This window comes from Eurosta solidaginis, chromosome 1 (assembly GCF_040869045.1).
Source record: "Eurosta solidaginis isolate ZX-2024a chromosome 1, ASM4086904v1, whole genome shotgun sequence".
In the NCBI taxonomy this organism is placed as follows: Eukaryota; Metazoa; Arthropoda; class Insecta; order Diptera; family Tephritidae; genus Eurosta; species Eurosta solidaginis.
The window spans coordinates 281909388-281981476 of NC_090319.1; the positions used below are offsets into that span (position 1 = coordinate 281909388).

The 72089-nt window shown below is 34.0% G+C and overlaps 1 protein-coding gene and 2 pseudogenes across 1 annotated transcript; all 3 read left to right on the top strand.

Moving 5' to 3' along the window:
- The first annotated feature begins 8282 nt into the window (after positions 1-8282).
- LOC137237393 (lysosomal acid glucosylceramidase-like) lies at positions 8283-56445 on the top strand. The gene is made up of 9 exons (XM_067760964.1): positions 8283-8413; positions 26133-26278; positions 31511-31634; positions 34286-34436; positions 43390-43840; positions 55233-55343; positions 55636-55978; positions 56066-56231; positions 56313-56445. Exons 1-9 carry the CDS (start codon positions 8347-8349, stop codon positions 56410-56412), a joined length of 1659 nt encoding a protein of 552 aa, XP_067617065.1. The 5' UTR covers positions 8283-8346; the 3' UTR covers positions 56413-56445.
- Positions 56446-60739: 4294 nt separating this feature from the next.
- On the top strand, positions 60740-65366 carry LOC137240595 (lysosomal acid glucosylceramidase-like; annotated as a pseudogene).
- Positions 65367-66330: 964 nt separating this feature from the next.
- LOC137240602 (lysosomal acid glucosylceramidase-like) overlaps positions 66331-72089 on the top strand; it is an 11763-nt pseudogene continuing 6004 nt past the window's right edge.

Here is a 72089-nt window from a genome sequence, read left to right on the forward strand (position 1 = left end):
TTTATAACTTGTTTACAAGAAACAAAGTAATCACACAGGTACATCAGACAAACACACAACAACAAATAAACACAAAACAATTAACGCACCAAAACAACAAACCCACAAAGGAGGTCAAAAGAATAAAATCACGGACTTTTACCTGCCTCAGGTAGCCACACAAATCTATCAGTAAAACCCACCCTCGGTTGTGAATGAGCACACAGCACATACACATACGTAAATATACACAAGCATCAATTTTGAAAATACCTGTTCACGTACTTACGAACTATAAATACAGGACAAACGCCAACAACAGATCAGAACGAAAATCGACACTGATGATGGCACATCGCCGAAACCGGTTTGCCTCGAAACCAAATTTGACAAGGGATGACGGAAAATCGTTCCAATATACATCATTTATCCACCCTGTCGGAAAATCAACAAAATATAAAAGGCTCTTATCAAATATCGACAGAAAACAGCTGTTCTATCAATCAATTAAAACTTACAGCTTGTGTTGCCATCTAGCGCATGGTAGCAACTGCCGGAAATGCAGTGCAAATATTCACAATAGTGCCATAGTACAAATAGATTTCTTTGTGTGCTCACAATCGTTTATTTTTAACAAATTATTTTAATAAAATATAGCTAAGCAAAAGCACTACGACCAAAATTGCCCAAAGCTCGCTAATTTCCCGAATCTCCATCTTTACAATCAAAACTTTATTTATATATTTGGATTTTAAGAGCGAAAAGGGGACCCATACATAAAAACAGCAATTAGAAAGAATATATATGATTTTCAAAGATGAAGCTCACACGCCCAGATTCTCTTGACTATGTAAGCGGTTTATCTGTGCATTGGTATTGGGATGAAATATTCGAACCCTCATTCATAGATATCGCGCACAAACAAATGCCCGATAAAATGCTTATCTCGAAGTCTTGTATAGGTGATAAACCTTGGCAGAAAAAGCCACCTATTTTAGGTTCATGGAAGCGTGGTGAGAAAATGACACGCGATTTTCTGCAAAATAATATCAATGGTTGGGCTCGATTGGAATATTGTGTTGGATGAAGAGGGTGGTCCGAATTATGTAAACAATTTCGTCAATAGTCCTATGATAGCCAACATGACAAGTAAGTAGTGTTTTTTTTTGTTTGAAATGTGCTTTGATTCTATGGTGTAAATTTTCTTTATCTTTACTAGACCGACTTGAACGATGTTCTATACGATGGGTAATTTCTCGAAGTTCATTCCTGAAAGTTCAGTTCGTATTGCTGCTGAACTTTCAAATATAAATATTGATACGATTGGCTTCTTGAGACCAGATGGCAGTATAGTCCCGTGTAGTTTTCAATAGGTTGGTATATCAATTTGTATTTCCTGAAGAAGTATTTAATAATTATTAATTAAAAATCTATATCGGCTATGCGAGTGTTAATGTCAACATTGTGGATACTAAGCGTGGCTCGATTTTATTACAAATACCTGAGAAATCTATACATACAGTGCTTTTTTATTGAAATAGTAATTATTCGAATGAAATATACGTACTTTCCGCTTAATACTTAAGAATTCATGAGCTTAAGCCAAGAAGCAAGAAAATCTTTACTGGAATATTGCTATGGTACCCTATCGAAAACCATCACGTCCTTATCATCAGGCAATTTCTTAATGTTATCAAAGATTTCACCGAGACTCGACCCACGGATAACTCGGTGAAACTGCGGTTGCCTTAACCACTAGGCTATTCTGTTTGTAGTTATTTTCTTGCTTAATTCAGTTTTATCACATTTTTACGCCAACAACACAATTTGAGACAATCATCATCATCATTAATTGGCACTTAACCGCCTAAGCCAATTTGGCTGTTTCGTAACAATTCACGCCACCTATCCCTGTTTGGCGATAGCTGACGCCAATTGGGAGCACCAAATTAGGTCAAGTCTTCTTCCACATCTCTTGCAAACTGTCGGCTGAAAGACTTTCTTGGCCGGAGTGTCTTAGAACATTCGTATAACATGGCCTAGTTTTTATTCGCTGCACTATTGTCATATCTGGGTTAAACTCATACAGCTCATCATTATACCTCCTTCGATTCTCGCCGTCGGCATCACGGCTAGAACCATAAATCTTCCGCAGATCTTTTCTGTCGAACACTCCAAGAGCCACCTCATCTTTTCTCGACATCGTCCATGATTCCACGCCATACACCAGCACAGGTATGATGAGCGACTTGATAAGCGTGATTTTTGTTCTTCGAGAGAGGAGTTAACTTTTCAATTGCCTATTCAGTCCAAAGTAGCACTTGTTTCATCGTATACGTCATACATTGTTCAGATAAGTGATTTATGGTCAAAGCTATATCATGCAGACCACAAGATATGTGAAACTTTGTATCCTCACACAAAGTATGTTCCAAAGGAGCTGTGCAGCTCCAATGGGCAGTGTTGTTGCTGTTTTTTAGGCTGTCCTCCTTTTTTTTTTGGGTATACACTTAGTCTCCCACGAGGATAGTGGCCATATTGAAGTATCAGTGTTGTAGATTAACTATTGCACTCTTACTGATGGCGTATACTCTGCTCGAAATATACATACCTATAAATACACTTAGAGCGACAGGTATGATAGATCTGGGATCGCAAAACTCGTTTAAGTGACTTTCCAGCAGTTTTGAGGCATCAGAGTACTGTATACGTGCTCTAGGTTCATTATATGAGTGTTTGCTCCCTAATTCTATTTGCAACCTTCTCTAAAGTTTTAGTGTTTTAATAATATCATCTCATCCCCTACGCTCACATACTCATTTTGAGATATGAATTGTGAACAGAAATCTTTGTAAAATAGGGAATCCATATACTGACCCTCGCTCAGAGGTCTGGTTCACAGATAAATGGGAGCTGGTATCTATGCGCCGAACTTCAGGCAGAAATCCATGCAATAGAATTCTGCAATGGAGAACATACACGGACAGGCCTATTCTCGAGGAGTATCCTCATTATGTCCGACAGCCAGGCAGCCTTGTACGCAGGGCCGGATTTACGTAAAACTCTGCTCTGTGCACTGGGGAAAATGCCGCCTTTTTTTCTGAATTCTACACGAGTAATTAAAAAAAATCCATACCGATCTCTGTAGAGTGGAAATAGAAAGGTTTTTATTTGTTCACCATCCAGTTATGAGAGAATAATTACATAACGTCCATTTTTATATGTAAATTAATATAAAAAGTTGACAAGTTGATTCAAGATTAATGCTCAAGAAGGGTAAGAAGTGATTAATCTTTTTTACTTCATATAGTTCTAATTATAAACAAAATCCACAAATAAAATATAACATCCATCATTTGACTTACAATATTCAAATATGTAGTAGCAAATTAAAAGTTCCTATGAACATACAAGATAATTGCTAAGTTATGAAACGCAAACGTGCCGACTTGTTAATTCATTTTTTTATACTCAGCTGAGCAGAGTATATTAATTTTGTTCGCATAACGGTAGTCCGTTACGGCATAAACTAATCGAGATAGATATAGAATTCTATATATCAAAATGATCTGGGCGAAAAAAGAAATTAATTTAGCCATGTCCGTCCGTCCGTCTTTCCGTAAACACGATAACTTGAGTAAATTTTGAGGTATCTTAATGAAATTAGGTATGTAAGTTCCTGGGCACTCATCTCGCTATTTAAAATGAACGAAATCGGACGATAACTACGCCCACTTTTTCGATATCGAAAATTTCGAAAAACCGAAAAAGTGCAATAATTCATTACCAAAGGCGGATTACCTTATGACGCAGAATAGAAAATTAGTAAAATTTTGGACAATGGGCGTGGCACCGCTCACTTTTAAAAGAAGGTAATTTAAAGGTCTTGCAAGCTGTAATTTGGCAGTCGTTTAAGATATCATGATGAAATTTGGCAGGAACGTTAGTCCTATTACTATATATGTTGTAAATAAAAATTAGCAAAATCGGATGAATTAAAGTCAAATTTTAACAAAAAATTTAATATCTTTACAGTATATAAGTAAATTATGTCAACATTCAATTACAGTAATGATAAGGTGCAACAAAATACAAAAATAAAAGAAAATTTCAAAATGGGCGTGGCTCCGCCCGTTTTTATTTAATTGGTCTAGAATACTTTTAATGCCATAAGTCGAACAAAAATTTACCAATCCTTGTGAAATTTGGTATAGGCATAGATTCTATGACGATAACTGTTTTCTGTGAAAATGGACGAAATCAGTTGAAGCGACGCCCCGTTTATATACACAGTCGACCGTCCGTCCTTCCGCTCGGCCGTTACCAAGATAACTTGAGCAAAAATCGATATATCTTTACTAAACTTAGTACGCGTACTTATCTGAGCTCACTTTATCTTGGTATTAAAAATACGCGAAATCCGACTATGACCACGCCCACTTTTTCGATATCGAAAATTTCGGAAAATGAAAACAATGCCATAATTCCATACCAAATGCGAAAAAAGGAATGAAACATGGTGATTGGGTTGGTTTTTTAACGCAAAATATAACTTTGGAAAAAACTTTGTACAATGGGCGTGACATCTAACATATTAAGTAGAAGAAAATGAAAAAGTTCTGTAGGGCGAAACCGAAAGCCCTTGGAATCATGGCAGGAATACAAATGGCCTTTAGTAAAGTACTTCACAATAACTCTGATACTTCACAACCAATAGCTTGCTTAAATGAAACTGATTGTCACGCCTCTACTGTTGCTTTCTTTTATACTGTCTGGTTTCCTCGTTACATAGTTCTAGGCTTTTCCAGAATTTACTTAGTTACTGCTATATAATAATAACTACAGATGCACGTGCATAGCTCTCATATGCGCGTGTATTTGTGAGCGACACTTCGACAATTATAATTGCATACTTTTGGGAGCATCTCAGATAAGATATCTGCATGTGTTTGTGCGTCCCTATTATGTGTAGACATAATGATTGATCTATTGATGTGCATACAAGTCCCTGCTTAGCATCGCTTAGAGATGACAGTACCCCTTAGTGTTGCTAATATTCGTAACAATACATAAATAAATTAGTGGTACCCGACAGATGATGTTCTGGGTCACCCTGGTCCACATTTTGTTCAATATCTTGAAAACACCTTTACATATACAACTAAGGGCTACTCCCTTTTAAAACCCCTATTAATACCTTTATTTTGATACCCATATCGTACAAACACATTCTAGAGTCATCCCTGGTCCACCTTTATGGCGATATCTCGAAAAGGCGTCCACCTTTAGAATTATGGCCCACTCCCTTCTAAAATACTCTTTAATATCTTCCATTTGATACCCATGTCATACAAACACATTCCAGGGTTACCCTAGGTTCATTTTCCTACATGGTTCTTTTCCCTTATTTTGTCTCCAAAGCTCTGAACTGAGTATGTAATGTTCGGTTACACCCTAACTTAGCCTTCCTTACTTGTTATACCATGAGTCTGTAGAATTTCGCAACGGTGTGTCGATACAGTAAAGGAATTGTACAGTGCTTGGGCTGTATTAAAGAAAGAAGCTGCTTCGGGCGTATTTTCTACCACATGGACACCAACCAAATTCGTTGAATGACCTGCAAAAGGAGTGGGTTGTGCTAGATCATTAATTCCTTTGATTAATGCCTGTAAAACTGAATAAATTCCTGATACATTTCTTGCGTTTTCGTATGACTGACTTCGACAATCTGCAATATTAAGATCCAGAAACTCGAGAACTGATATTACAGCAATAAAGAAATCTTCAGTTTTGTGCCCCTTATTTTCAGTAAACATCAGTAATCCTTCAACAGGCGTTACACCTCTTTTTACAAAGTTGATCAACATGCGATACGTCAGGTGTAGAATCCACGTTGGCTATTTCACGCAGTAAGTATATAGAATCTCAATATTTTTCAATAGGGTTAATGTACAGATAGTTTGCAAATGCTGTGCAAAAAGAGTTTCAACCAGTTTGAATTATTGTGACATATGTATACACCTCCTTGCTTCGAGATAGACCAATCTTCAATATCAATAGGCTTTTCTTCTGTTCCATCCTTTTTAAAATTATGTAGTTTTGGAGTTTTTTTTTCAAAATTTCCATTTTTTATTAGTTTTCTCTAAAGCCCGCTTCATACGCAGAGCTACTTAACCTTTCGCGCCCGTCACTCATATCTTCGAAATACATATAATAATCCTCAAAAGAACCGATCATTGTGGATAAAACAAGTGTGATATCTTATCCGTTAATTGCTTGACAGGATCAATATGGCTGCTTTTTACCGTTTTGACAGGGTGTTCATTATGGCGGCACATAGGGCCGACTATCTTCAGCGGGTGATAGAAAGAGATGCAGAATGAGACAGCGATAGTCAATTAAAAATCAGGTGATCAATTCTGTTTGTAACTTCGACGTCTATGCAAAAGTTATCACACTTGCTTTATCCACAATGGAGCCGATAATTATTGAAACCAATTGTTGCAAGCCGTCAAACGTACAAAGATGTTTACTCGATCGGGAACAGAATGACAGCTGATCACACTTTGACTGGGTACGTCCAATTGAAAAAGTGAATGTTTTTTTAAGTTTTTAACAAGATAATAACCAAATTACATTCAAACTTACCGAAAATGTGTGAGTAAAATTTAAATGCTGTTGGTAGGTGACGATTAATGAATAAAGCTGGGTTTGTCGGAACTTTCCACATTCATAGTTGCGAGAATAATGGTTTTCTTACGCCACTTGAACAATTTCACGGAACAATAAAAAATGCATTTCATGTTTAAAATTTTGCTGCCCCCCAAAATCTGCCGCCCTGTGCGGGCACACCGACCGCACCTAGTGTAAATCCAGCGCTGCTTGTACGACTTGCAGTGTTACACATTTACTAAGACTGAATGCATTGGATTCCTAAATGATATGGGAGCCAAAAACAAGGTGCTATTAGGATGAGTTTCAGGGCATTAGCAGGGTGCCATAGCAGTATTCTATGGTCCAGAGCCCTTCTGTGGACTCACAAAAGTACACACATAAGCAGGGGCTGAAACTGTTATTCCTTTTATAATGTAAATCATTGCAAAACTATTAATTTTGGACTTTAAATATATTTGGATCAAGATAAAAATTATTTTCGGACTTTTATTTCTTGAGCCCGATAGAACTAGTTAAACTCGGACTTTTAAAAACAAAAGTCCGGAAATAAAAGTTAAATCCGGACTTTTATTTTTCAAGGCCAAAATAAAAGTCCCGCTTGATAACTTTTTTAATTCGGATAAGCCGGTTCTTTGTTATCAAGCGTGACTTTTATTTTGGCCTTAAAAAATAAAAGTCCAGATTTAACTTTTATTTCCGGACTTTTATTTTTAAAATTCCGAATTTAACTAGTTCTATCGGTCTCAAAAAATAAAAATACAGATTTTACTTTTATATGTGGACTTTTATGGAAAAAGTTCGAAAAATAAAAAGGATGCATGATTCGACATGATATTGCTATAGGGATACCTGAGAACTCAAACATTTTCACCTAGGACAATTTTTTGACCAGGACTTTTTCGACTCCGAAAAAAAAATTATTATTTTCCGTCCCTGCACATAAGTGATTAGGAAATAAAGCAGTTCAGACTACACTGGTTTGACTGGCCAGGTCAAATTCTTTGTACTTCCAGAGGAGAACCAACGAACACTCACTGTGTACTATACGGTATAGTGTTCCGTCTACTATATCGAATTGTTCTACTATATATCGAATAAGTCTACTACATTGAACTTCTAAATTTGATAAGGTACAGTATACAATGCAATTGACACCCCTGTAGGGGAAGTGTCTTGTTATGCTTTGGTGATATTGTAGTAGCTTCGGAACTCTTAATAGTTCGTCATACAATTATTTTTCTTGCACTCCAATAGTGAATTTAACATGGCAATGTTCTAAGGAATGGAAATACTTCCCCGCAGCATTAAGTATTCTGTGTAGGGCACCTGGTTGCAAGGAAAATTCACCTCGACTTAGTAGCTTTTACGACGGCGTCGACGATATGCTCATTGGATCCTTGGCAAGCTCAACAATTTGCGGTATTTTGAAAATTTAGTAGCCATTAATTCTCCACCTGCTGGCAAATGTTATAATACTTAAGAGGCATAAAATGTTAACTTGCTTCGATTATCGCATATTCCAACTGATAATATATGTAGATTACTGATAAATTTATGATTTAATTCACATATTTCGCAATGCATGATTGAATATTTTTTGGATTATGTTTTGCTTTCAGGTAATATTAGTAGGATGGTATTAATTGTGTTAGAAGCACATAATCGCAGTATAAAATATAAATAATATAAAAAATGGAGGGAAACTCGCATGCAACAATAAAGGTCTTACTCGTATTTAGTTTCGTAGCAAATTTGGCTGGTAAGTATTTAATTGGAGGAAAGGTTGTAAAGCAGCTGTAAAACGTTGTATTTGACATACATCATAAGTGCAAAGCAGTGTAATCGGATTGAAGTCCGAGGAAAAATTCCGAACCATATGGTGGCAGATACGCCGAATAAACCAAGCGAACTGGGCCCGTATAACGTTTTACGATCCGTGACTGAAAATCATTTTAACTAAAATGATAACCATGCAACGTTCAAGCTTTTTTACAAATTATAATAAGTTATGGTTCGAGTAATATTTGTTGCTAGGTCACATATGGCATTCATCTGATTCACTATTACAGAGCTATTGCGATTTAAAAAATTAGTGCCGTTCACGGATCGTAAAACGTAATACGATCCTTGGAGAACTCCAAAATTATTTTACATCATTATTACTAAAACGAGAATAAAAACGATAACATTCGAATCTTATGTAATAGACCTGGACACGTTAGTGCACCTTGTTGTTGTTGTTGTAGCCGTGCTTCACCCCATCCAATAGGTGTGTTCACGTTAGGTATGTTCACGTTTAAAGTAATGTTTTAGCCCAGGAATAAGGAGTTGGACTCCAATATTGATTTTTGTTGATTTAATGGGTTTTCGCGTAATGTAATAATAGAGGTGATGTCAACAACATAACCTAACTTTTTCGGAAGCTCTATTTTCCAGTATTTACTTGTATTACAAAAGTATTAAATGTTGATTGTTTCATTTTTCGTACAAAATTCCCCAAAAAATTTGTTTTCTGCAAAATTGTTTCTATATTCTTCTAGGGAACGCCAAGTTACGTTAATCTTTTTGGCTAAGTAATTCTAGTAACGGCTTATATAGTTATAATATTTCTAAACGTATAGTAAAATCCTTTGCGCTCGTAGTAGAACACAAAAGCAATTTTTGTATGATAGACAGCCTTCTAAAATAAGCATGCCGAAATTGTCAGGATAAGGGAAAACGTCAACAGGATGAGAACGCCTGAATATTCATTTCCTCATGGGTTTTCGTTTGAGTTTCTAATATTTGTAACTTTTTTTAGTACTTCCGCCAATTACGGAAAAGAGTCAAACTCGATATATCTCACATATTGGAAACGGGAACATGACCGAAAAGTGATGAGAAAGCAGAGGCAATAGCAAAAAAAAGTAGAGGAAGTTTTTAAGGATGTGGTAAAAGTAAGGATACCAAGAGGAAGAGGGAGAGTGAGAGAAAAAGTAAGAATAAAGGTAATGGGGTAATGGTTTGAGAAAAATTAGTAAAAATATGTGAGGTTTACAGGAAGAGCAAGAATAATATAAAGATAGGATTAAGAGTAATAGTGATAGTTAGACTTAGATAAGAGAAAGAGCAGGGAGAATAAGAAGAAAAATTTGAAGATTTAGGGAAGAATGAAAGGGATAGTGAAGTTAAATGTTTAGCCAGAGGAGAGGCAGGTGAATAGATAAAGAAAGTCGGAGCCATGTCTGTCGGGTTTTATCATACAAATATTTCATGTTTGTCTAAACGTTTCCAGGGTCAGCCAGAGCTATTTAAAATAAAGTTTTGATAGGGCACATATTTCTTTTCTGGCATCAATGAATTGCTGTAAGTTCTAACTTTTAGAAGCATCGTTGCAGTAAAAACTGTTCCGCTTTATATTTTTAAGCCAGATACCATTTTCTGCCCAATTAACCTACCTCTTAAAGCTTCGTGTATATAGATAAATGTTGAATATCGGGACCGTGTAGCTCCGATCCTTGGCTGTCGTATTAAAAGCCTCCCAGTTTCTCTTCCGCGATTTCATGACATTGTTACAGGCCGTCGATCATCTCATTGACGTCAAAAACTTTGTTTCAATATTCCTTAGCTGTGGAGAATGGGATACTCTGAAGATCCAGCTATTCAGTTGCGTTACTAAACATTTTCCATTACCACTCAGGAAATAAAAAAAAAAACAGATAGAAAGATTTTTGGCAATTTCTCCTTTAATTTTCAATATAAAAAGGTTATTCTAATATATCATAGAAGAGTTTCTGAAAAATTCACTTTGATCGGAGCTATATGTATATAGTATATACCTATCCCATACAACCGATCGCTCAGATAGAAAGATTTTTGGCCATTTATCCCTTAGTTTCCAATATAAAAACGTGAAATTTGGTGATATATATTCTAATATATCGTAGAAGATATCCTGAAAATCACTTTGATGGGAGCTATAAATAAAATAAATAAATGTAGGGCGCGATAACCTCCGAAGAGATTTTAGGCGGAGCTTCTCTTCCAATTTGCGTCGTGCTCCTTTTCAATTTTTCCTACAAATTGGCGGGACGGGACCTACTTGTTTTATGCCGACTCCGAATGGCATCTGCGAGGCAGATGAGTTTTCACTGAGAGCTTTTCATGGCAGAAATACACTCGTAATGCTTGCCAAACACTGCCGAGGGGCGACCCCACTTAGAAAAATTTTCGTCTAATTGAAAACCCTTATTTCTAAAATTTTGATGTTGCTTTGCCCGGGGTGTGAGCCCAGGGCATTCGGTGTGGTAAGCGGAGCACGCTACCATCACACCACGGTGGTTGCCATCGATCGGAGCTATATATAGTATATATCCCATACAACCGATCGTTCAGATAGAAAGATGTTTGGCCATTTCTCCCTTAATTTACAATATAAAAACGTTAAACTTGGTGATATATATTCTAATATATCACAGAAGATTTCATGAAAAAATCATTTCGATCGGAGCTATATATATGTAATATATATCCCATACAACCGATCGTTCAGATAGAAATAGTTTTAGCCATTTCTCCCTTAATTTCCAATACAAAAACGTTAAACTTGGTGATATTTATTCAATATATCATAGAAAATTTCCTGAAAAAACACCTTGATCGGAGCTATATGCTATGGTGCGCTACTTGCAGGAGTAGCCAGTACCTGACAACTTACTTTAAATATAAGTGGGAATTGGGCCTTGTGCTCATCCCACCACTGCAAAACGTCGAAATCATCGTAATATGACACGGAGTTCATTCAATATATTGTCTTCAGGCTGCGCCATTATGTGTGGAGCTTGAAGGAAAGCTTGTAGAAGTTCGGCTTCGCGCGATGTGCATGCTGGGTTTAAAGAATCGTTTTGATTTTCACTATTATTTATGTGCATTTCCATCAATTTTTTTATTTCATTTTTAATTAATTCTTTTTCATTTACTGAAGATTGTATGAGCTTATTAGCTGTTGGATAAAGGAATAAGGCAATTTTGTGGAATACTGATAAATTACTTTCCACCAACATTTCTGATTTAATGAGCAGTTCTGCCTTAAAACCTTTAATTATTTCCAAATTCCTCTCATTCTGTGAACATGCGTTTTTGAAATGCAAAAGGTGAACTGTAGTCAAATGAAGTGTTACATAAGACGATCCTTCCAACTTTTCTGAAGTTCCTGTGAAAATTTTAAGTATGTTTGCTAGTTCATTCACAATACTCAAATTTATATTACTAATTAAATTAATCTTATTTTTTTCTGTCAAAATATTGGTAATTTCTATCCAGTTTTTTGCTACTGAATCCAGTAAATAATAAATTGTGTTCCAGCGTGTGGGAGAAACGCTCTTCAAAGAGGTATTAAGGATATAATCACAACCACTTTTTTTGAAATATTTCACTAGTCTTGTGCATTTACTACATATTTCTAATACTTGCGGCTGCTCATTAATTGATTTCTCAATAATAGTGTGCAACAAATGGTTGAAACAATTTATGTGATTATTTTGTCGAAACGCTGCTAACATATTTGGTCTCCTGTCTGTAACAACAATACACGCTCGTTCAGTTCGCAATCAAAAATATTTAGAAATTCGTTTATTTTATTTCTTATGTTCACATCTGGAGTTATATTTCTTACAGTCTCTTCGGTGTAACTTTCTACTAGAATATTGTATTTACAAAAAAAAAATACTTACATGTGCAAGGTTCAAACTTCATCGATTTTATGCCTACCAGCTTATTTTGTAATCGTCCTTCTCTTACGTAGTGCATCGTTAAGCAAACAAATGTAGTGTGATAGTAGTCATCAGTCCAAATGTCTGACGTGAGACCATATCCAATATCTTTTACGTTTTTTATTTCCGCCTTAAGGTTTTCAAACTTTATTTTATACAAACGAGTGATATTTCTCGAAATCGTCGTCGGATGAGGTAGTAACGTTGCCAAATTAATATTTGCACCAAATTTCGCACCTACCTCTATTAAAAGCTCCGCAAAATTTTTTAAACCGACGTCCTCAATTTTGCACACTCCATTCGATAACTTTCTCTATACACTTTTTTTTTTTTGTTTCCACATCAGTTTCAATTTTCTCTTCCGGAGTCGAACCACACTTTTTGAACTTATATAGCATTTGTGCTTTACTAAATTTGAGGTGATATTATTTTTAAAAGTAAATATTGAGTAACAGTTTCGACATGCTAAGAGAACGTCTATTTCCCCGCCCGTATCATTCATTATTTTCCCGAAAGTTTCCCAAACCTTGCTTCGCCCTCTTTTGTTCTTATTTTGTTTTACATGAAATGGTGTATTAACTTTGGTCCGATGTTTGTAACGTTGAAAAATATGGACTCACCATTAAGTATACCGAATTGATCAGGGTTACGAACTGAGTCGATATAGCCATGTCCGTCTGTCCGTCCGTCCTTCTGTCTGTTTGAACGCAAACTAGTCCCTCAAAGTTTGAGATATCTCAATGAAATTTGGCACAAGGATGTATTTTAGTATTATATTAGACATTTGTCAGATCCGGTAGGATCGGAACACTATAACAAATATCTCCCAAACAACCGATCGTTCAGATAAGACGATTTTGGTCATTTTGATCGGAGCTATATATAGTATATATCCCATACAGCCGATCGTTCAGATAGAAAGATTTTTGGCAATTTCTCCCTTAATTTAGGAAGTATAAGCGTGAAACTCGGTGATATATATTTTAATATATCATAGAAAATTTTTGGAAAAAATCACTTTGATCGGAGCTATATATAGTATATATCCCATACAACCGATCGTTCAGATAGAAAGATTTTTGGCAATTTCTCCCTTAATTTCCAATATAAAAACTTTAAACTCGGTAATATTTATTCTAATATATCATAGAAGATTTCGTGAAAAAATCATTTCGATCGGAGCTATATATAATATATATCCCATTCAACCGATCGTTCAGATAGAAAGATTTTTAGCCATTTCTCCCTTAATTTCCAATATAAGAACGTTAAACTTGGTGATATTTATTCCAATATATCATAGACGATTTCCTGTAAAACTCATTTAGATCGGAGCTATATATAATATATATCCCATACAACCGATCGTTCAGATAGAAAGATTTTTGGCAATTTCTCCCTTAATTTCCAATATAAAAACGTTAAACTTGGTGATATTTATTATAATATATCATAGAAGATTTCGTGAAAAAATCACTTTGATCGGAGCTATATATAAAATATATCCCATACAACCGATCGTTCAGATAGAAAGATTTTTAGCCATTTCTCCCTTAATTTCCAATATAAAAACGTTAAACTTGGTGATATTTCTTCTAATATATTGTAGAAGATTTCGTGAAAAAATCATTTCGATCGGAGCTATATATAATAGCTACAACAGATCGTTCAGATAGAAAGATTTTTAGCCATTTCTCCCTTAATTTCCAATATAAAAACGTTAAACTTGGTGATATTTATTCTAATATATCATAGAAGATTTCCTGTAAAACTCATTTCGATCGAAGCTATATATAATATATATCCCATACAACCGATCGTTCAGATAGAAAGATTTTTAGCCATTTCTCCCTCAATTTCCAATATAAAAACGTTAAACTTGGTGATATTTATTCTAATATATCATATTTTCATATTTTCTTTATTCAGTCTATGATTTACAATAATCTTACAGACTAGATTATCAAAAATGTCTTATATATAAGTAGAAGGTGTTAAAAAATTTACATAATATAGAGAACTAGCGGACCCGGCAGACGTTGTTCTGCCCTAAATTTGTTCTATATGCATATATTTTATTTATTTATTTATTGATTTAAATATAGTAATCTTTGAAACACAATGTTTCTTACAAACTACATAACGAATTAAATGTATTTACAAAATAATTGTTTAAGTTAAAAATTCATTTAATTGTAATTTGAATTTAGATTTTCCAATTGAGAAATTTATACTCAAAGAATTCGAGAACAAATTAAACTCTCGTAAGGTTCTGATGAGAGGGGCATAATATGCATAGTTAGTCCTCACGCATTCAGTAAAAAACAGATCATTACTTCTTATGTTCCTCTGTGGAACTTAGAAGTTAATTCGTTGTAAAAGAGTCGGAGCGTCTACTATGCCTTGAATGATGTCAAACACAAAGCTAAGCGAAAGCAAGATTCTTCTGTTATCCAACGTCTTCAGGTTAATAAGGAAACATCTAGCATTATAAGGAGGAATAGGCTCTTCATCTTTAAAATCAACAAGAGAGGTTAATAGCAACAAAATGTGCGCGTTCTCACCTTTAAGCTCGGCAATTTCTTTGAGTAGAGAGAAACGAGCTACTGGTTGAGTATTATTGCTATTAATGTTACTGCTGTTGTTATTATCGTTACCGTTCTCAGCAGTCAAACTGGTCAAACCAGTATTTGTAGTGCTGCATACTTTGCATATAAACAGCTTACCAACATCAGCAATGCACTCCAAACGAAAAAGTTTTTTTACAATTGTAGCATTGCATCTTAGATTGGGCACGATCGACTTTCTGCCCACACACACACGGCATAGTTATATAAATATATGTTTATGTTTATGTTTTTAAAATTGATTTTCATATCTATCACTCGACAAGTTTAAAAAATCCAACATTTACACAATTGGTAGACTACCAATAAGCATCAATATATCACCAATTTTAGAGTCACTGTCTCGTACATTTAATTGAATTAATTGATTTATAATACGATATTATATCAAAAGATGAGGCATCAATAACAGGAGCGACGTAAAACATGACCGACCAGCTCGACACTCAAACAAAATCATAGAAGATTTCTTGAAAAATCACTTTGATCGGAGTTATATGTATATAGATATTGTAGGATAAATATTTTAGATATTTTTAAATATTATTTTTTATTGAAAAAATTGAATTTAATTTCCAGCAGAACAATATCAAGAATGAAAATTTTTGAAAGCAAAAAATTCAAGATTGAAAATTAGAACAAATACATAAAATATTTAAAATAACAAAAGTTGATATTATTTAAAGTTATTACAAATACCCTACATTACTCCCCCTTCCAGAGATAAATTGTTATATAAATTAAACGTTACTTTCTTTTTTGTTTTTGTTTTAGTAAAGTGTGCAAAATCCACCATAGCAGGTTTCAAACGCTCAATAGGAAAAATTTTAATTTCATTATTTATTTCTATTTTAAAATAATTGAGTTACTTATTGGCCGGTAAAAATATATATCAGTTTTATTTTTCTTTGAGCTTAAGGCCTATTTTTATAAATAAAACACTTGATTTTGTGTTAAATTATTTAATTTATTCGATATTTCGACCTTAGTCTAAGGTCATCATCAGGACTGCAAGAAACAATACAAAAACACTAATAAATTTATCAAATATTAACATTTTTGACATAAGTCATTTTCACATATAAACAACATATAAAAAATATAGATATATTTAACATAAATCATCAGCACAACTTACGTTTTAAGCAATGCTTTAAAGACTAAAATGCGAAAACACAATAAATTAAGGAATAGCCGACGAATCAAACAAAGAGTGTGCATAAACAAATGAAGTCCCGTAATTGTAAACAAAAATTTTATAAAAACAATAATACATTAAGCGGCGAAAAAACAGCATGCAGAAAAATTGATCACAGCAGTGTAGTGTTGTTGTTGGGAGAGCTCAAGAGTGGCTTTTGTGCTTTATTATTAGGTTGCGGTAGGCGTAGGCACAGTGTTCAGTGTCTGCCTTAAAATTCATACGTTTATTATTAGGGGTGTCAACTATGTGTAGCATTTCTAACGTGAAGCGTTTATTATAATTTTTCTCCTCTTCTAAAATGGTGACGTTCTCAAAATCCGGGTAGTGGCCTGTGTCTTTACAATGTGCTGTTAATGCCGTTTTATTATCAGAAAAATTATTCCTTAATTTTATATTTGATTTGTGAGCGGATATCCTTGTCTTGAGTTTAGATTTTGTAGTACCCACATATACTTTCTCGCATATGTGGGACCCGTCACCAATACAAGGAATCCGATACACTACGTCAGATTTTTCCTCTTTAGCTATGGGATCTTTCAGTTTGCTGAATACTTTTTTTAATGGGTTGCTGTAGGTAAAGGCTAGCTGCACCGTTTCCTTGTCATACAGTTTGGAATTTTTGATCCTCTCCGAGAGCCCAGGGACATAAGTAACCGATTTATAAATTTTTGCAGTTTGATTTTCCCTATTACTATCTTTATCACGCCTCGAGTAAAATTCGTATATAAGTTTGTAGATTAATTTCGTGGGGAAATCATTATTTTCTAGGGTATCCTTAATGATATTGATGTTTTTGTTGTGGTACAATGTGTCGCTGATGGAGAGAACACGCCTCACAAAATTTTTGGCAGTGTTAATTTTTATATTTCTAGCATGCTGCGAGTAGAAGTTAATCAATCTTCCAGATGTTGTGGGTTTTTTGTACCAGTCTATTGTTAATCGGTTATCTCTCTTAATTATTAGGGTATCCAAAAAAGGTATTTTTCCGTCCTTTTCTATTTCGATCGTAAACTTAATGGATTTATGATACCCGTTGAGTAGATTTAACAATTTGTCTGTGTCCTCTGTTTTTACTATGGCGAATAAATCGTCCACATATTTAGCTAACAATCTAGGTTTGTTGGCCGATTCCATTTCAAAACGTGTTAAAAGATCCTCCATCACAATATCGGCTATGACTGGTGATGCTGGAGAACCCATGGGCATTCCTGATCGTTGCTCATATATTTTATCTCTGTATTTAAAGTAACGATTCTCTTTAATACAAAACTTAACTACAGTTAAGAACAGTTCTTTTGTCATGGACGTGTTCTCCTTTATCTTGTCCCATTTTGATCCTATGATTTCAAGCGCCAAATCTACTGGTATACTAGGGAATAAAGACACAACGTCGAACGACACCAAACTCTCGTCATCATACACATACGTATTGTGTATTTTATTTTTGAATTCAATTGCGTCTTTGATGTTATATTTAGAAGATAGGGTTAGTTTATTAAGAATTTCTACAACATATTTACATAAATTGTAGGACGGGGAATTAACGGACGAACAGATAGGCCGGAGTGGAGTTCCTGTTTTGTGAATCTTCGGCAGACCATAAATACGGGGTGGATTAGACGTTTTACAATTGAGACGATACTTTTCTTTCAAGTCAATGACCTTGTTATTATATAATTTATCAACTATTTCGTTGTTTTTTGCTTGAAGTTGATTTGTAGGGTCTCGTTTTAGCACTTTGTACGTGGAAATGTCGTTTAATATTGTTTGCATCTTTTTGTTATATTCCGTTTTGTCCCTTAATACAGTGACGTTCCCCTTGTCTGCATTGAGAACCAAAAGTTGTTCGTGGTTTTTTAAGAACTGTTTTGTGGAGCGCAATGTTTCTAGCGTAAATCTATCCCTTACAGAAATGTGTGTCTTGTTAATGTGGTTCTGCAAAAGTGTTGTCAAATTATTCCTTTCAATCTCTTGTTTTTCTTTTTCTTTAATTGTTTGTATACAGTTCTCGCCATCTGCTATCAACTTAAATAAAGGAAATTCTTTAACCTCGGGGGGCATCGCGTATTTTGGACCATGGGATAGAAGCCACATAATATTTGTTGGTATTTGTGTGTCTGTCGTGTTACAAATGTAACCTGGCACCACCCTAATGTTCAAACTTTGTTGTTGTTTCTGCTTTAACTGTTCGTACTTGTTAACTTGTGTATTTTTCACGTCGGTCTTTAGCTTATTTATCAAGAGCTCTTCACTTTCAAAGAATGTGGTGGCATCATGTGTTGTTAGGGAATTTGTTATTTTAGTTTTTAACATATTTACCTCTTTTCCATTTCGCCGTAGAATCTCGTGTTTTATTGTGATGAGAAGATTTATAAGTTTGAACCTGATTCTCTCTATGTACTTACTCACGGTATTAGCTAGTTTTGTTGGTAGTTTGTGACTATTGATGTTGCTGTTTATAATGTAACTTATAGTTTTGGTTGCATTTGTTATGAAGCTGGGAGTAACGCCGTTTCTCCTACATCTCTCCAGGAATTTTGTTGACTCCGAGAGTCTCGCGAGTTGATGTGTAGTGCGTTGGTATTGTTTGATGCTACGTTTGGTTTTGATGTTGTAACCATTGTTGATGTTTTTGTAAACGTTTGTGGTGCCGTTTACTTCTCGGTGTGCTCGCCGTTTAATCATAATTGAGTTACTTATTGGCCGGTAAAAATATATATCAGTTTTATTTTTCTTTGAGCTTAAGGCCTATTTTTATAAATAAAACACTTGATTTTGTGTTAATTCCCCGTCCTACAATTTATGTAAATATGTTGTAGAAATTCTTAATAAACTAACCCTATCTTCTAAATATAACATCAAAGACGCAATTGAATTTAAAAATAAAATACACAATACGTATGTGTATGATGACGAGAGTTTAGTGTCGTTCGACGTTGTGTCTTTATTCCCTAGTATACCAGTAGATTTGGCGCTTGAAATCATAGGATCAAAATGGGACAAGATAAAGGAGAACACGTCCATGACAAAAGAACTGTTCTTAACTGTAGTTAAGTTTTGTATTAAAGAGAATCGTTACTTTAAATACAGAGATAAAATATATGAGCAACGATCAGGAATGCCCATGGGTTCTCCAGCATCATCAGTCATAGCCGATATTGTGATGGAGGATCTTTTAACACGTTTTGAAATGGAATCGGCCAACAAACCTAGATTGTTAGCTAAATATGTGGACGATTTATTCGCCATAGTAAAAACAGAGGACACAGACAAATTGTTAAATCTACTCAACGGGTATCATAAATCCATTAAGTTTACGATCGAAATAGAAAAGGACGGAAAAATACCTTTTTTGGATACCCTAATAATTAAGAGAGATAACCGATTAACAATAGACTGGTACAAAAAACCCACAACATCTGGAAGATTGATTAACTTCTACTCGCAGCATGCTAGAAATATAAAAATTAACACTGCCAAAAATTTTGTGAGGCGTGTTCTCTCCATCAGCGACACATTGTACCACAACAAAAACATCAATATCATTAAGGATACCCTAGAAAATAATGATTTCCCCACGAAATTAATCTACAAACTTATATACGAATTTTACTCGAGGCGTGATAAAGATAGTAATAGGGAAAATCAAACTGCAAAAATTTATAAATCGGTTACTTATGTCCCTGGGCTCTCGGAGAGGATCAAAAATTCCAAACTGTATGACAAGGAAACGGTGCAGCTAGCCTTTACCTACAGCAACCCATTAAAAAAAGTATTCAGCAAACTGAAAGATCCCATAGCTAAAGAGGAAAAATCTGACGTAGTGTATCGGATTCCTTGTATTGGTGACGGGTCCCACATATGCGAGAAAGTATATGTGGGTACTACAAAATCTAAACTCAAGACAAGGATATCCGCTCACAAATCAAATATAAAATTAAGGAATAATTTTTCTGATAATAAAACGGCATTAACAGCACATTGTAAAGACACAGGCCACTACCCGGATTTTGAGAACGTCACCATTTTAGAAGAGGAGAAAAATTATAATAAACGCTTCACGTTAGAAATGCTACACATAGTTGACACCCCTAATAATAAACGTATGAATTTTAAGGCAGACACTGAACACTGTGCCTACGCCTACCGCAACCTAATAATAAAGCACAAAAGCCACTCTTGAGCTCTCCCAACAACAACACTACACTGCTGTGATCAATTTTTCTGCATGCTGTTTTTTCGCCGCTTAATGTATTATTGTTTTTATAAAATTTTTGTTTACAATTACGGGACTTCATTTGTTTATGCACACTCTTTGTTTGATTCATCGGCTATTCCTTAATTTATTGTGTTTTCGCATTTTAGTCTTTAAAGCATTGCTTAAAACGTAAGTTGTGCTGATGATTTATGTTAAATATATCTATATTTTTTATATGTTGTTTATATGTGAAAATGACTTATGTCAAAAATGTTAATATTTGATAAATTTATTAGTGTTTTTGTATTGTTTCTTGCAGTCCTGATGATGACCTTAGACTAAGGTCGAAATATCGAATAAATTAAATAATTTAACACAAAATCAAGTGTTTTATTTATAAAAATAGGCCTTAAGCTCAAAGAAAAATAAAACTGATATCTATTTTAAAATTTTTAATTCATTTTTCAATTACTCTATAAGGTCCCTCGTAAGGATGTTGTAAAGAATGTTTGCTTACAACCCGTACGAAAACAAATTGACAATCTTCTAAATTTTTAGGAACATAAATTCCAGAAGAATTTTTATGATGTTCAAGATTTGATTTAAAATTTCTAAAATGTTCACGTAAACTGCTCAAAACATCTGTCGAATTTGTTTTCTCAGAAGCTGAGACAACGAGTTCACCAGGTAACCTTAAATTTTGACCAAAAACCATTTCAGCTGGTGTAGCTGAAATATCTTCTTTAAAAGTTGATCGCAAACCCAAAAGTATTATTAGTAATTCTTCGTACCAATCTCTAATCCCATTCCTAGCCATTATTGAAGATTTTAACTGTCTATGAAAACGTTCCACCATTCCGTTAGCTTGAGGATGGTAGGGAGACGTTGTTATGTGGTGACTTCCAAGAAATTTTGTCAATTCCGAAAACAAATTTGATGTAAACTGAGAGCCTTGATCAGTAGTTATATTACATGGAACTCCAAAACGCAAAATATATTCACTGAAAAATTTTCTTGCAATATTTGCCGAAGAAATGTCTCTTAGTGCATATGCCTCAGGCCAACGAGAAAACCTGTCAACTATAGTAAAAATATAACGATGTCCTCTGGAAATGGGTAAAGGTCCTACAATATCCAAATGAATATGCTCGAATCTACCTTTTGGTACTGGAATTTTGCTAATAGGTGATTTCGTATGACGTATAACTTTTGATTTCTGACAATTTAGACATTCCTTGGACCATAAATTTATTTGTTTATTCATACTTGGCCAAAAATACCTTTTAACTATTAGTTTTCGGGTAGCCTTCGTACCAGGATGAGCAATTCCATGTAAAATATCAAAAATTGTTTTACGCAAGCTGTTTGGAACAAATGGTCTAGGACATTCTCCTGAAACTTCGCACCAGATGGTAAAATTTAGCAAAGGAATTTTGATTAATTTAAGATTTTGAAAAGTTTGGCCAGATATTAATTCATTAAGTTAAGTGTCTTGTTGTTGCTCCTTTTGTAAGATTTTAAAATTTAGATCGAAATTTTGAAAAGCATCTACCTCAAAAACTCGTGACAATGTGTCAGCTACCACATTACCTTTTCCTTTAACATATTGTATATCGCTAGTGAATTGCGCAATGAATTCTAGATGCCGCGTTTGTCTAGGACTACGTTCAGTTTTTGAATTTAAGGCGAAAACCAAAGGTTTATGATCAGCAAAAACTGGAAACTGTCTTCCTTCTAAAAGATATCGAAAGTGTTTTATATTTAAATATATTGCTAACAACTCTCGATCAAATGCACTATACTTTATCTCTGATGGAGAAAGCTTTTTGGAATAGAATCCTATTGACTCAGATTTGCCATTAAAATGTTGTTCTATTACACCACCAATATCTGTATTTGATGCATCTACATTTAAAGAAAGCTTTGCATCTTTATTAAAATGATTTAATAATACTTTATTTGCAAATTTTTCTTTAATACATTCAAAACTTTTTGTTGATGTGTCATCCCATATTAATTTTTTATCACGTTTTTTGTTTGTTCTATTAATTAAATCATATATTATATTCGTGTACTCAGCAAGATTTTGAATATACCTATGGTAATAGTTTACCATTCCTATAAATTTTTGTGCTTGTTTAATATTTTTCGGACGCTCAAAATTACGTATGGCTGCTGTTTTCTCATCGGAAGGACTAATTCCAGAACTAGAAATATTGTGCCCTAAAAAATCAATACTGCCAACACCAAAAATACATTTGCTCGGTTTAATATTTAGACCGTATTCCAACAACTTCTCAAAAAGAATACTCAAATCTTTTAAATGTTCCTGTTCGTTTTCAGTCGCTATAAGCAAATCATCTATATAGGCAAACACAAAATCCAGTCCACTTATAACCTCATCAATAAACCTTTGAAATGTTTGAGCTGAGTTCCTTAACCCAAAAGGCATACGTAAAAATTCAAACATACCAAAGGGTGTCGTTATTGCCGTTTTATATACGTCTTCTTTAGCCATTGGTATCTGATGGTACGCTTTAACTAAATCAATTTTTGAAAATATAGTTTTGTTTCGAAGATTCATATTGAAGTCATGGATATGGGGCAAGGGATAACGATCAGGAACTGTTACTACGTTTAGTCTTCTGAAATCGCCACAAGGACGCCAGTCATTAGCATCTTTTTTGGGTACTAAATGAAGAGGAGATGCCACGGATGAATTTGAAGATCTACAAATTCCAGTTTTTAATAAAAAATCGAATTCGGCCTTGGCCATTTTAAATTTAAGAGGATCTAAACGCCTGGGCTTAGAAAATGGTAGGATACCTTCTTTAACTAGTCTGTGAACCGTAGCATGTTTAACTGGCTTCGAGTAATCAGGCTCCGTAATTAAAGATGGAAAAGTTTTTAATAATTTCGTATATTGATTGTCTACTGAGAAAATTTTGGGAAGAGGGACATTGCAAAAACATGAAATAGTATTGACTGAAAGACTTGTCAACGGGTCAACTAAACATTTATTTTTAATATCGATAAGTAGGCCATATTTGCTTAAAAAATCAGCTCCGATTATTGGCTTACCTATATCAGCTATTAAAAAAAAAATGGAAATTCGCGCCTCAATCCTAAATTTATATTTAAAATTTTTTTACCATAAGTCGAAATCGTAGTACCATTAGCTGCTGTCAAAATAATATCGTTAGATTTATTTTTACACAAGAATTTAGTCACTGGAAGTACCGAAATCTCTGCCCCACTATCAATAAGAAAATTTAACTTGTTTTCCCTATCAAATATAAATAAGCGACGAGTTGATACCTCAAAATTTCCGTCGTTCGTCGCTGCAACAACGGAAAACTTTAGTTTGTTGAATTATTTTTAGAAAAGGCGCATGGTTGTTCACATTTAATAGCTTTGTTACCAAATTTATAATGATATCTGCAGAGCCAGTTCGGATTCTCACGCGAATTGGACCTATATCTAGACTGACTTCTAAAACGATTCCTACTTATCGAACGGGATCTAGAATAATTTTGATTAATTTCTTTTTTCATTTCTGATAATTCTAAAGATAATTTTTCAAAGTTTTTACATATTAGATTAGTGGTTTGAACCAAATTGGAAATTATTGCATTCTCGCTTTTAGAATTTTGCAAATTATTGACTAAAGCTATTTCGTTTTTGCTAACAACTTCCCAAACATTATCAGCCAATTTTAAAAGTTCATTTATATCATTAGAGTTCGAACTCGTTAAAATAACGTTTAAATTTTTAGGAAGTTTTCTCATCCAAATCTTTTTAAGGACTTCAGAGCTGAAATTGGAGCCAGAAAGTAAGACCAGAGACCGATAAAACTCTGAGGGTTTGCGATCTCCAATCTCTGAATCAGTCAAAATCTTATCCAATTTGGCATTTTCACTTAAAGAATGCCTTTCTATTAAAATCTGTTTTAAGGCTGAGAATTTATTATCATCAGGAGGATTTTGAATAAAATCCAAAATTGTCATAATGACATCCTGAGGAAGGGCAGTGATGACATATTCATATTTTGTCGTCTCCTGCGTAATATTTTTCCTATTGAATTGCATTTCTGCATGAATGCACCATGCTTCAAGACAATTTGTCCAAAATTGGGGAAGTTTCGTTGAAGTGGCAAATATTTCAATATTTTGATTGGCGTATGGATTTACAAGATCGTTCTGAAAAACATCACCTTGTAAATCAATAAGCGAGTCATTTGTACGATGTGTTGGTGTAGACGTGTGTGTGTCACGGGGTGGCGTACGATACATTTTTAATAAACAAAAATTAAAGATCTCTGAAAAAGAAGTTTACAATTTAAAATCTAAAAATGAATGAAGTATTATAGATAAATTACAAAGTATATATATATTATTTATATAAGTAATTTACAAATATAAATCGTAAAAATATTCGATACAGCTCACCCAAATCATATAATTGTTATTTATAAGGATCTTCTTTTAAAATATATTTTCTTGCTGTATTTATTGTTGTTGTATTGTTGATTATTGTTGTTGTATATATTTTTTACTGATTTTGAACTGACTCTGCTGTATTTATTGTTGTTGTATTGTTGATTGTTGTTGTTGTAATTCTTATATTTTTTACTGATTTTGAACTGACTGATAAATTCCTCACGATATCTGCTGCTCCTTTAGTTTCACATCTGTTCAAATTGTTGTTATTTTACCTTCGTTATTATGTTGTTATATGTAGTAAACCCTTTAAATGTAGTTCTAAGTTCTCTATACTATTTTATTATTTATCACATAAATATGTCCTTATTTGTTTCTATTATTTTTCTTTATTTCTGTTGTCCAGTACAAATTAAGCTCGTTAAGTAATTGTTGTAACTATTGTAGATGTTGCATCAAAATCTCTCTTGATGTTGCAATCACAGAAAATTAACGCTCCTGGTAGGATCGCCAGATGTAGGATAAATATTTTACTTATTTTTAAATATTATTTTTTATTGAAAAAAATGAATTTAATTTCCAGCAGAACAATATCAAGAATGAAAATTTTTGAAAGCAAAAAATTTAAGATTGAAAATTAGAACAAATACATAAAATATTTAAAATAACAAAAGTTGATATTATTTAAAGTTATTACAAATACCCTACAGATATACCTATCCCATACAACCGATCGTTCAGATAGAAAGATTTTTGGCCATTTCAATATAAAAACGTGAAACTTGGGGATATATATTCTAATATATCATAGAATATTTCCTGTAAAAATGATTTCAATCGGAGCTATATATAATATATATCCCATACAACCGATCTTTCAGATAAGAGGGTTTTTTGCCATTTTTTATTTTATATTTATCTTAAAAGTCGTTTAGGTATGTACATCTGTTCTCTATATATTTCTTATCTTATACATCCGACTATTAGGGGCTAGCACGGGAATGGGTGCACTTACATACTTAAGGCACCAATAACCGATGCCAATAGATAGGGTCAGGTAAAAATATAGTCATCACAATGACAATTCTGCCAGGGCCTTAAAGCTAGGAGATACACGACAACGTAAGATTCAGAGTACCATTAAGAGATGAATATCGCCAGAGCAGTTATCGTTCTTTAATCGTGTCTCGCTCGCCAAACAGAATGAATTGATGAAATCATTTTTAATCTTAATTTTATAAAATACTTATGTTTTTATTCCAGTATTTTCCCATCAAGCAAGCACACCCTGCCATCTTAGAGAATATAAAACGGGATTGGTTTGTATTTGTAATGCAACTTACTGCGATTACTTGGAGGATCCATCGCCAAGCGATGAGAATGAATTTGTTATCGTATCAACATCGAAGGTAATTAAAACGATGACCCCTGCAAATAATTTTGTTTAAGTAAAAAAAAATCGATTAACGCAACATGGCGAAAAGTAATATGATTTAAAGACGGTTACAATTACAGCGATTACAAATGCAAATTTTAAATTATGAGTAAACATAATCGAATTGTAGCGGAAAAATTTCACAAATGTTGTGTAGTTCACTACCGTTTTTTTTTTCTTAACGATATTCGCCATCGCTATGTAAAAAATCGATATATATATAACGTTTCCGGATTTCAATAACCGTTTTTTTATCGGTATTCGTTAATCTTTGGGCAGCAATTGTCCCTAAATAATTGAAAAATTTTCAACTCATTAAAAGTAAAAAATTAATGTAAGGCGCGATAACCTCCTAAGAGATTTTAGGCCGAGCTTCTCTTTCAATTTGCGTCGTGCTCCTTTTTAATTTTTCCTACAAACCTACTTGTTATATGCCGACTCCGAACGGCACCTGCGTAGCAGATGTGTTTTCAATGAGAACTTTTCACGACAGAAATACACTCGGAGTGCTTGGCAAACATTGCGACCCGCTTAGAAAAATGTTCTTCTAATTGAAAAACCTTATTTCTAAAATTGTGATGTTGCTTGCCCGGGGTGTGAACCCAGAGCATTCGGTGTGGTAGGCGGAGCACGCTACCATCACACCACGGTGGCCGCCAACTCGTTAGCAATGATAAAATGATGTTACTGAATAGCACAGTCGCTATCGAAAGTGAAAAGTCGTTAATTAAAATCTCGAAAAATCATGTCGTTAGGAGGTAGTAACTTGCCCTAATAGTAACAAAGGAGGAGTGAGGATTAGGGGTTGAAGATCCATTTTTGCGTAAAACAGCTCAATAGGAAAAAGAGGTCCTCTTTCTTTATATCTCACAAACTGACTTCGTGACAACGCAAAATGTAAAGCTAGGTATGTGACAGTGTTTTGATTTATTATTAAAATAATATAAATGTAGTTTAAAGAAACTAAAAAACACGAAAATCATTGTGAATGATAACTAAGTGTGATATCTTGACGTCTATCAAAATTCCAAAGTGATTGGATCACCTGATTTGTATTTGACTATCGCTGTCTCATTCTGTATCTCTTTCTATCATCCGCTGAAGATAGGCGCCGCCATATTGAACACCCTGTCAAAACGTTAAGAAGTAGCCATATTGAACATCCTGTCAGGCATTTGACAGATAAGATATCACACTTAGTTATCATTCACAATGACGCAAATATCGTGCTGTTGTAGTATCTACAATCCACTTAGATATTTGCTGTTGATACCATCGTAAGCTGCCGCACAACGCACAAATTTGCTTGATGGTTACCATAACAACGGGTAGTTGTGTGCGTATCGTGCGGTGTCGTGCTCACGCGTATTTGTTGTCGGCTTCGCGTTGATGAAAATCAAAATTTTTAGCAAGGTTTCTATATACTTATCTTGTTTGGTTGATTTTCCGACAGGGTGGATTAAAGGTGTATATTGGAACGATTTTCCGTCATCCCTTGTCAAATTTGGTTTTGAGACAAACCGGTTTCGGCGTTGTGCCATCATCAGTGTCGATTTTCGTTCTGATCTGTTGTTGTCGTTTGTCCTGTAGTTATAGTTCGTAGGTATATGAGCAGGTATTGTCAAATTGATGCTTGTGTACATTTAGTTATGTGTATGTGCTGTGTGTTCATTCAGAACCGAGGGTGGTTTACTAATCGATTTGTGTGGCTGACTGGGGTAGGTAGAAATATGTGATTTTAGTAGTTTGACCTTCTTTGTCGGTTTTTCGTTTTGGTGTGTTAATTGTTTTGTGGTTATTTGTTGTTGTGTGTTTGTCTGTTGTACCTGTGTGATTAAGTTGTTTCCTGTAAACAAGTTTTAAAGGCTCGAATATTGTGTCAGAAATTGTGTTTATCTGTTCGTTTAATATTCTACCGTCGAATGTTTTCTGTTTGTAGATTTCCATGTTTTCGAGTACGTTGAGACGTCGGCGCTTTTCCTGTATGTGAAGAACCCTAACTGTTGCTGGGGAACATTCATTCTCGACCATGTGATTCGCGAAGTTAGACTCGGGTATAATGTTTGGATTCCGTATTTTTTTGTTGTAATCTCTAATATGTTCTCTGAACCTCGTTCTTATTTGCCGTCCTGATTGTCCTATGTAACTATGCTGGCATTCGCAGGTAAGCTTGTATACGCCGTGGCTGCTAAACGGATCCTCTGAGTTAATGTTAGTTCTTAGTTTTCGCCCTAGATTGTTCGATGTTTTGAATGCTGTGTTAATGTTGTATTTTTTAAAGAAGTGTTGCTTTTCCAGTATATGTCATAGTCGTCCAGCTATTATTTTCCTTTTCATTATTTCTTTTTGGTTCTCCATTTGTCCTTCTGAGCTTATCTACTAATGCTTTTTTATATCCGTTGTTTGCAGCGATATTATATATGACCTCAAGTTCTCTCTTATATGCCTCTTGTGTAAGAGGTGTTCTTTCAAGTCTATGTACCAAGTGCCTTAATGCTGCATTTTTATGCTGTTGAGGGTGATTTGAGGTATTGTGTATTATTGTGTCGGTGGCCGTTGACGTTCTATATATGTCATAGTTAAATCTTTTGGCTTCTTTATCAATATTTATCGTGAGGTCTAGATAGTTGATTCCTCCGTCTTTTTCGGTTTCCATTGTAAATTTTATATTTCCGTGCTGCTTGTTGAGGTACTCCAGTACAAGCTCTTCGTTATTAGTAGTTAAAACGCATATGATGTCATCCACGTATCTAGCATAAAATGACACGCCTAATTTGGACTTCAGCTCCTGTATGTACTTTTCTTCCAGATTTTGCATGAACACTTCCACAAGAATTGCTGATGTGGGGCTTCCCATTCCAAGACCGTTTGTTTGTCTATATATTTTATTTTTGAATTGAAAATAGTTTTGACGTAAAGTGGTTCTTAGCGTAATTGTGATTGTGCATACTTTTCACTTTTTTTTTGTGTTATGAACTATTGTTGAGCTAACTATGTCCAAAGTCTCCGATAGTGGTATAGATGGGTATAAATCTTTTATGTCAAAAGATACCAATTTACTGTTTCTTGTTAGCTCTACAGTCTCGTGTCTCTCTTTTAGTTCTGTTGTGTTAGCTATGTGGATTTTTGGTAGCGCAACCAGTGAAGGAGCCGAAGGGTTCATTTGGACCAATCTATGTGCCATGTTAGAATCTACTATATTGGTTGCATTTTTTATAGCAACTTTGATTTGTTTTTGGTATTCATCTGTGGGATCCTCTCTCATCCTACGACATTTCACTTCCTCTATGAGATCCTCGGTTTTGGATATATATTGCTCATTTCGATTAGCACAGTGGTGTTTCCTTTGTCCGCTTTCGTTGTGAGAATATTGTTTTTCCTTAGTTTATGCCGTAGATTCTTTATTGTTTTCTCCTCTGTATTCGATTTTTGTCCTTCCTGTGCTTTCACCTCCTGTTTTATGATTTCCCTGCACATGTGTCTTGCGTGCTCCTGTTCTTCCTGTGGTATCAATGATATTGCGATCTCCGCATCTACAATCGCTTGCTCCGTTTTTCTTACTGTATTCTGGTCCATGATATTGTGCTTCAGGCCCTTTTCGAGAAGTTGTGCCTCTTCCTTGGTAATGGCCACTGTTGTGAGGTTAACGAACTTGTCATGAAACTGGTGAGTGTTTTGGTTTTGGCTACCCTCTCGTCGTCCTGCCAGCTTGTCCAATTTTCGGTTCAGCGACCTGTATTTTTGTTGTAGTTCCTGATCGACTTCTGTCTTAATGCGGTCGAAACATTCCATTAATGCAGCCGTAGGTAGGTGTTCTGCCAATCTTAAATGGATAGATAATAACTCGGCATTTATCTCATCTTTCTTCGAGTATAAGCTTTCCAACTCATATTTTAAAAAATCCTTTTCCGCTTTTCTAACTGTTTTCCTGCTAGATTTGGTATTTGCCTTTATTGTTATTTTTGCGAATTTCGGAATGAACACACAGCACATACACATAACTAAATATACACAAGCATCAATTTGACAATACCTGCTGATATACCTACGAACTATAAATACAGGACAAACGACAACAACAGATCAGAACGAAAATCGACACTGATGATGGCACAACGCCGAAACCGGCTTGTCTCGAAACCAAATTTGACAAGGGATGACGGAAAATCGTTCCAATATACAGCTTTTATATACGTTTACGCTTAAACTTTATATGGACTACTAAGCGACAAACTTTAAATACACCTCTGAAATTGCTGCGCATAAAATTTGTATTACTAAATTTCAATACGCATTATACTCAGATGTAACTGAAATATGTGTCTTTGTTTCAACCTCTACACTAACTCTATGTATTCTATGTGTGTCCACAATTCATCGCAATTGATTCAGCTATATGTTATACCCTATGACCATTAGAGGGTTGTGTCTCCGCTTTTCGGTACACCCTATGATGTAGCTGTAGTTATTTAACTACTGCCGCTAGATGGGTCTCCTAAGCATTATCTAAGCGAGGATAGGCGTTTTTTTCACGCGCAAACGTAAACGTATACGCGTGTGAAAAACACACGGCTATTATATGCAAAAAGGTAATATCCATCCTCAATTCGTTTCGACATTTTTTGCGAACATTGGATTTTGTCAACATATATGTATGTACATTGGAAAGATCATATATGAAATATCATATATTTTATTTCTAATTGCCTTTTTTATGTACGGGTCCCTTTTTCGATCTTATTTGGAGTCAAAATCTATAAATAAAGTTTTGGTTGTAAAGATAGAGATTCGGGCTATTAGCGAGCTTTGGGCTATTTTGGTCGTAGAGCTTTTGTTTAGCTATATTTTATTAAAATAATTTGTTAAAAATAAACGATTGTGAGCACACAAAGAAATCTATTTGTAGTATGGCACTATTGTGAATATTTGCATTGCATTACTGGCAGTTGCTGCCATAGATGCGCACGGGTTCGGCTCGTACTATATATTTATAAAAAATTCCAAATACTAAAACTCGAAAATTTCAAAACATAGCTTTTAAAGAAGATTCCTTTTTGCACGCGACTCCTCAATTATTGCAACTCTAATCTTATATAAATGAATGAAATATTACAGCAACGGTAATCGGAGACGCAATCGATAACACACATAAGACTTATCGCCATGCTCAGACACATTTTCTTTAAACGATCATACTTTGTTTTAGGCTGGCCTACGCTTTGACACTGTAAGGGGTTTGAACAATATTACCGAAAAAACACATATTCTGGATTTTGACGAACGTCTCCAAGAGGGAGAAGGAAAAAAGTTGAAGAACGTGATTCATAAAGGTATATATAATGATCATACCTAAAATAGAGTTTAAAATGTTCAGGCTTATACGTAATTCTTTTCCTTCTTGAAATTTCGAAACAGCTTTAATGGTCTATATATTCTTTCAAACCCGTAAATTATTGACGTAGATTCAGAAATCTCTGGGGACTTTCTGCCGTTGGCATGCGACCATTTCCATCAATTGATTGAAATGGTGTTTAATCTCATCTTGGTTTAGAAAAAAAGGTATACATATATAATCAATCGACGTATACACATAAGTTCTGATGTTAGTACCAAGAGCTGCAGGCAAATCAGTTTCTTGTTGCTTCTTATTAATCTAAACATACGAAAAAGGATACCTCAGGACCTGTGGTTGGTATTTCAGCATGCCTAGGGTAAATGCAGTCCAATAAAAAAAAGTCCTCCCTCTGCAGCGCTTCTTGCATATGATGATTAGGTTTTGGGAGTCATGCGGGTAATCTTTAATCCCAACCAAAACTGGAAGATATCGACTGCTGACTGGAATATCACCATATTTCGCCTGTCGTTCCAAAAACGGCCTCTCAGAACATTTTGCCGTTAGCTAAAATAGAGCTTTCTTCAAACGAGTTTTGAGATATTGAATTTTTTTAGCAATTCTAAAATTAAACGGTATTGCTGGCCTGGGAATATACGCTCTCGCTCTTGGGTTAGGTTGAACTGGCCAGTCAATAAAGAGCTCACATAGACTGAATGTGTCCAGAATGTTACCAGAATTTGTTTGACGACCAAAAGGAAGAACCGTAATCAGGTTCCAGGACATATTTGGTAGAATAAATCCGTCCTCTTGGCAAATAATAGCAGTTTTCTAGGACATAACTGGCAACTCTGTTGCCCCTAATAGCTGGAGCCTTGACCAGGCGAGCGCAGGACATAAACACAGATCGTGCTCAACCGTTTCTTCCTGCAGCTCACACTTCCTACACTTCCTGTTACTGACGAGGCCTAACTTGTAAGCATGTGATGCCAGAAGGCAGTGTCCAGTCAGTATGCCCATCGTGAGTCTTAAGTCTTCTCTCTTCAGAAAAATGAGCCACTTTGTGAGTCTAATATCGTAGGTTTTGCACACAATCTTAGAAATTTTGCAGCCCCGCGCTTTTGTCCACGCCTTTCCTGCTTGATGGGTCATATGCAACTCCTGTCTCCTTTTGATTTCTCCCAAACAGATTGGGACGCCTGTTGTCAACTCAGCGAGTGTTGCACCCTCATTTGCCAACTCATCGCCCTTTTCGTTACCTTCTATCTCTTTATGACCGGGAACCCAGTAAAGATGTATGGTGCGGCTTGAGCGAAGTTTTTCCAATGCTTCTTTGCATTCCAGAACACTTCTTGATGAAGTACTGTTTGACATTATTGCCTTAATCGCAGCCTGACTATCAATATATAAGTTGACGCGACTGCAGCTTGAGCACGCTTCCTCCAGAATTTCTGCTGCTTTCTTCACTGCTATAATTTCCGCTGGAAAAACGCTGAAGTAATCTGGCAGCCTGTAGGATCTACTTAATTCTGGGTCGACACAGTAAAAGCAGCCCAACCCCTTCCATTAATTTGGAACCATCCGTATACACGTGTATAGCATGTTCTACCCTTTCTGCACCCCGGCACCAACCCTCCGGATCAATTCTGGCCCCAATTTATCTTTCGAAGCTCAGGCACGCGACCATATATTCCGTTCGCCCGATATTAGATGGTGCTATACTGCTGTGGCCATAAGGCCTGCACTCAAGCTGCCGTTACCAACTTATACACCAACTTAGGTTAGGAATGTTACCGAATTACCTGAGTAGTAAAATACATTATAATCATGAAATCCACAATTATGGAACAAGATATTGCAATAATATAAGACTGCCTAGAATAAGAACAGAGTTCGCCAAAAGGTCTCTTGAATATTTAGGGTATAAAATGTATAATGAGTTACCTTCTGATTTGAAAGACTGTGAAAATATTAGTAAGTTCAAAGAAAAATTGTTTTTATATTGTACGTCACTAAATGTGACATGAGTATTTATGTTTAATCTCTTATTTTAACCTAAACTAGGTCTTAAAGACCGTAATAATAAATAAATAAATAAATAAATAAATACTAACGCGATCGGGGTAGTTTTAAGTCTCCCGCTCTTGATTACCACAAACTATTTTTAGTATAAAAATTACCGCTGTAACAATGACATTCAGGGAAACTGTCATACTACACAGTGACTTATTGGGCTGGGATTCAGCTAAACTTGCCGTCTGATTATGGATAAAGGCTTAACAGATACTACCTTTTTTACTGCGGCGAGCTCTTTGCCCTTGATGTCCAAAGCAGTCGGCTGAATATCAGGAAACCTCCGGTAACGTGTTGCTGATGCGGCTGTTAATATAGCCGGAACGCTCGGCGTCTATCACAATAAGGTACTAGCCCGCATCTCGTATTTTACCACGCACAATTTTTTAGTTGTCTCAACTTGCTTATTATTGCCTCTTCCAAGATAAATCAGGATATTGCTAGTTTGGGGGTTTTCCAATATTTAGTATATGGCATCGCTGAGTCAAGAATGCAGGTATCACTTAGCCTTGGTGGGTCTAGGTGCTGGCATGTCATTGCTCCGACTAATTTTTTTATTCTTATTTTTATTTTCAGTCACATCATCACCAGCAACACGTCGTGTCTCAATTCATGTTGATCGTGAAAAAATTCGGCAAAAAATTACAGGTTTCGGAGGTTCATTCACAGGTGCCGTTAGATATATTTTAGAAAATCTACCACAGAAGCTACAGGATCATGTTTATAAGTAAGAAACATTTTAAGTTAACATTTGCTGCCTTAAAGCCAAATTAAACTTCCTTAACCCTAACGCCATAGTCGTAACCATACCCATATCCATAACCATCTCAATGTGATCGATTAATGGTGCTTTAACCTAAAAATCGTGAAAATTTCATAAAAATTAAGAAAACGCAAAAAATTACAAACATATTCGACAAAAAAAAGGTCTCTTAGTCATAACGTATCCAAAACAATGAAGAAAATCTTCAAAAAGTTATAAAATTCACCAACTCAAATATTTTTAGGTTATGGATATGGCTAGGAACCAAAACCCAATTGATTGGCTATGGCGTTAGCGTTGTGGTATGGCACCATTAATCGATTACATTCCTTTCCATAAGGTAGGTTCGATCAGCTGATTTATTTGGTTATGGCTTTATGGTTATAAGTCACCATTAATTCGTCCTTTAACCGTGATCATAGCCTCAATCGTAGCGATGACCTTAATCGTAATCATGTTCATAATCGAAACTTTTACCAGAACTTCAACCGCAACAACTATCATTACCATAACCATGACCGGAAATATAACCGTAACATAAAGCATATCCGTAACCATAATATTATCCATAACCTTATGATAATCATAGCCTTAACGCAACTGTTGCCATAACTTAAATCGCAACGGCAGCTTTTACTAAACCCATAACTGAAGCTAATATATCTGCCACTGTAAGAATATAATAACCCCCACTAACTGCAGCTGAAACCTTAGCCGTAACTAAACTGTTACCGACCCTGTAGTTATAAAGACTTACGGCAACAAGCTTAAGTCTCGACTTCGTCTTCATCCTTTTCTTCCTCTATTACTACCGCTCCGTCTATGTTGTTTGTGCATCGTTATCTTCATAGCCATAAGGGAACGTACCCAAACTACGTGACTCATTTTCTACAACTTTTATTAAGCATGGAGTATTTTTTGGAGTCGTGACTTATTACTCATTTAGAGAAGTCACTTACTGACTACATTTTTTTCAATGAGTTCTATAATCATCAAAATAAAGCTCTTTGTTTGCAAATCTCTTGAATTATGAGTAAAGTACAAACAAAAGGAAGCTTCTGGGGAGTTTTTTTATTGTTAGAAGCTACAGCTCTTTGAAACTGTCATCTGATAGACGTTCTAGACGTGACATATTAGGTATTGCGGCCAACGAAAATAGTCTCTCCGCCTCTGCTGACGTAGGCATTGTATTTACCCTTCAAAAAACGCGAGTACTCCATAAATAGTGTAAGGAATACCCCTTTAGGAGTGTTCCAAAACTAATCTGTATCCATACACAAAATGTGCTCCAATTAACATTGCACCTAGGAGAGGAGTAGGTGATCCCACTCTCGCTCTGTTTGTGAGTATTCCATAGAGTACATACGTGAGAGTACTTTCACTGTAGTACTCCATGGAGCACCCACAGAGGATCATATGCCAAAGTACTAAAGAGGAATTGTGTCGGAAAGAATTATCCGAGTGAATTTAATTTAAAGTAAATGAAGAGGGGCAATACAACTTTTATATTTTTTACTGCGAATATTCTTATGTTATTTAGCATTTGCGTGAATAAAGAAACTAATATTTCTCTATACTATAGTATGTATACATAAAACCAGGTGCGCGAGTTAGTGCAACAGAAAATACACTACTGTACCGATAACATCATCCCATGTATGATATAGAATCAGTAGTTTACATAAAAAGTATGGTCCTCTTTAAACATTGTCTATCTATCTATTAACCATTATCAGAAACCAAAACATTGTAAGCAAAGATAAGATTTCTATTTAAACATAAACCAAATACAAACATAAACAAAACATAAACAAAACCAAATAAAATATTATCAGCGAACAAAAGATTCCTATTCAACCATTGTAAGCATAGATAAGATTTCTACTTAAACATTATCAGCAAGATCCTTTTTTTGAACACTATCAGCAGCCACTAAACAAAAGAAACCGGAGCATATAAATAGACGATTAAGCATAGAAATAAGTTAGTCTTCTATTACACTGAAGCATATGAACTTCAGTTTAGAATTCATTAAAGTACATATAGATACAAATAAAGTATATTGTTTTATTTAAAATCGAAAGTACATACTTAACTGGGGGCTCAATAAGTGAATAAGTGAATAATAAAAGGAACTCTTAAAAAATCAAATTCCACACGTCCTGAAAAAGAGGACAAGGAGAACCAGAAAATAAAACTGGACCTCTTCCGCAAAAAACGATTACAAGTGTTTGACCAAAGCAGGGGAATCATTATGGAAGCAAGGTTAGTAACCTTGGAACAAGCTCATGCCGCTATAGAAGCACAATTAGCCCAGCTGCGGCAAGCGCAAGTACCTAATATCGAAGAATTCTAACCGATAAGTCCCAGGATAAACAATGCAAATGAAATAAATCTGAGACTATTCGAACGGCTACCAGTGTTCAACGGAGACACATCCAAATACAGGACATGGAGGGTAACCATTATATCAGCAATGAGTCCCATAGAAGCCTTTATTAATACCAAACCATATTACGATGCATTATTTATAATACGTCGCACGAAGATCGAAGGAGAACCAGCAACTCTTCTACAGAATCATGGCACAGTGTTCCACTTACAAGCAATACTCAATCGCCTAGATTACAGCTACGCCGATACTAGAAGCTATAACGCCCTCATAGAGGAAATGAAAAGACAAATACAAGGAAAACAGACGCTATCCGAATTCCACAGCAAGATCTGTCAAATCTTTAATTTAGCAATGACTAAATGTGAAATTGATTACCCAGGGAATACTCACTCTCTACAGCAGGTCACAAAAGAAATGGCCATAGATTGCTTCCGCAATGGCATAAATGATGAATTTACTCAACACACATTATATGCAGCAAAACCAAGAGATTTAGAAAGTGCATACGCAATTGCCACGGAGATTCTTTATAAAAGGCAGAATAATCCGATACGACGAGAAGCGTATAACTACCCTAAACAGCCACAAAATGAAAGGAGGTATCAACCAGGAGTTCAACCTATTCCCCATATGGGAAGATCAAACCCGACACCAATGGACGTGGATACATCAATAGGAAGATTCCGGCAATCCACGAATAATCAGCATCAACAACAGCAATCGTATCAACAGAATCCTTTCAGAAACAACTATGAACGACAAAGAGCAGGATATGCACCTTTTAATCCCAATAGAGGAGAACCATTTAAACGAAACCACCAACCAACGTCATCAAGATATAATATAGTACCGCAGAAACTACAAAGGATCAATCAAATAACGGATAATAATAGTGATCAGTCATTAAAGGTAAATATAGATGAAAGTGAATTTGAAAATAGAGCTACTTTTTTAGCCGAGTAAATAATCTGCCGTGTCTTCAGATTATTTTACATGATAATAAAAAACTTTTAGTTTTAATAGACACAGGCTCGACATTAAATTATATTAGGAAAAATATTCCAAATGGAAAGACCTTTCCAGTTAAACAATTTGTTAGTAGAACTCTGAATGGTTCAAACACAATAAACTCAGCCAAGAAGATAAGAATGCTAGGACAAGAATTAGTATTTTTTGAAATCGAAGAATTAAAAGAATTTGATATGATATTAGGAGAACAATCCTTGAGAGAAATGAAGGCTAAGATAGATCTGTTCGAATATAAAATGATGTATGTCAGGAGAACAGAGCAGAAGAAAAAAGAAATGGATGTCAGTCAAGTAAATTTCACAATAGATGAGAGCAAATATAAAAAAGAGGTTGAAGAAATTATGAGAATTAATGAGGAAACAAATCCTATTTTACCATTTACAACAACAATTGAAGCCACGATTCGCACTAAAACTGAAGAGCCAATATGGACGAAACAGTACCCTTACCCCTTTTCAGACAATAATTTCATAAATAAAGAAATAAATAAAATGCTAGAGAATAATATAATTAAACCCAGTAAGAGTCCTTATAACTCACCCGTTTGGACTGTACCAAAGAAAGGAACTGACGAGTTAGGAAACCCTAAGAGAAGAATGGTCATAGACTTCCAGAAATTGAATAGCGAAACCATTACCGATAGATATCCCATACCTGATGTCAACATGACAATACAGAATTTAGGTAAAGCAACTGTTTTTACAACCCTAGATTTGGAAGCAGGTTTCCATCAGATAAAAATCAAGGAGTCAGACACCGAAAAGACAGCCTTTAGCATAAACGGAGCAAAATATGAATTCTTAAGGCTGCCGTTTGGACTAAAGAATGCACCTTCAATATTTCAAAGATGCGTAGATGACATATTAAGAAATTACATAGGAAAATTCGTACATGTATATATAGACGATGTGTTAATATATTCATCCTCACATGATGAACATATGGAACACATAAGAATTGTTATAAATGCACTGCGTCAAGGAAATATGAAGATTTCATATGAAAAATCTCATTTTTTCAAAGACAGCGCTGAATATTTAGGACATATTATTAAACATAACAGAATAACTGTAGACCCACAAAAAATTGAGACCATAAAAAACTACCCTGTGCCTATGAATCTGAAAGAATTAAGATCATTTTTAGGGCTAGCAGGATATTATAGAAAATTCATCAAAGACTACGCCAAGATTACCAAACCCCTAACATTGTTTTTAAGAGGAGAAAACGGTATCGTAAAGAAAAAGCAAAGTGAAAGAATGCAAATAAAATTAGATGAGGAAGCCATAAAAGCGATGAATATATTAAAAAAGGAATTACAAGCACAAGTCGAACTCTTTCAACCCGATTTCAATAAACCCTTTGATTTAACCACGGACGCAAGTAATTTTGCCATGGGAGCTGTGTTATACCAAGGTAGAAATCCCATTTGTTTTATATCCAGAACACTAAGCGAGACGGAACAAAAATATAGCACAAACGAAAAAGAGTTATTAGCCATAATTTGGGCACTACAAAAACTCAGAAACTATTTATATGGACGATCAGACCTTACAATCTATACGGATCATCAGTCCTTAACCTACTTTATTTCAGAGAAGAACCCTAATAATAAACTAAAAAGGTGGAAAAACCAAATAGCAGAATACGGTGACAAATTGGTATACAAACCAGGTTCTCAAAACATCGTTGCGGATGCACTAAGTCGGCAACAAATTAATCAATTAACCGACTCAGAATCACAGCACTCTCAACTCAGCTCACCCACTGAAACCATAAGAAGGGTAGGCACTAGCTTAAACCATTTTAATAATCAAATTATTATCCAAACTAACAATGGATTAGTAAGAATAGAAAGTAAAAATATATTCGGAAAATTTAGACATACCATATACTTCACAACTATAGAATAATTGATAAGTGATATTAAAGGCGTACTACACCCAAACAATATTAACGCCATAATCACTACCGAAGAAATTCTATACAAAATAAAAACTACACTAGTACAAACTTTCCCAACCACTACTTTTGTAATAACAAATGCATTAGTCAGAGACTTCACTGACGAAAATGAACAGAATGAGATAGTTGAACAAATACACAGAAGAGCACATAGAAATTATAGAAATAAGAGCTGAGAGCTATTACTAGCCTAACATGCGAGATATGGCAAAGAAGGCAGCACAAATATGTGAGATATGTAAAAAATGTAAATACGACAGACGTCCTAATAAATTACTTTACGGAAAAACACCAATACCAAATGAAGTAGGTACACATCTGCACATGGATACATTTTTTATGGACAACCAAATATATATAACTACAGTAGATAGATACTCAAAATTCTGCTATATAAGAAAAATACCAGATAAGAAAAACTCATACATATATTTGAATGAAATACTATCCCAAATATTCCCATACGCAACGAACCTAACAACTGATAACGACCCGACATATGTTAATGTAGTAGCAAAATCCTTATACGATCGACTACATATACAGCACACAGCAGTGCCACCACAACATTCGACAACGAACGGTCAAGTAGAGCGGACGCATAGCACAATAGTGGAGCTAACTAACTTACTAGTAAAGGAAACCAAAGGTAAACACGAAGAGGTAATATTCGAAGCAGTACGACAGTACAATAAAACCATTCACTCGGTCACAGGACATAAACCCGAGGACGTTTTTTTCAACAGGGGAGGATACGACTATACAGTCATCAGAAACAGAATTCGTTATAAGCAAGAAAGAGATATCACCCAACAGAAGGCACCGAACAAACAAATTATTTACGAGAAAGGTGATATTATTTACGTTAAGAGAAGCCGAAGAAATAAAAAACACGATAGATTTATGAAAAAAATAATTGAACAGGATAACAGTAAAACAGTAACAACAACTGATAAAAGAATAATACACAAAGATAACATCCGTACGAACTAGAAATGAATCTCACAATAATAATAATCTTGCTGTGCATAAACAGAATTAGTTCAGACAGAAGTATTACAGACTTGAAAGGAAAAGATTATATATTAATAGAAACGAATCCAGCTTTTATATTTGATAGCTATGATTATTTATATCATATTACAAATTTAACTAGAATATTAACACCTTACCAAAATATATTAAACTAAAAATATAATTTAGATTGAAATCCTGAAGTGAAAATATTACACCGAAAAATTGAAATATTAATAAAACAGATTAATCCAGTTAATAGATTTAAAAGAGGATTAAACGCTTTAGGGACAATATTAAAATGGATAACAGGTACACCAGACCACGATGATGAAGTAGAGATACAGACAAGAATCAATCAACTAATTGAGGGACACAATAAACAAAAAATAATAAATAGTAATTTCGAAAAAATGTTAAACAAATTAAACCCCAAGGATTTCTCTGAAAAATTAATACTCACAGAAGTCTACAATGAACTTAATACTCTCCTAACTACAATTAATTTAGCAAAAAATAACAACTTCCTGTCAACTTCATTGGACTTAGAAGAAATTACAGAAATCATTGCGAAAGAAAAAACAAATGTTTTAACCATAAATATTTTAGAATATGCAGAAATTAAAATTATTAAATTCAAACAAAACTTTGTAACAGTTTACAAATACCCAAAAATCAAAGAAAAATGTGAACAATTCTACATCCACTCATTAGCTTCAAAAAAAGGAAAATTAGTTATGGATAAAAATATTGCTTTATGTAAAGGAAATCAATACGTAAGATTCAATAAATGTAAAGATTTTATAGATCAAACTATATGCAAGCAGAATAAAAAGGACGGATGTACAATACAAATATTAGAGAAAAATAATGCTCAATGTAAAATGATAAAAGAAAAGAATCCACCCTTTATTAATTATGGTAACGGAAACATTATTATTAGCGGATTGAATATATTAAACAACGAGATTTTAGATGGAGATTTTTCAATTTATTTCAAAACCAATATAACATTAAATAACGAAGTATATATAAACATTAGGGAAACTATGGTAAAAATACTCCATAAAAAGCATAAAGAAAATCTAGATATATTAGAATACTTAGAATCTCAATCAGAATACAAGTTCAATAATCTAGACGAAATATTATCCATATTTGTACCAATTAACAAAATCCAATCAAGACTACATTTATAACTATATTAATTATAACCCTATTAATCACAATAACCAACTATTATTAGAATTTAGAGTAAGGAGAAGGAATATACTTTATCAAAGAGCACTAATACAATGTCAAAAAGACCATGAAGGAAGAAAACAAAAATTACTAGAGTCCAAATTGTAAATGAGGACATTTAATTTTAAGATGGAGGAGAGTTAGTGCAACAGAAAATACACTAATGTACCGATAACATCATCCCATGTATGATGTAGAATCAGTAGTTTACATAAAAAGTATGGTCCTCTTTAAACATTGTCTATCTATCTATTAAACCATTATCAGAAACCAAAACATTGTAAGCAAAGATAAGATTTCTATTTAAACATAAACCAAATACAAACATAAACAAAACATAAACAAAACATAAACAAAACCAAATAAAATATTATCAGCGAACAAAAGATTCCTATTCAACCATTGTAAGCATAGATAAGATTTCTACTTAAACATTATCAGCAAGATCCTTTTTTTGAACATTATCAGCAGCCACTAAACAAAAGAAACCAGAGCATATAAATAGACGATTAAGCATAGAAATAAGTTAGTCTTCTATTACACTGAAGCATATGAACTTCAGTTTAGAATTCATTAAAGTACATAAGATACAAATAAAGTATATTGTTTTATTTAAAATCGAAAGTACATACTTAACTCGCGGTTGCATTTTATCAGAGTTGCCATAGTAAAATTTTATTATCAGTTATTTGTATGCAATATCTTACTTTTGGCAACTCTGTTCGATCGTCATCGTGTCGTGATCACGGTCGTTAAAAAATGAGCAATGATCGGCTGATGGTGGCCCTCAAACGCATTACAAAGAGTATTGTTAGAGTACTCCAACATGAAGAAAATGGAACACGTAATCCAACAATTTTTGCAGGGTAATGTACGGCTATTTAATGGTCGGATAGCGGTGCAAGATGGCTACGTTCGGAGACTTATCGTTGCTTAGCATTGCTTCATGGAGTGGAATTCATAACATGGGCTCCTAATATTTTACGGTATTTCGTTCTAATTGTTGCAAGCGTAGGTAAAAGGAAACCATACAAACACAGTGCTCAATATTTCTCTGTAGAAAATTAAACTTTTGATAGATTAAGTGCATTCTTTACATCTCTGATTGCTATATTCTTCGAGTTGTTTTTGCTGTAAGCGTCTTCTTTTTTCTCTCTCTTATTTACCATTGTCTTTCCTATGAACCTTTCTTTTCCCTTTCCTTTACCTTGAATATCTTTTCCGCTGGCTTATGTTCACTCTCAGTGGCTAAAATATATAATAAAATTCCAGACCTTTCTATTCCCAACAAGGAATTGGTTTCAATTTGATGCGTACACCAATTGGAGGGTGCGACTTCGATTTAGAACCATGGGCATATAATGAACTACCCGTTAATGATACGGCGTTGAGTAATTTCACAGCGCTAGACGCACGTGAACGAAAAATTATTGAACAAATTAAACGCTTAAAGGAAGTAACAAATTTGGAAAACTTACGAATCAAAGGAGCGGCATGGAGTTCACCGAAGTGGATGAAAACAAATAATAAATGGGCCGGAAGTAGTCGTTTAAAGCAAGAATACTATCAAACATGGGCTTATTATCATTTACGTTGGATGGAATTATGGGCAGCAAATGGCTTACCCATTTGGGCTATATCGACGGGCAATGAACCATTGAATGGTGTCGGATTCATGCCTTTTGTAAGGTTTATGAGTTTGGGTTGGACACCAGGGAAGCAAGTAAGGATGTTATTACAAAATACAACAAAATCTTTTATTGTAGGGGTATTGGACCAAAGCGATGTTTTTATTGTAGGGCAAAAAATTATTTTCATATTTTTCGAAGCTAGCCTCCAAAACATAGATATTGGCTTTCGAAGTTCAAAATTGGAGCCTTTCTAATAAGATTTAATTACTTATGGTATTTAAAAAGTCAAAAATGTGGACTAGTTCTGGATAATTTTTTTTTATTTAAACATTTTTTTGCAAGCTTACATAACTAATATTGTAAGGGTTCAAAAAGCAGATTTTCGAAAATACTCGAATCTACAAAAAAAAAAACTTGGCTGATTTGGTTAAGCGACACATGTATTGCGTTTTGATGCTTTGAATCCGAAACTGGTGTCAGAATTGGTCTAGCGGGCCCTCGTTCGCCACTAATCTTAAAAACTCTCCAACCTCTAGTGATATTTTCCGTTTTTTTGGAGGTTAGGTCCGAACTCCGAACCGTCCGAATAATACTGACGGCGACTTCTGATTGGGAGCATTTAAATGCATAAGAGTACATGTGTCGCAATACCAGATCCGCAACTTTATTCTTTTTTTTTGGCTCTGCAGGGATGCCTAAAGAGTGTGTGATAAATTACACAGCCCCAAAAAGAAGTAGTTGGATGTGGTAATCCTATTCATGTTTTCCCAATAATTTTTGATGTCCTGAATCAGAATCTGACATCGAAATGTGTCCAAAAAATGAAGAAAAAAACTTGTTGATTGAGCGTTTTTTAAGGTTGGACCGAACCGGAATAATTTAAGCCAATTGTGATAGCGGATTCAGATTTAGCTTATCAAAATGTGAGATTACCAGAGCCACTAACTTTTTTTTGTGTAACTGAATAGTTTATTGCTTCCAATTCGAATTTAAAATTCAAATTTATGTAACTCAACTAAGAAAAGAAGGCAAATCACGCAACCACTTTACGAGTACAATTTCAAACTTTGAAAGCTAATACCAGCGTTGCCATATATTTTTTTCCAAGTCGTAAGACGCCGCCCAAAAAATCGTCATATCTATGGCAACAACCAATTCCAACCAAAGTTGAGTTAGGACGAAGTTGGGTTATTACCAGGGGACGTCCGATTGTGTTCGCCGGAAACCAAAATGAAATCGCCGGATTTCATTCAAGAATATTAAATTTAAAAGCGCTTTTCTGAAAATTGTCTTTGTTATCTTTTGTTGCCACATACAACATATAAAATCGTTTTCAATTCATTTCATTTTATTTTATAAATAACAAAAACGTCTTAAAAGATAAATTTTGTATTACATACAAAAAGAACTTGTTTTCAGTCATATTAACATTTTTTTTTCTTTGAGCTCAAATCGAACCTCCTATATCATTTTAGTTTCTTACACTCAAAAAAAGGTTTTCCTAAAAATTAGGAAGTCCCATATAAATTTAAGGACAAGAAGGGAACAAAATTGCACTAAAGCATTATCGTCCTCGAATAAAGAATATCATTTACTAAAGCTGAATAAGCATAGGTCAATTAAATATTTCTTTAACTTTAGTAACAATTGTACTTTAAACAAAGAAATATTTTTCCTCAATTCAAGTATAAGTGATACTTAAAATTTTTGCAATTTTAAAGATACATATGTTGGCCTCAACACAAGAAGAAAAAACTAATTAGTTTTAGTACTAACATGAGTCTATATCATACTTACTTTTATGATATTTTTTCCTTTATAGAAGTAAATGTTTTACTCAGTAAAATAATTTTTCAAATATATATGTACATTTATTTAAATTGATATTAATAAAGCGTTTTACAAAATGTTTAGAAATAATATTTAAGTTTCACATACATATTCTTATTTAATATATGTGCCTTTATTGGTGGGTACGACATTTTTTTTAAATGAACGACTTAAAGATTGTTTATTTCTGCTCCTAGCATAAACGATAATAAATGATTTTCATATTTTATTACAGAAATTTGCTGTAAAAGCGCATACACCTCATTCTCCAGCTTAAAAACTTCTTTAGTTTTGAAAATAATAATACTAGGTTGGAAAAAACATACAAGCATATTTGATAGATAAACCGTGCCATACATCTTACAAAAATCAAAACAAATGCATTTTTCAATATCCAGTGTTGTGTAAAACATTTCAAATATGGATAAATTTTTCAATAAAGGGCCACGAAATTGTTTTAAGCTGAAAATATATACTTCGTCTTCAAAGTTGGAAATATAATTTGAAAAATTTAAAGATAATTTAAAACCTAATGATAATATAATATTTTTACGAGAACATGTATTTTTTGCATAAGCTTTTAGCTGCCTATGCTTGGCTTCAAATAAAACAAGTTTTTCAAAGGTCCCGATTCTTCTATAACTCTGCAATAGTGTAAGAGTAAATGGTGTTTTGGCTTTAACGTGTCACTAAAAAGCTCACAGTATTTTTTGTTGTGAATATTAATCATTTCTTTTATCGATAACAAGTCGAGGCTACTACATTCAGGTAGTAGAATTAAGTTCAATAACTCTAACAAATTAAGCATAAAAATTAAAAGTTTTCAAATTTTGCATGGAAATAGATGGCGACAAATTGCCCATTTCAGATTTGTCGTATTCAAAATTATGTTTTCTCATGTTTAAAAAATGTAAAGAGAAGTATTTTGCTTTCAAAAAGTACAAAAGTATGTGACTAAGGTCGTATTTCAGTATTCCTTCAAATATATCATGAAGGATATCTACTGAATAATTATTAATTACATGAAAACCATTGATATTATTGAAACAAATTTCTCATTTATTCCTGTTTTTTTAACATAGATGAGTGTCCTCATCATAGTTATTCTTCGTTCGCGTTACAAAAGTATTTTCTTCAAATTGAGTTTTTGTTGCTTGCTTTACAAAACCTGCAAAAGTAATTTGCGTAAAACGAACGAGAAAACCCTAAAATCTTGTTCAAAGCTAAGTTGTCTCCTAGCACTAGTCCCAAGGAAAAGTAAACTGTTCTATTAGTATTATTTACATTTAATTCTAAACCTTTTGTCTCCAAATCATTGCAAATTTCAAATAACTTATAGAAACATTTACTATTACCGTATGTTTTTACGTCTTCAGATTTGAAAAGTGCAGGAGGAAAAATTGAATTTAATTTATGCTTTAAAGAAACAGGAGCTGTTGCAAATGAATAATAAACTGTCAATGTTGGTGATGTGTGAGTACCATTGTAGCATTGTTTAGCTCAATATCATCAAAGTATAAAAAAAAGGTATGTAATACTTTTCACAATGTCGTTGCCTGTTTTTCCAAAGTTTTCCATTAACAAAGTTTTTCAACGAGCTTGATCGAGATAACTTGAACATTTTTTCATGAAATTTTTCTAAAACGTTTGGCAACTCAAAAAATTTCTTCATTTGAAATTGTGTAGGAAATAAGACACCTTTCGATGCTGACTCATTTAAGATTTATAACTTTTAGACAAATTATATGTAATACATTTGTCAATTTCAAAAACTTTCGGTGTTTCAAATAGTTCGAGAGAAGCAATTTTTTTTCCAAACTTATATTCGGAAGCTATTTGGTCAAAAGGATTTTCGCAAAACTGTTTGATTTTCCCAAAATTTTGCTTTATTGAACTTTCCGCGGTATCTAGTTGTGAGCAAATAATTTCTAAGTGTTCATAAATTGGTTTAGTTATCATTGTACGGATATCCTGCTGTAGATTACATACTTCGTTTCGGGGATAAAAATTGGTAGCATATTTTTTCATTGTAAATTTAAGAGAATTTTCGTATAATGGTTGCAAATCAAAATCCTGAGAATTTTTTTTTCTCTTTTGTTTCATGAGTTTTACATGAAGAAAAGCAGGTATCAACTTTCGATAATTGTGTATTTAAAGAACCATATTGTTTTAATGTTTCGTTATGCTTAAATTAGTGATTAGTGTTGCGCATATGTCGGCGAAACGACTTAAATTGGTTTTTTCTGATGGTAATATTTCAAATGAACAAACAAATGTTCGCAAGTTAAAATTTTTTTTTACATACAAAGCAAATCATTGTAAATCATTAATTATTGTAGATATAAAACTGTCTTTAGTATTAGAAATTTTAAAAAAGAATTGATCTACAAAATTCCATATTTGTTCACAACTTTGTGGATATTTCAAATCCAACACATGAAATATTTTGAAACATATATCAATGCTTTTAACAATGTTACTTAATTTATAATATATCCTGCGAAATAAACGTAAAACTCTTTTAAATCGATGATGTCATCACCGATCGCACACAAAAACGGCTGCAGTTTTATATTCTGTCCATAAACTTCATCAGTGATTGCATTGATTTTTTGCTGTAACTCCAGTCGGCTTGTTGCGTAACATAAAAATGAGTCACTCGAGTTGATATTGTTATTTTCTTTTTACAGTTTCTGTTTTTCGGCTTTAGAAGAGCTGGTAGACTAAGGCAAATGATAATATCACGGATATCTAAAAAAAAAAAAAATAAACATTTATAACTACAAATATTCAATAACTTTTAAATTAATCTTTAACCTTTTTCTAAATTTCATGAGTCTATTTTTTGAAGAAAAGCCAAGATGAAAGGATCTTTGATTGTACGTTTTAATATGGGAGTCACTTTCTCAATAAATGAGTCCCAATTTTTTAATAAAAGATATTGCTTCTGCTCATAAATATTCGCAAAATCGCCATCAATCTGTAAAAAATTATTATAAAAATAAATTTTAGTATAATTTAATATAAATAAAATAAATTGAGAACATTTACCAAGCAGTAGCCAAAGCTTTGTTTCAAGATCGGCCACTCAGACAGAATATCAGATATAGATACAGCTGATAAAACAATGTTGCCATCTTTGTGCAACCTCGTCGTAGGGTGCAATATTGTATAGAAGCCAGAGTTTATTTTCCTCACATTCAACAGTAGTTTGGATGACTGTTTGTGAATTTATTTGGGGTTGTTCATTCTCCTTAAAACTGTCTTTGCGCAACCGATATAATGCGTTGTGATATTTCGCATATAGGGAGCCTCCTGGCTTTCCCCCTTTCTATGTAAAAAATAAGTATCCTGAAACAAACGGTTTTTTATTAAGATTTTTTGATTTGATTAATTGGCTATTATATTTTATAATCATTTTTTTTTTTTATTATTTACGGTATTCACAAGGTAGCCTATTCGTCATATGTGCTACCAGACAGAAACTAAAGACTTTACAACGAATACGACAGCCCAATTATTGTTTTGTAACTAAAACTCTACCTTTGTTTCTGTAGGAAAAATCACACCAAGTCTTTTAGAAATATTTTCGAATAATTTCGGCAGAGCTGCTATCTTATTATCGAGAACGTATGCGCAAATGGAAGAAGTTGTAATTTTTCTCTGTGGTTCTGAAAGTTTTTTGTATATTTCGTACGATTTCAATAGTGCTGCTCCACCAGAACTGGATTTTAAGACGTCTAAAATTGGAATCTATTAAAATTAATGATAGTTTCCTGGCTGTTTTTCCAACAATTACCTCAATTACGTTATCAAAAGCATAACAGAAGCTATTGCTGATAGATTGTGTTGATCCACTGTGGCACTCGCTGTCGTAGCCTTGTGATATTTGCCAAAGACGAAAATTATGTTCAAAATGATCCTGTTGCCAAACAGAGATTTTGACACTATCTCACTTAAATGGCTGCCTTTCATATAGTTCAAAGCCTCTAGCGTTATGTTGTGCTCTAAAAAAATAGTAATAACAAATAATAACATTTGTAAATATTAACAAAAAGTTTTGGATGTCCGATTTAAGATGAACTGTGCACAAAATGTGGATAAATGACTTATACACTCTTATCAATTTAGGAGCATTCACGCAAAAGTTATCGGCACATATAACTTATCACCATGTATGCAGCTTCTTTGATAAAAGTTTATTAGTATACAGCAAAAATAATTCAAAAGGAATTAAAATATTCCCCTACATTTATCACATTTATTACACTTTTACACTCTTAACTCACCTTTAAATAAGTCAAAAAACAGTTCTCCTTTCAAAGAAAATAACAAGTCTAAAAAATCAGCTTCACTCATGCTGCATTACACCGGCACTCACAACTTCCAACTTTAAACTGACAAAACTCTTTTATTTTGACAAAAATAATGAAACCTAACGGGACTTTGCGGAAAACTCCAGCCTGTTGCAAGCCGATGGTATGTATGTACATACATATATATCCATATTTATGTGGATTTACATACATATTTACTTATATTCGTATTGCTAGCCCTCTTATGAGATTTTGTTTTTATTTCCTTATTTTGAGGAACATGTCTTAAACTTAAGTAAAATGTGTACTTATTTCTGGTTTTAAGCAATTTGTTACTTGATATCGTCAAAATTTACTAAAAATTAGTAAAATTTTATTAAATATCAGGTCAAGGAAATTACTTACTTGTTTTAAGTGCGATTTTTCTTACATTTTAAGAATGAATTTCGTTAAAACCAGAAGTTTTTCCTACAAAATTGTAAACTTTCCTAACTTTTGTGCAAAGTAGCATGTTTCCTTAACTTTAGGACAAAAAATTTTTTGAGTGTAGTTATACATTTTCACGTTCATTTTTTATATTATAAGCTTTTATTTACTTTCACTTTTGTTGTCTGTAATGGAATCTTGCAAGTTAAATTTGATACACTTCCCGGTGTCCGATTGAGCTGAAATTTTGCACACATGTATAACTCCGATGACAATGCAATATTACTTTGTTAGAATTCGATAAATTAATCGATAACACAGTTATCGGTAAAGATTTGTATTTACTTTGGCATAACAGCCTAAGTCCCATACAAACACGCCGGTACCTATCCGTGGATTGTGATATTTGGACGTGGTGAATCACGTGTCACGCGTGGTGAATCTCATCGCTTGCGAAAAGCGGAGACACAACCCTCTGTTGTATTTCTGTGTATAACCAACATAGCTGAATTTTTAAGGCTGTTTAACCCTGTAATCTTTTTTGTAATTTATTTTGCTTTTGGAAAAATTACCTATTTGAAAAAAGCTGGCTGAAAAATATTGGCATAACAGCTTAAGTTAAATCAAGAATGGAAAATCTTTTGGAAAATTTGAGCAGATGTGGCAATTTCGCGCGTCCGTTGAACGAAATATTGACAATCTGCTGATCATCGCTAAGAAATTAGCGACATTCCATCAACTAAGCAGCACTTTAGCAATACTACTCTTATTATTTGGCCGCTCAAACACACAAATATTAATTGTGCATTAAATCTAAAATATACAAATACACCATAATAATTTACACGACCAAAGCCATAATAATTCACACGGGTCATCAATTCTTTCTCTGATTCAAAATCTGAACTACCAGCGCTACCGTCAACAGCTCAGTGTCATCACTGCCAGTAGCGCCAATAACACCAAACTCGTGCCTGACACACAAAAGTCGTTTCACTCAATAGCGCAAGTAAAATGTACTACGCACTCACTACTAAGAAGCGTCAAAAATTCGCTTGGAGTAATTTCGTCAATGAGCTACCATTGAGCTGGCACCGCATTGGCGCTGGCGCCATGCAATTTACATCACTAAAATTGCGCGAATGCCCAGGCTCATGACTTCAATACTTATATTTACAATGCTTTAAACTTTAAATACACCTCTGAAGTTGCTGCGCATAAAATGTGTACTAATAAATTCCAATACGCATTATACGCAGATGTAACTGATATATGTATGTGTTTTTGTTTCACCCCCTATACTTATATTTAAAGCTTTTATAAGAACAAGCTTATATTACTTGTTAATAAAACGAACTAAAAAGTAAAAAATAAAATTAAAGAAAAAAAAACTTTTTTAAAAATAAGCTTTTATTATTTTGGTTAATAAAATTAACTAAAAAGTAAACAATAAATTGACTCTAAAGAAATATAACACTTTATAAGTTCATTGTAAGCTTAAACGATAATTAGGCTTTTTCGTCTGCGACAAAAAAATTCTATATTGTACATAATTATATATTTTTAACATTAAAACTTTACACCTAAATTATTAAATCTTACAGTTTATATTACAGTCCTAATTGTTCTAATAAAAGCGTGTTACATTGCGATAGCAAGAAAAGGAGATCCTAAATGTTCTTAATTATACCATCAAAATTTAACACGTTTTTTATTAGAACAATTAGGACTGTGATATAAACTGTAAGATTTAATAATTTAGGTGTAAAGTTTTAATGTTAAAAATATATAATTATGTACAATATAGAATTTTTTTGTCGCAGACGAAAAAGCCTAATTATCGTTTAAGCTTACAATGAACTTATAAAGTGTTATATTTCTTTAGAGTCAATTTATTGTTTACTTTTTAGTTAATTTTATTAACCAAAATAATAAAAGCTTATTTTTAAAAAAGTTTTTTTTTCTTTAATTTTTTTACATATTTATTTGCGGTTCAATATTATGACAGGAAAAGTTATTCAATTTTAAATAATCTTGGGCTAGCAATATTCCTTTTAATGTATCAGATTCCTGACGGTTTCGAATTTTTGTATTGTTTAAATTTATTTTAGAAAAAATTCGTTCTACATTCGCTGAAGCGTGTGGCAAGGACATTAGATTTGCACTGTATGTGGAGTCAGCTCTTTTGATAGTAGAAGTAGTTTTCCAAAAAACTTCTGGAGGAACCTTACAAATGTCTTCAAAACAGAGGAACTGCGGCATTTGTGGTATAGCGTTTAGTTTTTGGGTAATTTTGGCCTACCCAAAAGTCCAATTCACCTCTTTTTCATCACATTTGGTTTTGCAAAATATCATCTGTAGCGTACTATATCAAAAGTTGTATATCACCAATAGTTTACAATTTATAAGACGAAATTCGGGTGCGCCCGGAATGCCGCTTCCCCAAAAATTGGCGGGTAATGTGGTACGCAGACGTAGGCTAATTTGGTATAATATACCATCTAACCCGAATAATAACCAGATCAGTTTTACTAAAGAAAATATTAAATATCTTCTTTTAAAATTTACCAATTTTATTAATAAAAAATAAATAGCTTCTCAAAAGATAAAATAAAATTCCCCCTTGGTTCGTTGATATTAAAAATGAATAAGTTATTGGAAATATCAAAATTGCTTAAAAACTTCAATTTGTGCAAGCCTCGCAAATAAAAATTGGATTTTTTTGGGAATGCAGACGTTATGAACCCAAGCCGTATCGCACTGTAAACAAACACTCCATTCGGATATATTTCTTTCGTCCTTCCATAACTTTTCGCAAAAGGAGCAAATTGCTCCGTCTGGAGGCATTTCAACAAAATCCCCTTGGTTCGATTCTGCGTAGACGACGCTTACTTCGGAGTCACTGGATAATTCTTCACACTCAGCTTTTCTAGCGAAAGCTGTTTTTTTGAAGGTTCCTTTTCTTTTTTAATTTTTGGCTTCACTTTTTCCCGGATCTTCCGAACGCTTTCTTCCAACTGATTCTTATATTGTGATTTTGTTAATACTGTCGCTTTTGACTTTCTTCCTCTTCCGGTAGCAACTGGCTTTCTATTCTTTGGCAATGGTAAAATCTGCCATGGTGAAACGACTCCTTTACTGGTTGATGCCACAGGTTCTGGAGAAGTCACTCGATTTGTATTAGATGTCGGTGAAGTAAGAGTACGTCCAGTCTTCGAAGCAGTGTTGCCAGGTGATGAAAAAAAAGAAGCTAGATTGGCAAAAAAAAGGTTAGAAAAAGCTAAATTTAGAAAAAAAAGAAGCTAAAAAAAGGCCAGAAATGTTTGTGGTTAATTCATAAATTTTTTTTTTATATTTTAGTTACACATTTACAACTTATAAACATAACTTAAACATAACTTCTTGTTTCAAAACATATTAGGCACATTTTGCTTGACTAGCACATGGAATTTCTTTAAATTATTGCATATGTGTATATACACAAAAAAAATATTACAAACTAATTATTTATATAAAATATTCCCCGTCTGAAAAATCAGAAGAGCTTAAGTCTGCGTATAAAATTTGGCTATTTACCATAGATATAAGATCATCGGTAATTTCAAAATCATTACAACATTTAGATAAGCGTTTTAACAAGCATCTAATATTAAGCAGCGCATTAAGCATTTTAATTTGTAGTTTGTTCCTTAATTTAGTTTTCAGAATTTTCATGCCACTAACAATTCTTTCAACCTCCGCGTTACTGAGTGGTAATACTAAAAAACTAAATATGAATTCGACAAGTTCTAAAAAAGTGGTGCGTTTAATGCCGTTTTATGTTCTCGGACTTCCGACCAAAATTCCATGGTGGAGTGTACATTTTTCCATTGTATAGTTATAAGTTTTCGCCACTGCAGCTCTATTAATGCTATTTGACTTGAAGAATAACTATACTTCTCTTTCTCAAAGTAAGAAAATACATCTGGCTTTGAAACTTTCAACGAATTTTCAGCAGAAAAAGAATTAATCTTTTGTAGAGAACTCATATTATTAGGTATTAGGTGTTCACAGGAACTATTGAAATTATTTTATTTTAGAAATTATTAAAAATACATTCGGATTAAAAAAGGCTAGAAAAAAGTCACGAAGCTAAAACCAAAATTTCGAGGCTAAAGGCAAAAACAAAAGGCTAAATCTAGCCTCGAAAAGCTAACCTGGCAACACTGCTCCGAAGTTGCAATATTTTTCTCGGAAACTTCAGAGTTTTCTGCAGTTACGTGCTCATACATATCATTTGCAGCAAGCAATATAGTCTGCGTCAGTAAGGGTATATACCAGTTCATTTGAAACCGTTAACTTCTACCTGGCCAGTCTGAACATTATACTACGCTTTCGAAAAGAGACCAACTAAATCGAATTTAGTAACGTTTCTCTCTTAAAACGCTTTAATTCGTTACTGCAATAAGTCTTGAGTTGGCTCATGAATACTCTGTCTAGCGGTTGCATTTTATGAATGGAATGCGGAGGCAATGGTATCATCACCACTCCGTTTTCACGAGCTAAGTTGATCACTTCAATATTTATTACTGTAGTGTCCATCTAAAATCAACATTATTGGATCTATTTCTTGGTGTTTGAATATTAAAAATAAATCTTACATAGAAGGATGGCTTAAATCGCCAAAATCGACAAGCGTCATTCTAGTTGAAAAGCATCAAAATGACGACGGCGTCATCAATCTGTCAACACTGGCCAATACCTATGGCTTGGAGACTAAATTCGAAAATTTGGGAAATAATTTTTTATCCATCTTTTCAAAAAAAGTTGTTTGGCCCAATACCCAGAAAAAATATTGATATTGTTGTATGTAGTAGAAAATATGACTTATTTTATGATTATGTTATCTTTTCACACTCCGCATAACCTTTAGGCTATTTGGTTATCTGAGAATCTCGGTCCAACAATACGAGCCAAATACAATAAAACCGTTATATTTGGCAATGATGATCAGCGTTACACATTCGCATTTTGGTTCAAGCTGGTGAGTGCGCTAGAGTTGTAAAACTATCGATAGTCTTATTTCCGATAGCGAGATTTTTATGAAAAGCCCGCATTTTGTATTGACCCATACCGAATTTTGACGCATCTTAACTTATGCACTTAAATCGTATGTATTCAACACTTTTTGTTGGATGTTGAAACTGGCCAACATTTTTAATACGATAGTTTATAAACTATTGATAGTAATTTTCAAACTAGATTGTTTCGCAGTTGATTCTTTAAATCTGATTCTACCTTCTTTTGTTTTCTAAAATAATATAATGTATTCAAAGATGAGGCTCTCACGCCCAGATTCTCTTGACTATCTAAGCGGTTTATCTGTGCATTGGTATTGGGATGAAATATTCGAACCCTCATTCATAGATATCGCGCACAAACAAATGCCCGATAAAATCATGCTTATCTCGGAGTCTTGTATAGGTGATAAACCTTGGCAGAAAAAGACACCTATTTTAGGTTCATGGAAGCGTGGTGAGAAAATGGCACGCGGTTTTCTGCAAAATTTGCAAAATAATATCAATGGATGGCTCGATTGGAATATTGTGTTGAATGAAGAGGGTGGTCCGAATTATGTAAACAATTTCGTCGATAGTCCTATGATAGTCAACATGACAAGTAAGTATTGTTTGTTTTTTTTTTTTTTTTGTTTTTTTTGAAGATGTGCTTTGATTCTATGGTGTAAATTTTCTTTATCTTTACTAGACCGACTTGAACTTTACAAACAACCGATGTTCTATACGATGGGTCATTTCTCGAAGTTCATTCCTGAAGGTTCAGTTCGTATTGCTGCTGAACGTTCAAATATAAATGTTGATACGATTGGCTTTTTGAGACCAGATGGCAGTATAGCACTTATTGTTTTTAATAGGTTGGTACACGACTTTGAATTTCTTGACTAAATTCTTAATTAAAAGTTTTTTTTTTTAATTTATTATTCTAAATTCTACAGCGGATTTGCGAGTGTTAATGTCAGTATTGTGGATACTAAGCGTTGCTCGATTTCATTACAAATACCTCAGAAATCTATACATACTGTGCTTTATAATTAAAAAAGTTGTTATTCGAATAAAATATATTTTTATCTTTTAGCTATTATTTAAAATCACATTCGCCTCATGCTGATCTCATCCTCTTTACAAAAAGGATAAACTCAATTCGATTATTTGGCGCTGAACTACTTCAGACCTAGTTTATTTACATAGAACGAGATTATCTTCATATTCGTACTTAACTTCAGTTGTTAATTAATAAATAGATTTGCCATATAAAGTTTTCCTCTCAATAATCGGTAACTATGAACAAATTTTAGAGATGCCTATTTTTTCATAGACAAGGTATCACCTGTAGAGTGGAATCTCTAAATCTTCAGTTGCTGAAATCAAATGGATTTGACACTCAAGGGTACGTGGACGACTTAGTAATCTGTGCCACAGCGATGCACGAGGAACTATTATCTAATAGCTGCAACAGGTTTGTTAGGATGGGTTCTAGGGCATCAGGGACATTAATGTAATGAACAGGAAGACTACCTAGCCAAGCAGTGTGCTTAAGCAGCATTATACGGTCTAGATCCCTTCAGTGGACTCACGAAGGCACTCACTAGAGAAAACATAAGTAACTGGGAAACAATGGAGAAGAATTTTAATATCGAGGCAAACAAATGATCTTATGTAAATAAATAGAGAAAGTAGAACGGTTCGGTTCAATTTTAGTATATTCCGCATTTTATGAATTTTGAAAATTGAAATTTTTATTGAAAAATTTCCACAAGAGGGAATTTTCTACCAACAACAATAATTTCAATAAGCCACATGGGCGTTGCCCATTTGCCACATTCGCAAGACGTTATGGAGTTTACTGTTATTAATTTTTTATTTTTTCTATGCAATCCAAAGTTCAGCCACCGTCTCAAATAGGGTTGCAAATATATCTTTTAGAAATACGTGAGAAATATTACTGAAATATTGGAGCGAGTTTCAGGCAATTTTGGATAATTCTGCGCCTCCTACTATCCTTGCACTGCTTTTATATCCACATTTGCATTGTTCACCTATTGCTCACAAGGCCTAGAATCTAGACTTTTCGCGTACAGCATTCTCGATTCGTTGCTTATTTATTTTGCTCTTACCTCTGCATCTCATATTGACTATTGCCTTATATGCATTTCTTTTTTTATAAAAAATCGAAAACTGTGATTAATATGTATTAGAAAATTTGTATTATAATTTTTTGTTGTGGAAAGAATTGGATCATTCCTCGACAATTCATTCATAAAAAATTGTACGTAGAATACAAATTCTCTTGTTTACCATATAATACCTACCTACCTACCTAGTTGCGCTCGTAGAGATCAAGAATTGAGTCACACCCGTTCAAGTGTGTTTAAATATTTAACTAAATTTTAGATTACAATAAATTTAAAACAAATTGAATTGGAATTTGCTTAAGTTTTAGCATATAAGTATAAAGTATATACATAAATATTTGCACAAGTGAAAAATCCTGCAAGCAAAAATATGAATGAATGAAAATTAATAATAGAAGAATAAGTTCGTCTGAACGTTTAATATATACCCATTTTTTTAACAGACTCACAATAGGCCCAGTCATAAAAAGTTCCTAATATGTTTGAATGTAGAAAAGCCCCCAGCTGCATTATGATTGGATAGTCATGGATGACCATATTATGTCAGAAAAGATGGCTCTACGTCGTATTGACATCTTTATATTGATATGCGGAAAGAAGTCTCGCGATTTTTAAGCAACTACTTGATTTTTGACACTGACTTTTCCGGTGAAGTGATTTTTATTAGTGACTGTGATAGGAGAGTAAATAATCTAAATTGCGATATGCAATCACTTTTAGTAGTAAACGTAATCTTAGATCCAATCAAAGCTCTCGTCACAGCTATTGCATCGCAGCACAAATCACAGGATCATTGGTAAATTTTTTCACTGCTAATTTTGTGAGTGACGAAAGGTATGCTTGTCTTTGTGATTGCCGTGATTGATAAGCGTGACTGCTAACGAGGCGCAGTTACCGGAGATAACTTCGGAACTCAAAACGAACAGTTGGTAAAAGCAAGCACGTACTTCTATGGAAAGTATGGTCGGACGAGCGCATGCTGCTAAATTGAAATCTAATACTAGGTTCAAGCACACACCAAATTCGCAATTTATACTGTTTGGGCAATTTATTACGCAATTTGTCATATAATAAATTGTAATAATAAATTGCCAATTTAAAAAAAATTGCGTAATAAATTGTTTCAACCTGGAAATGCAACACTGTAAAGTGTGTTTATTGAGTATATTTAAACGTCACTTACGCATGGCTGAACTATATGGTTGGCTCATTTCATCAGCTGATTTTATGTCTTTCATTTCACTGGAGTAGGGACTGTCAAAAGAAGATGGCAAAATCAAAATGAAAACAAAACACTGAACACATTTTCTTACAACACACAAAAATATCAAAGTTTTATGTTTTCATTCCATTCACCTAATACCAACACGCGCATTTTGACAGTCTCAACAAAGATATGTTGTTATTGTAGAGATGAGCCAACCAGTTATCAAATTACTATTGTGTAAGCTAAATAGAGTTGTATGAACACCACTCAATTTAAATCGAAATGGCCTCAATTTATTTTTCTGTTTGAACATAGTATTAGGTGTGAGGCAATTAACAAACTTTCATTCATAATACCAGGTACAAACACACACCAAATTGGCAATTTATACCATTTGGGCAATTTATCATATAATAAATTGTAATAACAAATTGCCAATTTAAAAAAAATTACGTTATAAATTGTTTCAAACTGCAAATACAACCTTGTAAAGTATGTTTATTGAGTAGATTTACACGTCAGTTGCGCATGCCTCAACTACATGGTTGGCTCATCTCATCAGCTGATATTATTATTTTTTTAATTTCACTGGAGTAGGAATTGTCAAAAGAGGATGGCAAACTCAAAATGAAACCAAAACATTGAACACATTTTCTTACAACACACAAAAATTTCAAAGTTTTATGTTTTCATTCCATTCCATTCGCCTAATTTCAACACGCACATTTTGACATTCTGAACAAAGGTATGTTGTTGCTGTAGAGATGAGCCAACCGGCTATCAAATTACTATTGTGTAAGCTAAATTGAGTTGTATGAACATCACTCAATTTAAATTGAAATTGCTTCAATTTATTTTTCTGTTTGAACATAGTATAAGTGTATCCGGCCTAATATATAAAAACGGCGATCCTGAAAACCGTGATAATTAAAGTGCTATTAGCTTTCTCTATATCGAGTATAAGTGCTATTAAACATGCTCTGCGACTGAAGCGACGAACTAATTTGACTATCTATGCGGCTTCAGATTTGGTAAATCGGATATTGACCAGATATTCATAATACGGCAAATCCTGAAAAATACTGACGATAGGAAATTCAACACGTACTATCTTTTGGTCGACTTCAAAGCAGCTTTTGACAGCGCGGAAAGGAATCATTTGTATGTTGAGTCACACCGCTTTTCGAAACCAAACAAATAGATTCTAAACGGCGATACTCAAATCTATTAATTGCAGGTGTCTGGTGATAATATCCCCTAATCTAACGTGAATAAATAGGTGAGAAATAATGGTTTGGTGGTGAACGAGGTCAAGTACTTGCTGCTATCAAAGGAAAAATCGGCGCTTGAGTGCCACTTTGCTGTTCACGGCTGTAAATTCGACACTGTGAAAGAATTTCCCTATCTTACAACCAGCATTAAATTTCTAGTTATGGCTCTCCTGACTTTGGCTCAGAATCATGCACGGCGTGGAGAGAAAATAGAATAGCTCTTATCCTGTCCATGATAATTATATATCGAGCATACTTCAGCGAACAAAAACCTAAATGTTATGTTTTGCGAATGAAAGACGACACACCGGCTCAGAAAGTATTCCTATCGGGCTGTGTATTTGGAAGCAAAGGAAGGGGGAGATCTTCGCTTAATAATGAGGACAGCAAGAGGAAGGCTTAAACAGCAATAATTGATGATGATGACCATCTTGACTAAAAAATATCTTAGTCTCATAATGGTTGACGGCAGAAGAAAGGTCAGACCCTCATTACATTTTTAACATAAGGGGGAGAAGGGCTTAGCTTCTTTTGATACACTTAATTCAATGGAAATTTTCATTTAATTCCTATCTTGAGTACTACTGGGTATAAAAGAAGCTGGCTAGGTTGTATAAAGAAGTCATGCTCAGTCAATTTGCAGTTAGTTTGAATTGAAGTGTAACCTTGCAAGAAAGGCTGTAACGACGCTATCTATCGGTTGTTGGGGCTTACATATCATTAAAGAAGCCAGTAAAAGGCGAAAAGGCAAAATGTGTCCTAGAATAATTCAGTTTAGCATTTTCAGCATAATATGTTGCATCCAGCAATCTATCCCAGCTCATGCGAGCACGGCATGTAATCCGCTTAGAACTGAATTTGGTTTGGTATGCGTTTGTACGCCATCATATTGTGATTATTTGGAGAATCCAGAACCTACAGACGATGAAATTGTAGTAGTCTCCTCAAGTCAGGTAAGTTTTGTGTAGGAAAGTTGCATAATAGGTACCGGCTTCTCAATTTCCAAAAGATTTCCATATACCACGCATATATTCTTCGCACAAATAATTATGATTATTTATTTTTTGCATTTCAACTGTACCTCTCCTAGGAAGGTGAACGCTTCGGTGTCCGTACTTTGCTCTTCAGCGATAATAAATGTAGCAGAAACTTGTACTCAAATGATGAACTTAATTTGAGAGTAGACCGCTCGGTCGAATATCAAACAATGTTTGGATTCCGAGCTGCAATTACTGGCGCTGTTTCATGGTTACTTGGACTTATGGAACAGCCATTGCAGGATCATCTTTATAAGTAAGTCGAGATTTCTATCCTAATTTCATGTAAAAATCTCTCAAAAAATTTGTCTTGTCCTACAAATTCCGGTAGATCATATTATCATAAGGATGGTATCAGTTTCAATATGCTGCGTATGCCCATTGGTGGTTGCGATTTTGATTTTGGTCCTTGGGCCTATAATGAAGAACCAAAAAGTGATCCACGACTTTCCAGTTTTACCAAACTTGATCAGCGCGATGTAGATAAGGTGAAACAATTGAAACGTGTGAAGAGTGTATCCGAATTGGAAATTGAGAATTATGGTTGCTGCCTGGAGTTCACCACCATGGATGAAAACAAATGGTAACTGGAGTGGTTATAGCTTTTTGAAAGAAGAATACTATCAAGCTTGGGCTGATTATCATTTAAGGTAAAATTACAGACAAAACAAAAACATATAAATAGTTCTCGAAAGTAGTTACCACGAATAGCAATACTTTACCGGATATTAATATAGTATGTTCATTAGGGTGGGTCTATTTATTAACCGATATCGCGCCATCGAAAAAATAATTTTAGAGCCTGCAAAATTTAATTTTTTTTGACTTTTTTCGACTTTGATTTTTAAGGTTTTTTTCATGACCTAATAAAAAAATTTTCATTTGATTGTAAAATTTTCATGTCCGCTAAAAACGTTGGCGGTAACAGTTTTTTTTTTGTTTTAGCGGACATTTTTGGGTCGGATATCCTACATGAAAATTTTACAATCAAATGAAATATAGTAGGTCATGAAAAAACCTTAAAAATCAAAGTCGAAAAAAATAACAAAAATGCATTTTCGCAGGCTCGAAAATTATTTTTTTGGGCATGCGTAGTGGAACTTTTTTCCTGAGCCCAAATCCTATCGAAAAATCGATGGCGCGATATCGGTTAACTTTCGTCCATACAAATCCACCCACCCTAACGTTCATGTTCATAAACCGACAGCCGTAGCCAAAAAATAACAAAAAAAAAAAAAAAGGCGTGAGTACCTAAAACTCGAGAAGTTCGATATGTAAACACACAGGTGTACGTCTAGAAAACTAATGTTTTTAAGCTAACAAAAGCTCGTCCAGTAGTTGAAGCTAAAACACAACGTAGGGAACTTTCTCGGAAACAAACAATTTCTTGCATTTCAGAAGCGCTGCGTCGGCTTCCGTAAACACCGATACCGAAAAGTTATTGTTCCTTTATCAGTTTATTATCGACAGTAGTATCGTCGAGTTAATGGTTTGTTACCGTCGTGTCATCAGCTTTTTATTGGTTTCTGATCGGCTTATTATATCGGGCTTACAGATGTGTTATCGATTTAATACTGAAGTTTTATCGGTATCTGTTTGATTACAAACGATGAGTCGTCGATAACAAATCAATAACCAATTGGTAATACGCCAATAAAAAATCGATAGCTTTTAGATATGAAATCGATACTTTTTGGCAAAAAATCAGTAAATTTCCAGGAACAAACCGATAAAAAATCAATAAAAATTGGTAACACTCCGATATAAAAAATCGATAACTTTTCCGAGACAAATCAATAATTTTTCGATCAAATACAGGTGACTTCCGATGTCCAATCGACGACGTTTCGATCACATATCGATAACTTTTTGATGACAAATCGATATCGTTTTTGTTACATGTCAATACATTTTTGATAATTAATCGATATATTTCGTCAATAAGAAATCAGTTACGCATTAATAACCTGTGTTATCGATAGCAAATTTATAACACTTAAATAACAAACGATATAGACAGTTACATATCGTCAAAAACACACCTCTAACAAACCGATAATTATCGATAATAAACCGTTAACACTTCGATACTTACTAACTTAATTGACGATGGACCGTTTGAACGGTTTTGTCCTTCCACCAACTTTTATTTCGAACACTCCCATAGCCGCCTCATTAGATGTTGTCAGTGTCTATGCTTCTGCACCATATAGCAGGAAGGCTACGATAAGTGACTTGTAGGGCATGATGCTCGTGTGTCTATAGGATTTAACATTTCGATTGCCTAAAAAGTTCATAGAACCAAAGCAGAGCTTAGGACGCTGGTGTTCAGACCGATTATATCAATGCCGCTTTTATGGAATATTGAGCCAAATAAATAAAAGTAATAAAGTCTATTGCTGATGGCAATCACTTGTCTTCGCTTCGCGTTGTTATCATCTACCGTTATCGACGTTGTTATTAAAGTGTATTCCCCCATATACCCTGAACTCACAGTTGAGGAAAGCAACCTCCCCAAGGAGACGCGCGTAACTCTATCTCAACTTCGATTTAGATACTGTAATATATTAAACTCTCACTTGCACAGTATCACCTCCGGTATACCTGATCTTTGTCCTGTTTTTCACGTGTCCCCACATAACCCCAACCATCATTTCAATTGCAATGTGGAACTAACGCCTCTAATCATTGTGAATGATAACTAAGTGTGATATCTTATCTGTCAACTGCCTGACAGGATGTTCAATATGGCTACTTTTTAGCATTTTGACATGGTGTTCAATATGGCGGCGCCTATCATCAGCGGGTGATAGAAAGAGATCCAGAATGAGACAGCGATAGTCAATTACAAATCAGGTGATCCAATCACTTTTGAAATTTGACGTCTATGCAGAAGATATCACACTTTGTTATCATTCACAATGCCTCTAACAGTCTAATATCTTTGGTTCAAACGTTTTAAAATAGCAAGTTTCCTCAGATTCCCGTAACAGGATATTGATGACAATTAGTGAGTGAACGCACCTATTGGATGGGGCGAAGCACTGTGCTACAATAACAGTAACAACTATGCTTAAGCTTACATTCTGGATTCATGCTACATACTTCAGTTGAGGAATGCGCTATTTCTAAGTATTTATTTTAGAAAACACCCTATTAAATATGAAACAGTTTGAATTTATGTAGAAATATGGCGTTTTTGTAAGAAATCGTGACATAGAGCTCAATTCTTGGAATACTGAGTTTAGAAATTTCCTACTTCTGTATAAAATTATTACCTCTACTTACATATTTGTATTAACTTGCAGATTTATTGAATTAATGGATGCTGCTGGTATGCCGATTTGGTCTATAACAACTGGTAATGAGCCTTTAAACGCAATTATATTATCCAATTTCATTAAGTTAATGAGTCTTGGCTGGACCCCAAAACAACAGGTGTATATAAACCTCGAAATGATGTCATCGCATCCTAATACATGACTTTATAGGCTGTTTGGTTGAGTGATTACCTAGGACCGATAATTCGAAATTCCAAGTACAAGAATGTTTTAATTTTCGGCAACGAGGATCGCCGTATGTCATTCCCTTCATGGCTTTACGAGGTGAGTGCGAAAGAATAACACAATATGAAGCAATAGTTGAATTAAAATTTCAGTCAATCAAACTGTACTTATGGAGTATTTTTTATTTAACCCTTTTACATAATTTTAATTTTCTTTCAAGATGAATATTACTCGTCCTGGCGTTCTTGATTTCCTCGACGGTTTCGCTCTGCATTGGTATTTGGGATGAAATATTTGGTGCTGAATTAATAGATTGGGCGGCAAAACTATATCCCGGCAAAATGATATTAAATACTGAATCCGGTATAGGCAATAGACCATGGGCAACTATTGGACCCACACTTGGCTCATGGGAACGTGGCGAACGGTTTGCGCGTGGTTTTATGCAAAATCTTAATCATTCTTACAATGGTTGGATCAATTGGAATATATTTTTGGACTGGCAAGGTGGTCCAAAATATGAACCAGGTTATTCTGATGCAGCTGTTATTGTGAATTCTACAAGTAAGGTTTATGCCTACAACATATACTAGTATATATATTTGAAAATCTTTATAAAGCTTCAATACAAAATCTATGCCTTAACAAATCCCATTGAGATTTATAAACAACCTATATTCTATGCAATGGGACACTTCTCGAAATTTGTACCTGAAGGTTCGGTGCGTATTGAAGCTGACTTATTTAAAACATTTGATACACCTGTAGAGGTCGTGGCTTTCAAGAGACCTGATGGACGTATTGCTGTAGTGCTACTAAATGAGTACGTATATTAGTAGTTTCAGGTCTAGACAGTAAGGCCCGGTTTTTCAGTAGCTGGTTAAGCTAAGCTTAAACTAAGTTTCCTTAAACTCTACTCAATTTTAAACTCCAGATTTTGAGATATTTATAGTTCTCAAATGAATATTCAATATATTTCTCCAGTTAATATCCTACATTAGATATTAAATTGAGGTGGAGTTGAAATAAAATTAAAGAAAAAAAAACTTTTTTAAAAATAAGCTTTTATTATTTTGGTTAATAAAATTAACTAAAAAGTAAACAATAAATTGACTCTAAAGAAATATAACACTTTATAAGTTCATTGTAAGCTTAAACGATAATTAGGCTTTTTCGTCTGCGACAAAAAAATTCTATATTGTACATAATTATATATTTTTAACATTAAAACTTTACACCTAAATTATTAAATCTTACAGTTTATATCACAGTCCTAATTGTTCTAATAAAAAACGTGTTAAATTTTGATGGTATAATTAAGAACATTTAGGATCTCCTTTTCTTGCTATCGCAATGTAACACGCTTTTATTAGAAAAATTTAGGACTGTGACATAAACTGTAAGATTTAATAATTTAGGTGTAAAGTTTTAATGTTAAAAATATATAATTATGTACAATATAGAATTTTTTTGTCGCAGACGAAAAAGCCTAATTATCGTTTAAGCTTATACTATGTTCAAACAAAAAAATAAATTGAGGAAATTTCGATTTGAATTGAGTGCTGTTCATACAACTCGATTTAGCTTACACAATAGTAATTTGATAGCTGGTTGGCTCATCTCTACAGCAAGAGCATACCTTTGTTCAGACTGTCAAAATGTGCGTGTTGGTATTAGGCGAATGAAATGGAATGAAAACATAAAACTTTGAAATGTTTGTGTGTTGTAAGAAAATGTGTTCAATGTTTTTGTTTCATTTTGAGTTTGCCATTTTCTTTTGACCATCCCTACTCCAGTGAAATGAAAGACATAAAATCAGCTGATGAGATGAGCCAACCATATAGTTCAGCCATGCGTAAGTGACGTTTAAATATACTCAATAAACACACTTTACAATGTTGCATTTGTAGTTTGAAACAATTTATTACGCAATTTTTTTTAAATTGGCAATTTATTATTACAATTTGTTATATGACAAATTGCGTAATAAATTGCCCAAATAGTATAAATTGCCAATTTGGTGCGTGTTTGAACCTAGTATTACAATGAACTAATAAAGTGTTATATTTCTTTAGAATCAATTTATTGTTTACTTTTTAGTTAATTTTATTAACCAAAATAATAAAAGCTTATTTTTAAAAAAGTTTTTTTTTTCTTTAATTTTATTTTTTACTTTTTAGTTCGTTTTATTAACAAGTAATATAAGCTTGTTCTTATAAAAGCTTTAAATATAAGTATAGGGGGTGAAACAAAAACACATACATATATCAGTTACATCTGCGTATAATGCGTATTGGAATTTATTAGTACACATTTTATGCGCAGCAACTTAAGAGGTGTATTTAAAGTTTAAAGCATTGTAAATATAAGTATTGAAGTCATGAGCCTGGGCATTCGCGCAATTTTAGTGATGTAAATTGCATGGCGCCAGCGCCAATGCGGTGCCAGCTCAATGGTAGCTCATTGACGAAATTACTCCAAGCGAATTTTTGACGCTTCTTAGTAGTGAGTGCGTAGTACATTTTACTTGCGCTATTGAGTGAAACGACTTTTGTGTGTCAGGCACGAGTTTGGTGTTATTGGCGCTACTGGCAGTGATGACACTGAGCTGTTGACGGTAGCGCTGGTAGTTCAGATTTTGAATCAGAGAAAGAATTGATGACCCGTGTGAATTATTATGGCTTTGGCCGTGTAAATTATTATGGTGTATTTGTATATTTTAGATTTAATGCACAATTAATATTTGTGTGTTTGAGCGGCCAAATAATAAGAGTAGTATTGCTAAAGTGCTGCTTAGTTGATGGAATGTCGCTAATTTCTTAGCGATGATCAGCAGATTGTCAATATTTCGTTCAACGGACGCGCGAAATTGCCACATCTGCTCAAATTTTCCAAAGATTTTCCATTCTTGATTTAACTTAAGCTGTTATGCCAATATTTTTCAGCCAGCTTTTTTCAAATAGGTAATTTTTCCAAAAGCAAAATAAATTACAGAAAAGATTACAGGGTTAAACAGCCTTAAAAATTCAGCTATGTTGGTTATACACAGAAATACAACAGAGGGTTGTGTCTCCGCTTTTCGCAAGCGATGAGATTCACCACGCGTGACACGTGATTCACCACGTCCAAATATCACAATCCACGGATAGGTACCGGCGTGTTTGTATGGGACTTAGGCTGTTATGCCAAAGTAAATACAAATCTTTACCGATAACTGTGTTATCGATTAATTTATCGAATTCTAACAAAGTAATATTGCATTGTCATCGGAGTTATACATGTGTGCAAAATTTCAGCTCAATCGGACACCGGGAAGTGTATCAAATTTAACTTGCAAGATTCCATTACAGACAACAAAAGTGAAAGTAAATAAAAGCTTATAAAAAAAATGTTCTAAAAGGTGGCACTACCAAAAATAACAGCGGTTTATTGTGAGAAAACAGTAATGAGGCGTTATAAATTAAAAATCATGCATGCATGCAATTTAGCATGCTGAGAGCTATGGAGACAAAATAAGGGAAAATCACCATGTAGGAAAATTAACCTAGGTCTACCCTGGAATGTGTTTGTATAACATTCGTATCAAATGGAAGGTATTAAATAGTTCTATAGGTGGATGCCATTTAGGGATATCGCCATAAAGGTGGACCAGGGGTGACTATAGAATTTGTTTTTACGATATGGGTATCAAATGAAAGGTGTTAATGAGTATTTTAAAAGGGAGTGGGACTTAGGTCTATTGGTAGACGCCTTTACGAGACATCATTATAAAGGTGGACCAGGGTTGACTCTATAATTGGAGAAATCGCCATAAAGATGTTAATGAGTATTTTAAAAGGGCGTAGGCCTTAGTTCTATGGCTGGACGCCTTTTCGAGATCTCGCCATAAATGTGGACCGGGGTGACTCTAAAATTTGTTTGTACGATATGGGTATCAAATGAAAGGTATTAATGAGTATTTTAAAAGGGCGTAGACCTTATTTCTATAGGTGGACTCCTTTTCGAGATAACGCCAAAAAGGTGGACCAGGGGTGACTCTAGAATTTGATTGTACGATATGGGTATTAAATGAAAGGTGTTAATGAGTATTTTAAAAGGGAGTGGAACTTAGTTCTATAGGTGGACGCCTTTTCGAGATATGATTATAAAGGTGGACCGGGGTTGACTCTATAATGCATTTGTACAATATGGGTATCAAACGAAAGGTGATAATGAGTATTTTAAAAGGGAGTGAGCCTTAGTTCTATAGGTGGACGCCTTTTCGAGTTATCGCCATAAAGGTGGATCAGGGGTGACTCTAAAATGTGTTTGTACGATATGGGTATCAAATAAAGGTATTAATGAGGGCTTTAAAAGGGAGTGGTGGTAGTTGTATATGTGAAGGCGTTTTCGAGATATTGACCAAAATGTGGACCAGTTTGACCCAGAACATCATCTGTCGGGTACAGCTAATTTATGTATATATGTAATACCACGAACAGTATTCCTGCCAAGATTCCAAGGGCTTTTTATTTCGTCTTGCAGAACTTTTTCATTTTCTTCTACTTAATATGGTAAGTGTCACACACATTTTACAAAGTTTTTTTCTAAAGTTATATTTTGCGTCAATAAACCAATCCATTTACCATGTTTCATCCTTTTTTTCGTATTTGGTATAGAATTATGGCAATTTTTTAATTTTTCGTAATTTTCGAAATCGAAAAAGTGGGCGTAGTCATAGTCAGATTTCGGCCATTTTTTATACCAATTCAAAGTGAGTTCAGATAAGTACGTGAACTAAGTTTAGTAAAGATATATCGATTTTTGCTCAAGTTATCGTATTAGGGGCCGAGCGGAAGGACAGACGGTCGACTGTGTATAAAAACTGGGCGTGGCTTCAACCGATTTCGCCCCTTTTCACAGAAAACAGTTATCGTCCTAGAATCTAAGCCCCTACCAAATTTTACAGGGATTGTTCGAATTATGGCATTAAAAGTATCCTATACAAATTAAATGAAAGAGGGCGCAGCCCATTTTGAAATTTTCTTTTATTTTTGTATTTTGTTGAACCATATCATTACTGGAGTTGAATGTTGACATAATTGACTTATATACTGTAAAGTTATACAATTTTTTGTTAAAATTTGATTTAAAAAATTTTTTTTTTAAAAGAGGGCGTGGTCGTTCTCCGATTTTGCTAATTTTTATTAAGCATAGATATAGTAATAGGAGTAACGTTCCTGCCAAATTTCATTACCATATTATCAACGACTGCCAAATTACAGCTTGCAAAACTTTTAAATTACCTTCTTTTAAAAGTGGGCGGTGCCATTGTCCAAAATTTTAGTAATTTTCTATTTTGCATCATAATTTCAACTCACCTACCAAGTTTCATCACTTTATCTGTCTTTGGTAATGAATGATTGCACTTTTTCGGTTTTTCGAAATTTTCGATATAGAAAAAGTGGGCGTGGTTATAGTCCGATATCGTTCATTTTAAATAGCGATCTGAGATGAGTGCCCATTAACCTACCTACCAAATTTCATCAAGATCATCTTTATAAGTAAGTCGAGATTTCTATCCTAATTTCATGTAAAAATCTCTCAAAAAATTTGTCTTGTCCTACAAATTCCGGTAGATCATATTATCATAAGGATGGTATCAGTTTCAATATGCTGCGTATGCCCATTGGTGGTTGCGATTTTGATTTTGGTCCTTGGGCCTATAATGAAGAACCAAAAAGTGATCCACGACTTTCCAGTTTTACCAAACTTGATCAGCGCGATGTAGATAAGGTGAAACAATTGAAACGTGTGAAGAGTGTATCCGAATTGGAAATTGAGAATTATGGTTGCTGCCTGGAGTTCACCACCATGGATGAAAACAAATGGTAACTGGAGTGGTTATAGCTTTTTGAAAGAAGAATACTATCAAGCTTGGGCTGATTATCATTTAAGGTAAAATTACAGACAAAACAAAAACATATAAATAGTTCTCGAAAGTAGTTACCACGAATAGCAATACTTTACCGGATATTAATATAGTATGTTCATTAGGGTGGGTCTATTTATTAACCGATATCGCGCCATCGAAAAAATAATTTTAGAGCCTGCAAAATTTAATTTTTTTTGACTTTTTTCGACTTTGATTTTTAAGGTTTTTTTCATGACCTAATAAAAAAATTTTCATTTGATTGTAAAATTTTCATGTCCGCTAAAAACGTTGGCGGTAACAGTTTTTTTTTTGTTTTAGCGGACATTTTTGGGTCGGATATCCTACATGAAAATTTTACAATCAAATGAAATATAGTAGGTCATGAAAAAACCTTAAAAATCAAAGTCGAAAAAAATAACAAAAATGCAATTTCGCAGGCTCGAAAATTATTTTTTTGGGCATGCGTAGTGGAACTTTTTTCCTGAGCCCAAATCCTATCGAAAAATCGATGGCGCGATATCGGTTAACTTTCGTCCATACAAATCGACCCACCCTAACGTTCATGTTCATAAACCGACAGCCGTAGCCAAAAAATAACAAAAAAAAAAAAAAAAAAGGCGTGAGTACCTAAAACTCGAGAAGTTCGATATGTAAACACACAGGTGTACGTCTAGAAAACTAATGTTTTTAAGCTAACAAAAGCTCGTCCAGTAGTTGAAGCTAAAACACAACGTAGGGAACTTTCTCGGAAACAAACAATTTCTTGCATTTCAGAAGCGCTGCGTCGGCTTCCGTAAACACCGATACCGAAAAGTTATTGTTCCTTTATCAGTTTATTATCGACAGTAGTATCGTCGAGTTAATGGTTTGTTACCGTCGTGTCATCAGCTTTTTATTGGTTTCTGATCGGCTTATTATATCGGGCTTACAGATGTGTTATCGATTTAATACTGAAGTTTTATCGGTATCTGTTTGATTACAAACGATGAGTCGTCGATAACAAATCAATAACCAATTGGTAATACGCCAATAAAAAATCGATAGCTTTTAGATATGAAATCGATACTTTTTGGCAAAAAATCAGTAAACTTCCAGGAACAAACCGATAAAAAATCAATAAAAATTGGTAACACTCCGATATAAAAAATCGATAATTTTTCCGAGACAAATCAATAATTTTTCGATCAAATACAGGTGACTTCCGATGTCCAATCGACGACGTTTCGATCACATATCGATAACTTTTTGATGACAAATCGATATCGTTTTTGTTACATGTCAATACATTTTTGATAATTAATCGATATATTTCGTCAATAAGAAATCAGTTACGCATTAATAACCTGTGTTATCGATAGCAAATTTATAACACTTAAATAACAAACGATATAGACAGTTACATATCGTCAAAAACACACCTCTAACAAACCGATAATTATCGATAATAAACCGTTAACACTTCGATACTTACTAATTTAATTGACGATGGACCGTTTGAACGGTTTTGTCCTTCCACCAACTTTTATTTCGAACACTCCCATAGCCGCCTCATTAGATGTTGTCAGTGTCTATGCTTCTGCACCATATAGCAGGAAGGCTACGATAAGTGACTTGTAGGGCATGATGCTCGTGTGTCTATAGGATT

Excerpts from the sequence above, each read along its gene's own strand:
- LOC137237393 (XM_067760964.1), top strand. The coding sequence starts at position 8,347 with ATGGAGGGAAACTCGCATGCAACAATAAAGGTCTTACTCGTATTTAGT. Across the intron at positions 43,841-55,232 it reads GTTGGACACCAGGGAAGCAA|GCTATTTGGTTATCTGAGAA; the intron begins GTAAGGATGTTA and ends CATAACCTTTAG. Across the intron at positions 56,232-56,312 it reads GCACTTATTGTTTTTAATAG|CGGATTTGCGAGTGTTAATG; the intron begins GTTGGTACACGA and ends TAAATTCTACAG.